This window comes from Alosa pseudoharengus, unplaced genomic scaffold (assembly GCF_046254945.1).
Source record: "Alosa pseudoharengus isolate Yale_2024_CS ecotype anadromous, Long Island Sound unplaced genomic scaffold, YU_APseudo_1.1 YU_APseudo_1.1_scf_15, whole genome shotgun sequence".
NCBI classification, from domain to species: Eukaryota; Metazoa; Chordata; class Actinopteri; order Clupeiformes; family Clupeidae; genus Alosa; species Alosa pseudoharengus.
Genome location: NW_027468620.1, coordinates 14,912,286 through 14,984,374, shown reverse-complemented (window position 1 = coordinate 14,984,374; position 72,089 = coordinate 14,912,286). Strand labels below are relative to the sequence as shown.

Sequence of the window (72,089 nt, the reverse complement as noted above, 5' to 3'; positions counted from 1 at the left end):
CTCTGGAAGCATCATATTATCATAGAGAGATGATACTTCAGACTCAAGATGCTCAGGGAGCATGCATCCATGGCAACATGGTTTTATTGTTGTTGTTGTCGTTTTTTTTTTTTAATGACACATTGTCGTGTCATCTTTCATAATGATGTTGGAGAGTGTAGATTAAAAAGGTCATAGGTCAACCAGTAACCCCCACTCCCCCAACTCTTAGTCATGCCTCTTCTGTGGTTCTGGGAGTCTTCAAGCTCTTACAGATATAAACACACACACACACACACGCGCCTAGAACCAGCAACTGTCCGCATAACCATATAACTGTCCACATGGAAAAGCCGTAAAAATAATAAAACCACATTACAATGGTCCTTTCTTTAGAGTGTGACTCCATTGTGAACATTATTCATTTAAGATTCTGTCTGTGTACGAGTGAGACTTTCAGGCACTTTTATCTCTAAGCCCCCAACATCAACGGGGTAAAAAATAGGGGGAAAAAAATGAAGAGTGAGAAAGAGTTGCCTGTGCCCAGCTTCCCCTTTTGCCTGGCGCTGCTACTGATAGGGAGTGGCAGCGAATAGCTTGTGTGCCTGCCTGGAAGGGACTTGTACCCTATAACCATACGCTAATCGATCTGACATGTGCCATTAGATTAGATTACCGCGCAGAGCGGTCGCAGCCAAACGGATTCGCTCCTTTTCTCAGCAGCTGCAATGCTATTGGTTCATCTGGAACCAGAGACCCTCCTCACCCCCCAACCCATGCGCACACATATACACACAAAAATCAGGCTGGGTCTGTGTGGACTTGTTAGTTTATGAGGCAAACATGAGAAATGATGACTAATTTCACCTGCTTAAGGTTTTGTTTTTGTTCACATTAATTAATTAAGAACAGAAGGCTGGGTGTCCAGTGACGCACTCGGAACATTTCCCAGACAACATCCCTTGTGTCTGTGTGCCATATCCAACACGTGCTATATATTTGCTCTCAAACATGCTTTTGTCTGAAAGATGAGGGGCTGTGCGTCGGACGTCAACTTGTTTGTGAGTGGCGGCCGTCTCCCTGTGCGTCCACTTTTCCATGACGTCCCCCTCTTGCGGAGGATCAAAGACCAGACGCGGCCGCGGCGTGATTGTGCGCCGCTGTAAAGCTCGCGCCAGCGCAAGATGGCGCATCCCTTTTGATACTCGTAATTTTGTCACATTAACCTTTCATCGGGGGCCTCCGAAAGCAGTCAGGGATGAAAGAGAAGGGTTTTCAGAGAGCCAGGGAACAGGAAATTGGGCTGTTTACATCGATGGTGGTGTGTGTGTGTGGTGTGTTTTGTGTGTGTGTAGGGGTGATGAGCACGTAGGTTGACACACACACACACACACATACACATATCTTGTTTGTTTTCTCCCCTCACCGAGACAAGGCAGCAAAAGCAGTCTGGCCTCTCAGTCAATGTTAACGAGGTTACACAGTCGCTCTGGTTCAGCCTAAGATAAAGATGGCACATAAGGAAACAAAACGGCTTTAGAGGTGTGGTGACGACAAAGAGGAGGAAAGAGGAAGGCAAGTCCAAAGTCTTCATGGAGATTTGATGTAAACCATGATCTTGGCTCCTGGGTCATTTTTGTTCCGATCCCGATTTACAGGATTCCAATCTTCAATTCTTCGAACTGGTATTACATAAGCATCCGAGAGAGAAAGAGAAAGAGAGAGAGAGAGAGAGAGAGGAAAAGGAAGAGAGAGAGAGTTTGATTGTCCACAACTTGAGCTAAAGCAGTTACCAGTGGACCAAATCACATTGGAGGGCCTGTTGACCATGTTGAATTGAGTAAGCTGGAACACACTGTCTCATCCCCTCGTTCTCTCATCCTTAGTTATTGTACATGATGTTCCTAGAAATGTCCAGGGTAGTCCAGTTGCAGTTTTTGTCAGCTCTAAATAGAGACTGTTAAGGTGGATTCTAGGGTTTCTTGACATAATGTGTAAATCAAACTGTGGTTACTGAGTAGTTAGAACCACAGACCTTGGCTCATGTAGCCTACCACTGTGTTTAGAACATTTGTATGGCACTGACAAATGGACAGTGGAATAAAAACAAGTTAAGAGACTGTACGCAACTTGTGCTATAGTGTCATTATCAGATTATTTTTTAAATGGTGTGTATATAGTCATTTGAAGGAAGGATGAAAAGCCCTGTCATTCCAACATACTGCCAAGGCTATGCACTATATCGTGCTATGATCTGGGTTGGACAACCCGCAAAAATGTAAAGAAAAGCTTTCGTAGCACATCACCAACTATAGTATATCACCAAAAGAAACGAGTTAGCATGTGAGCCAGCAAACTGTGCAAGTTGAATCAGTTGAAACACTGTGATACCTTCCCTAGTTAATGTATCTGGCTAATTGGCTAATAAAAATAGCCCCAATATTTGATCTCTTTTGGGGCAATTCCACGCAAAACTGTCACATCCATAACGCCAACTAAATACCATGGCATTGTGGATGTGACAGTTTTGCGTGGAATTGCCCTTTGGCATTACTGTGACATTAAGCCCAGTGCCTATTCAGCAGGTTGCCATGGAACCAAATGATTAGTGAAGATACAGGTCCAAATCAGATGCAGGTTCTTAAATAAATTTACATTTGTGTGTGTATGGGCCTTTCCAAGCTTGCGCCCTATTGTGTCCAGTGTGTGTGTGTGTGTGTGTGTGTATGTGTGGGACAGTATTTGCACTTCTGAAAAGGGTTGGTGCTCATATGCTGATTTCCCAGAGGAAGCGTGGATGGGGATGATCAGAGAGGAACCAGGTGCGCACACACACACACACACACACACACACACACACACACACACACACACAATGGCCTCAATAAATGGTTTTCAGCACCTACTGGACAGCCACCCACACATACATACATTCTCCCCATGACTCCCTTTCTCCATACCCAGCCTTCAACACCCCCCCCCCCCCCCCGTGTGTCCCTGAAATAATATAATAATGAACTCCTTTGTCCCATAGCTCCTAGCATATGGACATAAACACTTCAAAGTGTACTAGTCATCATTGCACTGTACAAGCTTACACTTACTCAGCATGCCCACTCAACAATTATAATGTTCTACACACACACACACACACACAACATACAGATACAATATCACAGACCTTTGTTCCAGCATATTCTCATCACTCCAAGTCCCTCCATATGCAGTCATAACACACACACACACACACACACACACACACACACACACACACACAGACACACACAGACCCACACAGAAAGCCTCCAGAGTGAAGCAGCCATTCCACTTCAACCTTTGCGCTGTCACATTTGGCATGTTTGCCCTCTTTCTCTCCCTGTCTCTCTCTCTCTCTCTCTCTCCCTTTTTCTCCATCCCTGTCTCTCTCTCTCCCCCCCCCCTCCCTCCCTCCCTCCGCTGGCGTCTTTCGCACGACTCGTTTCTCTCCGAGCGAGCAGCGTCCTGTAAAGCCCGCCTGTCTCCTCGATCGGCTGCCTGGCATTGACGTGTGTGTGCGCATTAGCGTCAGGAGGCCACGTTAGTCAAGCCGAGCGCACACCCCTGCTCAGTAGGTGAAGAGTGGAATGGAGGAGAAGCACAAGCCTTAGCAAAGGAGAGAGATATCAATCTGCACCCATTCAACTCAATCTTGTCATCGTCGTCTTTGTGTATGTGGCTGTACAGGGATGGGCAGCAATTCTGATCTGTGTAATTGAAATTTGAATTTCAAATGCAAAATAGTATTTTGGAATTTGGATTTTATTGGGTTGAAGGAAATTGCTTTGTATTTTGTATCAAAATACTTTTTTGGTGTGTTTTTTTTTTGTATTTTGAAAAATACTTCAAGATAGATACTTTCTGTAAAACGTCAATGTGACTCATACATCCTCTCTGATTGGTGTTGATGTATGTCAGGTAGACTCTGCCATTTTGACCCAATTTTAGTGCAGCATCAGTCACATCCAACAAACTTTTGAATCTGCTCTGTCCGATTTGTGGTGTAGCTTGAGCAAGCTCATGAGTTGCAGGATTAGAAGACATAATAATCAACGTTCCAGCTCCAGTCCTATCTGATTTGTAATCTGGCATGTCAGAAATTTTTATTGACTGTCTTCCAGTGTGAGCACATCAATCGAGATCCGATTGAATTGAAATGCATAATGTGAGTTACCATCATATGCGACATGAAAAATGCAGTGCTTATGTGGGACATGATGTCTTTGGAACAGTATGCATGTTTGCAATACAAACATGTGTCATGTATGTTCAGCCAGACCTGTGCAACCCTGCAGGAAGTCAAATGCGCCACTGCAGTCCTTATTATAACCTCTTTGTACACTTTTAAAGTTTACAATATTCTCCACACTACCACCAAAGTGCAAGGCTATTTTGAGCCTTGCCAGTGGTTTGAAAATAGCAATTTATTTTGATGTGGCTCCATGCCCGGTGGTAAAAGCTATAAGACATCTCATTGTTATGCAAAAAACAATCTCAAAACTCCTCCGGTTAACGTAATTTTACTCCCAAGCGAAAATTTTAAGTCATTATCCTAGGTTGTTCTTCCTTTAACACAATCATCTCATTCTCTACTCCAAGAGAGCTTTTACTGTCCCTTACTGGATTTATCAACATGCTTCATCACCAGTGTCTCAGTGGCAGACTTTTCAAAAAGTTGCGTGTGCTCAGAGGCATTATCATGTGTGTGTCCTATGGCCTGCATTGTAGGGGTCTCGACACACACACACACACACACACACACACACACACACACACACACACACACACACACAGACACACACACACACTCTCAATCCTAGTTACTCGCTCAGCTACATTCTTGCACACCAAAGTTTGCCTGTTTTTGGTAAAAGAGAAGCTGATAGATGGTAGATTTGCAAAGTGATTTTATGCATTTTTCAAAATACAAAATAATACATAATTTATTTTGATACATGGTTTGGCTACTGTATTTTGTTGTTTATTTTGATATTTATTCATATTTAAAATGAGGGTATTTTATTTGGTATTTTATTTTAAAATCCATTTTTATGTATTCCGCCCATTCCTGTGTGTGTGTGTTTGATGCATTGATGCATTGTAATTATTATGGATGTGTGTGTGGGTGATGTCGCCATTACATGTCCAGGCTCCAGGCTCTGCACAGCAATCGGGTGTCATGGCAGGGGTGCAACTACCCATTTTTTGAAGGGTATGCAATAACAACATTGGATAATTAGATTTAATTTATCTAAATAAAAACTATAAATAAATTCTGCGTTGTTTGCGTTATTCTTCTAAGTGTGAGATGCTTGCCATTAGAGCTAGATAAACTTGAACATTAACATGAATATTTACGAAGTAAATCTATGCATGATTCCATGGTAAACCAGAGTCATTGCATTAGTTATATTCCAGATTCTTGTCATTTATTGTACATGCTACCTTATATTTTAGTTTTCAGCTCAGCAACCTCGGTTTTGCACATTCTAAGCTAGCCGTAAACCCCCATTTGGCTGCAACACTCCCTGTGTTAGCAAAGGCTAGCTAGTCTGTTAACATGAATATTTGCAAGCCTCCAAGCACAGACATCACACTTTAAATTTATCTGTTGCCTTTCACCATCCAATTATTTAACTGCTGTCACATCCCTTGACATGTCATCTCCTTTTCCCTCTTTCTTTTTCTATTTTTAGCCCCTGCCCCTGCTTTATCCATCTTTTTCCATAGATGAAAACTCACTACTCGTAGGCTACCTGTTCGCTCAGCGCTCACGGCGCCCCCGCTCCCTGTTCTATGTCAAAATTATATGATGGAATCTTATGATAGGGCACCTACTCTAGCCTGTTAGTCCTCTAAAATGTTATATAACATCGAGGAAATGCAGAAATGATTTAGAAATGCACAACAACAGCTACATATAGAAAATACCAAAACAATTATGTTTTTATTTATTTATTTATTTTTATTTTTTTACCATCGCTTTGGCGCCACCATGGTGCTGCGCCCCTATGGACCGCATATAGCACATACCCACTTTTTGCGCTACTGTGTCACGGTACTGAAAAATACCCATGTCTTCCAGCTTCACAGACAGTGTGATCAATACCTGAAATATTCCACTGGGAACTGTGTCTGTTTGTGTCACCTGTTCAAGAGCCTGGACAGATGAGCTGTATGTCTAAATTGATGTCTGAGTTTGTGTAGCACGTCCGGACTGAAGAGGTACCCCTACATCTGTTTACCTGTTGAAGTGCTGAAGACACACACACACACACACACACACACCTGTATTTGTGTGTATTTGTGTGTTTTTCTTTGTGTATTTGTGTGTGAATGTGTGTGGTTGTCTTAGTGTGTGTGTGTGTGTGTGTGTGTGTGTGTCTGTGTATGTGGTGTAATTGCCCTCTAGTTGCCATTTACTGCTGCAAATTGCCAGTAATTGTGGCTGAACGTTGCCGTCTTGTTGGTGTCAGGAAGACGGCTTTGGCATCACCTCTGAAAATGGCTGTTATGGACGTGGTTTCCTCCTCAGCCTTATCTGTTGCATTTAAACAAAATCACCTTTGTCTCCTGGGTCTCTCTTATCCCCCATCCCCCAGCATCCTGTCATATCATACTGCAGCTGTTGTCAGGCGTGCTCATGGCGTTAAAATAGCAAGCCATTTTGAACGTATTCAAAATGACCTTGCAAACAAACACATCCACACACAGACACACACACACACAAATACATAATACACAGACACACAGAAATACACACACACACAGAAATACACATACATGCAACACTTGCTCTTACTGTGACACACTTGCACAGACACACACATAAACATAAAAACACACACAGTGGCCTTCCCTAGTGCTCAGGAGCGCTGGTCCAGTTTCAGAGCACTTGTCAGAAGTGGACGCTGGGAGATGAAAGGTAAGCATAGATCATAGCATCCTTTCCCCCTCTTTTAACCAGGACAAAGAGACCTCTAGCCTCCCCATCACGCCTCCTCTTAGCCTCTCACAGCGGCTCTGACCACCTCATTCACTCTTATTTAGCTCCCATTTCTATTCGCTCGCACTCCCTACCTAGACATCTCTGAGAGCAAAACTGTGTTCATGTGTTCTTGGACCCAAACAGTATGATGTCTACCATTATTTGTCTTGACCACAATAATTGATCAAAACTGTGGGAAAGTTGCATTTTTTAAAGACGTATAAATATAATTAGTATGTGCTTCTTAGTAATAATGCCCATGACGACAGCATTGCCACTGTCTTGTTAGCAGAGCGTGGCTATCTGTAGAGACATCCATAGTTTCCTCTCCATAGGAAATGACAGAAGGATAGACCCTTGAGGCAGATGCTAGCAGATTGCTGATTGTCCCAATGAAAACATTATGGCAGCTAATTAATTGTCAAGTCCACTTCATGCTGGTTTAAGTGCTGTGGCGGACTTCATACAGTAGTGTATGTTCACTGCTTTGTATGCGATACTGTGCTTAATTAAGTTCATTACTCAACTAAATGACATTATATATATTTATCACCCGGAGAGAAGAAATACTCTTTTCTGATTGGCTGGCGGGTGGCCTTTAATTCTGAATAACAGGACACCGTTCCATATCAATGCTCATGAATGGTAACTATAACAACCATAGTAGGACGACGGTTGCAGCACTCTAGAATCTTTGGTTGCAGGCTTCCCAACAATGGAATCAACTGTAAACAAGCTAACTGTCCATGCTAAAGTTGTACAACAAGCTGAACTAGTGAGCTTCTTTTTAAACAGAACCGCGTGTTTCCAGTGTTTACAGTGGCAACCGGGTGATAAGCTGGATAACGGCCTTCGAGGTGTGTCCAGTTATACGGAATTAATGGACTCGGGCGGAGGCAACTCCCCTTTTTTGCCCCTCGCCCTCGTCCATTAATTCCGTATAACAGGACACCTCGGCGGCCGTTATCCCTTACATATATATATATATTATATACAGTAGACTGGAGTTTCTATGAAATCAGTGGTACTGTGAACAGTGGAACAGGGTCCCTTGTTTAGTCCTGGTACATCATACTGCATTCTCTTAAGTTAACCTCCCCAACTACAGTTTTTAAATGAGCACTTCCTTTAACTTGTTGTTTATTGTGCTTGAATCATCCCTTGGCCTATAAATGCCCTGAAACCGTCCAACCTTGTTTGCTCTCTCAGCTGTTGTCATTGGCAGTGTCTGCTTATTCTCTCTCCCCCTCTCTTTCCTTTCCCCTCTCTCTCTCTCTCTCTCTCTGTCCCCCTCTCTGTCCCCCTCTCTCCCTCCCTCTCTCCCTCATTCCCCCTCTCCTTCCTTCCCTCCTTCCCTCCTTTCCTCTAGAACTGAAAAGTTTATTTTAATCTTTTTTTTTTGCCAAGCTCTGGAAAAACGGCAGCAGATACACTCACACTCACACAGCCTGTATTCTCTGTTTGTAATCTTGCACACACACACACACACACACTCTCCCTGCCTCCTGTGCCTTTTTCCCTCTGTGGTTAACTTGATCAGGCCCCTCCTGAAGGATTATAACAAATGACATGCTGGGAAATTACGCTCATCCATCTCCTGCTGCACAGCTCTGGGTCCTGTCTGTCTCGGCAAGAGCCAAGACAACTCCCCACCACCAAACAATGTACAATGCGTACACACACACACACACACACACACACACACACACACACACACACACACACACACACACACACACACACACACACACACACACACTATGCCCATGCTTCCCTTCTTATCAATCTCACAACTTGACATGTTCAGCAGAGATGAAGGGAGGGAGAAAACTGCATACAAGGGGTTTCAGTACAGGAGCCATCTCCTGTGAAAACACCCCACACGCTGCTCCATACAGGCACGACTGGTGTGTGTGTGGGGGGGGGGGGGGTAGTCGAGGTGGAGGTGATGAAGGGGGTTGGGTGCAGGTGAGAGCGCCACATTCTCATTGCCTTTGTGGAGGCGGCATCCAGCTGTTCTTTCTCTTTCTCTCTCTCACTCCCTTTTGTGTTAGGAGGCACACCACACCACCAGCCCACTCACCCTACCACTCTTTCTTTTTCTTTCTTTCATTCTTTCATGGAGGTGTTTCCACCCCCCCACCCCCCCCCCCACCACCCTCATTGTGTTTTTATCTGATTTCACGGGGAAACCGAGCAGGTTAGCCAGCGGCTGGGCCAGGTGCGCAGTAGGAGACGTGTGTGTGTGTGTGCGTGTGTGTGCGTGCGTGTGTGTTTGGGGGGGAGGGGGTGGGGTTGCGCGTATGTATGGTGACAGAGATTGAGGCAGCTGCAGACTGCTCAGCAGCATAATTACAGGCCTGGTCTTCCCGCCTCTCTGTTGCATTTGTTCTGTGCCCTGAGTCAACAAGTGGACGTGACTGTGTCTTTCTGGAGAAGGAGACACTCTCCGAGGAAGGCGCGCTGTCACTGGCACACAATCAATGGTGCTGTTTTTTTATAGTGTCTTTATGTGAAGTGCCGCCCCCACACGTTCCTGATGTAGCAACTGAGCAGTGGATACATTGTTTGTCATCATTGGAACATTACACGAGGAGGGTGTAGTGGAAAAGAGCATTCAGAGCTGTGCACAGAGTCACCAGACCAGGCCTGTTCCCTTGAAGAGTGGGAATCCTCCAGTCTACTGGAATGTCTTGATGGCTGTTATATGTTAAATTCATTGTAGAATGTTGTGTTATGTCAAAAAGAGTGACTAAATAAAGTATGAAAAACATGAAAAAATTACTTTTACAACGGAGTTGCTTGTCCATCTGATGGTATGTTCCCAGGGTTTGGTCTCTGTTGTTGAGTGAAATTTTTATTTGAAATTTAATAATGTTTTAAACTCAATTCAGATTGAATAAAAATGTCTTCATCTGACTGAGCAACCCCTGTCTGTCTCTCCACTAGTTGGATGCATTCCAACTAATAGTAGGATAGTGGACCCCAGTGGACCAGTACACTGGGTATAAAGATCCAGTTTGTTCATTACTTCATCTGACTATGAGTGTGTATGTGTGTTACAGACCGAAGTGGTGAAAGGGCCATCGGGTAGCTGGGGCATGACATTCAGGCACGTGGCGGCCAGTGAAGGTGACGCTGTGCACGTGGGCATCGAGACGGTGATCCCCAACTCCCCTGCCGCCTTGGCTGACCTGCAGAAAGGAGACCGGCTCATCGCCATTGGAGGTCAGAACTTTTAGGAATATAGTCAGCTACCCAAAAAACAGTTCTTTTTTTTTTTTTGTGGTGATTTTGTTGATTTTGTCAGTGAATACATTATTATTCATGTTGCAGCTTTGAATTATATTAATAATAATTCAATAATTAATTGTTTGATTTAGATCATGGTACATATAATTTTGATTAGTATGAGTTGAAAGTGTACAATAATCTTGGGTCTATCTTGGTCATTCTAGGTGTAAAGGTCACGTCGTCTGTCCAAGTCCCTAAGCTCCTGAAGCAGTCAGGCGACCGGGTGATGGTCCTGTATGAGCGTCCGGTACGCCACCAGTCCCCCAGCGCAGGTGTCGCCACCCCCCAGGACCCGCTGACCTCGCTGGACGAGCCAGCTCTCCTGCCCCAGCCCACTGGCTATGAGGAGGATCCCGCAACCATCACCACCATGGACATCTCGGAGAGCAAGGACAACGACTCGGAGTTCGAGGAGCTCATCGTGGAGTCCAAACCGCCTGTGCCACCGCCCCCTGCGGTCAGCGCCTCGTCGAGTGTGAGCGCGGAGGCCAAGGAGGACTTTCTGCTGAGTGTAAACCAAAGCCCCAAGAGGACAGTGGCCACGCTGGCGTCCAAGCCGCTGGGCACCATCTCGCCCATCCTGAACCGCAAGCTCAACCTGGTGGGGCTCCAGTCCCCGCTCAAACCTCAGCCCAAAGAGTCGCCCAAGCCCTCGCCCTCGCACAAGATCACCCTGGACACGCCCGCTGCTGCTGGTGCCACCGCCACCGGAGGAGTAGGAGACGGCCCGCAGCGGCCCACCGTGCCCCCGCCACCTCCCCCGGCGCGCCCCCCCGTCCCTCCGCGGCCCCACATCAGGGTCACGTCGGTGCCGGAGACGCAGAGCCAGCCGGACGGTGCCGACGGAGCCCCCGCTGCCGAGAAGAGTCCTGAGAAAAGTCCGTCGGCTGCCGGCAGCGTCGGCGGAAACGGAGACAAGCCCGCCACTGCTGAGAAATCCCCCATCAAATCCCCCGAGATGAAGCCTTCGACGAAGCCTCCGGAGCCGGACACCATCTCCATCACGTCCACCGGCAGCAGGCCCGACTTGTCCAAAGACAAGACCTCCGAGCCGACCGGCAACTCTTCCAGCAACCGCGACAGCCTGGACGAGCAGGGCCTGTGGGAGTCCTCAGAGACCATGTACCGCAAGAGGACGGCACACTGGTCCAGGGCCTCGGTGGTCTTCGAGGTGGACAGCCAGCACCGCTTCCTCAACGTGGCATTCTGGTGCAAGGACCCCTTCAAGCTGGGCTGCTTGCTGTGCCTGGGCCATGCCAGCCTGCGTCTGGAGCACGTGGCCCTGGAGTGCCTGTCCACGGCGTCGGCCGAGTACCAGAGCACGTTCCGGCTGGGCCCGCCGGAGCCGCGGGCCAGCGTCAGCCGCACGGCGCTGCGCAGCCTGACCACACACAAGGGCTTCAACGAGAAGCTGTGCTACGGCGACGTCACGCTGAACTTCACCTACCTGGCCGAGGGCGAGCCGGAGCCGCCGCCGGCGGCGTGCGCCACCTGGGCGGCGGAGAGGGAGCGCGAGCGGTCGGGCAGCCTGCAGGAGGACGACTTCCCGGAGCGCGAGAGGGATCGGATGGAGTCGACGCAAGCGTTCATGCCGCGCGACGAGCTGAGCTACGCGTCCATGGGCATGGGCGAAATGCGCCACAACTTCCAGGACACACAGTTCCAGAACCCCACCTGGTGCGAGTACTGCAAGCGCAAGGTGTGGACCAAGGCGGCGTCGCAGTGCATGGTGTGCAGCTACGTGTGCCACAAGAAGTGCCAGGACAAGTGCCTCGCCGAGAACCCCTACTGCGTGGCGTCCGGCGACCGGCGCGGCGCCGACCCCGAGGCCAAGTCCACCATCAACCGGGCCACCACGGGGCTCACGCGGCACATCCTCAACACCAGCTCGCGCCTGCTCAGCCTGCGGCAGGTCCCCAAGGCCCGGCTGGCGGAGCAGGTGGCCGAGGCGGCGGTGACCGCTGGGGTGGCGGCGGGGGTTGGCGCCGGGGCAGCCAGCGCGGCCGAGCCCTCGCCCAAGCACACGCCCAACACGTCGGACAACGAGAGCAGCGACACGGAGACGTACGCCGGGGCCAGTCCGTCCAAGCACGCCGCCGCGGGCGGCGGCAAGCTGGCGCGCAAGGAAGGCGGCCTGGACGACAGCGTGTTCATCGCCGTCAAGGAGATCGGCCGCGACCTGTACCGCGGCCTGCCCACCGACGAGCGCTCGCAGAAGCTGGAGCTCATGCTGGACAAGCTGCAGCAGGAGATCGACCAGGAGCTGGAGCACAACAACGCCCTGCTGCAGGAGGAGCGCGAGGCCACCGCCGACGCCCGCCGGAAGGGCCTGCTGGCCGCTGCGCTGGCCAAGTCCGGCGAGCGCCTCCAGGCCCTCACGCTGCTCATGATCCACTACCGCGCCGGCATCGAAGACCTGGAGTCGGTGGAGAGCACGTCACCGTCCGAGCCGCACGGCTTCACCAAGGCCAAGGGCCTGGAGGGGGTACTGGAGGAGGACGACGACGCGCTCATTGGGGCCGAGGTTTACGACAGCGACATCTGCAGCCCCATAGATGCCATGGATGAAATCACAGATGAGCAGATCTGTGTGGAGGCACTACCTTAGAGAGGGAAGGGATATGTGCCCCCCCACCAGTGAGCCCCCCCTCCCCCTCACCCTCGGAGATGAGGCAGAGAAGGGGGCAGTGATGTAAGGTGGAGGTAGTTGTGTCATTGGCTGGGGGCTTGTAACTCACTGAAAGAGCTTGTTCAAATGTATGTGTAGGCTGTTGTTTAATGTGGTCTATGTCCTGTGGACCATGTCAGAAAACCAGGCCATCAAAAGATATCAATTATTTTTTTAGAACGGAAGAATAGAATCGCCACTGACTGTCCAAAGTAGTCCCTACAATCAATCAAGTCAGTGTCCCCTTCTCCCTGCTGTTGGGTGCCTTTGATCTGAGCGTTCAGGCAGTCTGGGGCTGATGTGACAATGACCAGATGTCCTGGTTTTCCTCTGCTGTGACATCACGGAAGATCCCACACCATCATATCACTCAATCAGGTGAACGTTGTGCTCGTTCTGCGCTCTAGCTGTGAAATCGGATGTTAGCAAGTGAGGACCTGGTGGCCATACTGTGTCGTCTGGTTCAGTGGTGAGTTACCTTTAGAGTCAGTCAAGTCCACTAATGTCAGAACCTCTCTTTGGCTTGAGTGAGTAACAAGCCCCCGTAAACCCAGACAGACACACACACACACACACTCACACTCATACACTCACTCACTTGCATAATTTACAGAATAAGACATAACATTAAACAAGAGGAAAGATTGAGAATGTTTACTTATAATTTACTAATATTTTTTTCATGTTCGGTATGTTTAAATGCATCATTGTCACTGTTTTTTTTTTTTAATCAAATTGTCAGAACTTTTAATTATAGTGTGTTGTAGGCAGTCTTTTAAAAAATCTTATTCTTTTTTGTTTGTTCTTGTTTTTAACTTTGTCTGCCTCTCTCTCCCTGTCTTTCTCTTTATCTGTCAATGAAGCTGCAAGGGAACCACGTTTATAATTATTGAAGGGGTTATAAGTACTTATTACACTTATTGTTTTTGGGGGACCATTGGTTCACTTATCTCTGATTTATTTATCATTAAGGCCAAAATGGATAGTATGTGATCATGAAGCCATTGTGATATTTATGTTTGTTAGGTTTTTTTTTGTCTGTTACATGTTTTGGATGTGTGTGTGTGTGTGTATGAAAACAACTGAAAATCACAAACCAATATTGATTATTTATTTACTTTATTAATAATAAATTCACTCTTTCTTTTTGCCACCCTTTTGTTGTTGTTAGTCTGATTCCTCCTAGTTGGAGTACTTTGTTATTTGGAATCCTTAAGCTTTTCCCCTGTGAGGAGAAAATGACTCATTCTCCATTTCCTCATTTTGAAAATGCAGTGACTTTACAGCTATTGTCCTCTGCATATGGATTTCCATTTCAAGCTAGATTTCCGGCATTGTGCTAATCTCTTATAAGAGTGTGCACGCATACACACACACAGTTGTAAAATGCCCGAATTAATGAAGGTTTTTGGATTTTGTGTTCACTAAAGGAGTGCAATTGTGCACAGAACACTTTTCTTGCGCCTTGGAAATGAATGAATGTACTTTCCTCAGTATGATACTGGCACAACAACCCACTCCAATACACACAATAAAACAAGCAAATAAATAAATATAAGTCTGCTGGACAGCAAGCTTCCCTGCTCTTATTAGTCCATACTGCGAGTCGCTAAAAGAGATACAGCTTTATGTAATAGCTTGATATTGAGCCAATTTGATTCTAAAGTCTACTCCGACTCCTCTATGGCTTGCCGACCACTAAAGTAACGGCAGGTCCTGACAGTCTGGCTTCTTAAGACGTAATCACTTCAGAACAAATTAAGTAATTACTTTCAGAACAAATGATCTTGCCAATAGAGACCCATAGAGCATCTGACCCTGGCCCAGGTCTGGCCCTGATGCGTCTAGACGTCTAGAGTCAGATTTTACCTGTCCATATGCAGTTTAGTCAGAAAGTGGTACGTCCAGAGCTGCCACACAATATCTTCTCCCATATGACTGTGCCATTGCAAAGGAGAGATAAAGGGCTGTGGTCCTTTGGCAGTAAAATGGTGGCGGTGGGAAGCAGAATACAAATACTCGGCTGCCTGGAAAAACTTCTTTCCCTTCTCCCTCAGTCCTCTCTTCTGCTGCACAAGTGTGTGTGTGTGTGTGCGTGTGACTTGAGTCAGGCCCTCTGAAGAGATGTCACTTTGTTGTTTAATGCATGACCAGGTGCTTTGGGGTTCGCTGGCTGTGGGGAGGCAAAGCGTTCCCAGCGCTTCCACTGACCACGTGGCGCTGACACGTCGCTTCGTAAGAGTGCTGTGCTCACGCAGCTGCTCCTAGTGCTGTGCCCTAGAAACTCCTTCTCTTTTCTCCCTCTCTCTCTTTTCTTTTGTTGGGGTTTTCATTTCTTGATCAGTTCTTGACTCTTTTGTGTGATTTATTTCACTGGTTGTCCACTGTTTTGTGTGGGACACCGGGTTTTTAAATGGTTCATTTTGTTTTAAGTTCCCTCATGGCGTGTTTCTTTGTCTCCTCCCCTCTCCGACTAAATCAACCAGTCAGAACATTCAAACCTCATCTGAAGTAATGACTGAATCTGTCTTCTGTTTATTCTTTGTTTGTTTGTTTGTTTGTTTGTTTGTTGCTTCTGCTGCTGCTCCTTGTCGCTCTGACTCTGTGTTCCTGGACAAAAAAAAAATCCAACAGTGCGTCTGTGTGCTCTCTGTCCCTCCCTCAGTCAAAGTTTCTGAAGTATACTAAATGGCGTGCGCCATCTTCAACCACACATGTGTCCAACAGTACAACATGAACAGGCTGTAAATGTAATGCTCTTGTACATAGCTTTGAGGAAAAACCGGCTCACCATTGCTCCTAACCCTCACTTTGAGCTTTCTTCAATTCCTGTGTATGGGTCAGTATGGTATTTTATTTTTTTCAGTCTCTTGGCTTATTGTACATACAGTCCATTTTTTTTTTTTAGCCCCCCCCCCCCCAGTACAGCTGCTGAAGAACTGTCCAGCTTCATAATGTGCTGCAAGTCCTTTTCGCACTAACATATCATATTTGCTTATGCACTTGAAATAAAGGTTATTATTTAAAAACGACCACAGGAACTGGTAATTTTTTATATGCAATAGATCAGTAAAAAAAAAATCTCATCAAGTTTTAAGGTGTCAATTGCAGATGGATCAAGTGTTTGACACATACATGAAGGATTGCTATATGAAGGGTATATGTACAGGTAATATAAACACTCTGGGGGAAAACAGGACAAAAACAGACGTGGATGTTCTGAAGAGGGACCGGACCACACATCACCAGTGTGTTGTTTGATACGTAGATTGGGAAGGTTCTCCCCTGTCCCAGCTGTCATTCATCTAGTATCTTCCTCCAATCAAATTATTTTACTTCCATACAATCTAGAAAGTCATGGACATGTTAAATAGAAATATTCACCAGTCAAAGCTTTGAATAGTATTGTGATTGAAAAGGCTTTCATGGGATTCTCTCGCTCTTGACATCTGTGTTGGCAATATGATGGTTACTGGAAATGAATTTATTTTCAAGGCTGCATCCATCCTTATGCAGACCTGCTTGTGACTGGCATATTGACTGTTTCTTTGTCCCTTTAAGATTAGGTTGTTTGCCAGCATTAACACCTGCGCGGTCATTTAGAGATCAATGCAACTAATCAATAAACCTGAATGACAATCTGCAAAACTGATCAATACGCTTGAACAGCATCCTGTCAGAGTGAACATTAACAGTGAGTGAATTATTTCAACACCAACTTAATATATCACCGGTCTTGAAAACATTGTTCCTTTTATAAATCTTACTTTCCTTAAAATGATTATAAAGATAAATGTGTGCCCGGTGTAACCCCTCTGTCGCACTTCACAAGACATATGGATACTTATACATGTGACATTGTGAGTCGTTTTTGACAATAGCATCTGCTAAGTAACACGTATAAACATAAAACACTATCCTACATAAAACAACAAAAGCCTATAAAATAATAAAAATCATAGAAATCAATTAAATCTGAAGTTGTGTGTAGGGATGTGGCACATACAGTATAGTCTACGGCATAAGACTATGAGATTCATTGGAGTTAAAAGAACATGGTGAAAGAAGACCCTTCAGACTAAAAAAAGGTAGAAGCTTAGTAGTAAAAAAACAGATTGACCTCCATTTGGGAACAACATTTATTTTAGTTTTTTTTCTTCAATCCTGTACTGACACTGAATTCACAGTTATCACACGCCTGAGGCTTTCCACAGACTGCCAAAGGCTCATCTGGAGGAAATATCCACATTTGTTTGTACCAGTTACAATAGTTTATATCTGATATAATTGACACACATAAACCGAAGACATACAAGGGTCTAAAGGCACACGCACCACCACCAGCAAACACACACGCATACACATTGTGCATGTCGCACACTTAGAATATACAAAACATATAACAAAAAATATATATGTATACCAATCTCCACAATATAATTTCATATCTGTTGACAGGATGTCAGGTTCAGTAAACTTCCTCTATATATACTCTGCAGTCATATTTCAGCTACACTTAAACTGAACTTTTCTGACACGCCATCATTGGTCAGACCCAATGGCTGTTGAAGGTGAGATGTGTGGTCCATACAGTTCACTTCAGAAAAGTGATGTCAGAGAATTATTCTTCCTTTAACAAAAATGTAGGATAAATAAATATTTTGATTTAGTTTGAACTAACGTAACAATAACTGACTGCCGTTTTAAAGAAACATTGTATGTGTGTTTCTGTTGAAGGGTAAGACCTCTTAAGACACACAAAGTACTTGGTATCTATACAGATCACAAGCATCTTAAAAATCAGAGTATCTTAAGGAGCAGTCAGAATTTGACTTACACTTATTGCCTTAAGTGTTATGATAGACTTTACTAAAACAGCATCAACTCATCAGTGAAGTGTATGAGCCTCGTGCAACACCAAGTTTTTCTGTGAGATTGTACATAAATACACAAGTTTCTTTTGCCACAGCTATGTGTTGTACTCTGATGTAGTCATAGATGTAGACAGATGAAGTCTGTAACAGATGCAATAACTTGTGCACAGGTCTAGTATATAATGGTAATGTATACTTTACACTTCTTAGAAAGCTACTGTCAAACACCAACTCTAGTGAGAGTAAAACGATGGTGTTTGAATAACATATTGGAACATTGGAACCTGGCAAATAGGTTGTTCTGAATGAAGACTGACTTTACATGACTTGAAACCTCAGACCTAAAGATCTGTTAAGTGGTTATTAAGTTTTCTATAAGGCACAGGTGGACCCTCACCATCTGGTCTGGTTTACTTACAAAGCCGTTTGAGTTTAGGTGAACACTGGAAATGCTCTGAACCTGTATCACACAATTACCATCTAGCAAATATGACCAAGATAACAAATCAATATTACAACCTGTCCACACATTCACGTGATGTGGAAATGTTTTTCATTTATCAATAGTCACAGAATAGTCTATCACTGGTACCTCCACCGATTTGAGAGAGGGCAAGAACATTTTCACAAAATGTTAAGGTAGTTTGGCACATCAGAAATATCTTGTTCAACCCCTATAGTCGATTCTGTAACGCCACCATAATGGCAGTTAATAATGAATATCCAGCACAACTGTGTTCTGTTCATAACAAAGGGAGTTGAATGTTGAAGATAACAGGACAAAATGAGCACAAAATCTTTACTGACACAAACTTCCCTTCTAAATACAGTAGGCTTATTGTGTTTCCTGTTTCATGTATTTAGAACTAACTGAATGCTGTATGCAGAGCCCTAGAGAGAGGCTCTATCAGGCTCTGGCTGTATCCAATACATGAAAATGGCTTCCTTCAACATCATTTCATCTAAGACATGTTTGGTCCCATCACTGGTAATGATAACATGACATATTGTATCACTACACACTGCTAATGGCTAATCATTTTTTACCACAACATGTTTATGATGTGATTTATGGTATGTCTTATGAAGGAAGGATCAAGTAAAGTTTGTGTCATTTTGTCACTAAATTTTAATCAATATTTAACATTATTAAATGTAATAACATTCCAATCATACAGGTGTATACTTCCTTAACTGTACGTAGCATGGTTGTTTATCTTATAGTATATATTGTGACTCGGACGGTGATCAACACAGCTACAAGACTGCAGACACAACAATTCGTTAAGACAGAAAGAAATGCCATGATTCTATGGAACCATGGCTTTAAACAGACTCATTTGTCCCTTCCCCTATACATGTACATGTAAAACAATTTACCAAAATATACCGTCTCTATATACAAGAAATTAAGTTTGAGTCTATGTGTAATGGTCAGAGATGTTCAACCACTTCATTTTATCAATGAAGGTCAGGATCTGAACTCATGTCATGGATTGGGATTGTGCTGTTTTCAAAATAATACACATAGGCTACTATGAAGGGTAACAGCTACTCTCTATGGCTTAATTCAGTAAGCAGCCCTTACTGCAACAAATAGTTTTATACTCAAGGCTGTTTCATAATCCCTCCAACACCTATGACTACATACCTCTTAAAATGTTTTCCATATATGAATTGGCTGATATACTGGTATTGAAAAGATGATTAATTTCATCTCCATTGTCCATCACGAACAGATAAAACATCTGCAAATGCCTAAATGTAAACATCTGGAATAGTCACCACAATCTCATCTTCAAAATTCCATGTGGATTATGTACCAAATCTTTGAGGAAGATCTATAAACACCTCTATTGTCTATTGTAAATGGGGAATAAAACATACAAAAAAGGTTTCGAAGATGGTCATTTAAAAAACAATTATGAACCAACACATCCAAATGCATGAATAGACAGCTTTCATAGATGACAAGAAGCGCATCAGCACAAGCTGCTTTAAAGTGCCTTGGCTTACAAATCAGACTCCGTAGCTGTCAATACTGTCACTGGAATGAGCCCATCATATTTTGACCTCTAATGACCTACAGTACACAGGGTCAATGATTGACTATTAACGTCCTATAAGGGAAACCCTGTTTTAACTCAGACCCTGTTTAATTTTATCCTCCATTCTGTTTGAGTAAGGCTTTGATTCCTGCAAAATGCTCTTTTGTAAGCTGGGGCAAGAACAAGAAAGCCTTTTGCTTGTTTCCCTTTTGTGGGACAGTGACAGTGACATTGACAGCCCAGAGGCATTCCCATTCCCGTAGATTTTTGATTTTGTGATTTTGTTTGGCTTCCTTGTTTTTTCTCAGTTTGTATACAACAAAATAGATACTCTTTAAGGTCATCATGTGCATGCTGGACAAAGACTGGCTACTCATCACTCTCAGTTTCGAAGTCATCACCCATCTGATAGCTTGTGCCCTGCATAGAATAGGAGCGTGTCTTCATCGAGCAGTTGGAGTCCATGAGAATGGCCTAGAAAACAAGTGGCTGATTTTAGTGGAGGGCAATTTATATATCCTAGCACTTGTCTTAGTCAGAGCCATTGACATAAAACATACATAGGCTAAATACATAAACAGATAAATATACACAGTATTCACTCAATCACTTGATTTGTTTCTGCCTATATGACAATATTTTTAAGACATCCCGTTAAGAATAATCATTTACATTTATTCATTGGGCAGATGCTTTTATCCAAGGCAACTTCCAGCAATACAGAATAACATTTAAGATACATAGCTACTGTACAACTACAGCAATAGAATAACATTCAAGCTACAGTTTCAGAGAAATCTGTCAATACTAGCACTAGAGGATAGGACTACCTACATTTTAAGTACTAGGAGGAGTAGTGGTAGAGGAGGTAGTGGTGGGAAGAGCATGGTAAGTGTGTATCAGGTGTGTGAGGTCAGAAGTGCTAGGAGAGGAGGTATTCTGGGAAGAGTAGTGTCTTCAAGAGTTTTTTGAAGACAGACAGGGATGCCCCTGCTCTGATGGGACTTGGCAGATCGTTCCACCATCGGGGGACCATAGATGAAAAAAGTCTGGATTGTTGTGGTTGTGGGGGCAGCAGTGCCAGACGACATTCCTTGGAAACTTTAAACTCAAGTTTCTTGCCACCTTGGTAGGTGCAAGAGAGAGGGTGTCAGTTTTGATGTTGATGTTGTGATGTATGGTTTGTCTGGCTGGGAAGACTAGTAGTTCAGTTTTAGAGAGGTTTAGATGGAGGTGACATTCTTTCATCCAAGCGTATATGTCAGAGAGATAGTCCCTACTGTAGATCCGCACCGATCATCAGACAGGAAGGATAGATATAGTTGTGTATCATCTGCGTAGCAGTGATATGATAGGTCATGTGAGTGGATAATTGGGCCCAATAAGGTAGTGTACACAGCAAAAAGAAGGGGTCCCAGCACTGAGCCTTGGGGCACCCCTGTGGCAAGGCACTGAAATGTGGACTTGTGTCCTAGCCATGAGACATTAAACATACGCCCAGTGAGGTAGGATTCAAACTAGGAGTGTGCTTTGCCCGTAATGCCCATGCTTGAGAGTATGGATAATAGGATACAGTGGTTGACTGTGTCAAAAGCAGCTGATAGGTCAAGCAAGATGAGAACTGAGTTGCTGCACTGACAGATTTTAAAGCTTCTGCCTGAGACAACAGAGCCGTTTCAGTGGAGTGGTCACTTTTGAACCCAGACTGGTTAGGATCAAGGAGGTCATTCCGTGATAGAAATTCTGTGAGAGAAATTCTGTGATTTGTTTGGAAGGTGCCCTGGAAGCTGAGAGGAAAGGTAGGAGTGAAACCGGGCAATAGTTCTCCACCTGGGTGGGAGCAAGAGAAGACTTTTTAAGCAGCAGAGTTACTTGGGCCAGCTTGAATGCAGTTGGAAATGTACCAGAAGCCAGTGAAGTGTTAATTACAGGTGTGATTCCTGATATGATGGTGGGAGATATGTCTTGGAGGAGGCTGGTAGGAATAGGGTTTAGTGGGCATGTAGTAGGGCAGCTACATGTACATGTTAGGAGTTTAGACACCTCACTCGTACACTAGCCTGAGGGTATGTAGTCGGACTGCTGCATGTAGGGTTCTTTGATGCAACCTTAGCCTGGGGATGTAGGTTGTGACCGTTTGGTTCAGAGAACTGACTACTGATGGCTGCTACCCTGTCAGTGAAGAATGAAGCAAAGATGTCAGCTGTCAGCTGCTACCCTGTCAGTGAAGAATGAAGCAACGATGTCAGCTGTGAGGTTGGTAGCTGGTGGAGGAGGTATTGAGTAGAGTTTTTTGAAGGTGGAAAAGAGTTCTAAGTGGCACTGTGGATTGCAAAAGCCGACTTTGCAGCAGTGGCACTGGATGAGAAGGAGGACAGTATTGACCACAGATTCTAGAGCGGAGCTCTGTTCTACAATCTTTGGTATTGACTGGTAACTTGGAAGATTGGTAGGTGTATTTGTTTTGTGCCATTTCCTCTCAGCAGCTCATAGGCCAGTAAGCAGAGTTCAGAGGGTATTGTTCAACCATGGGTGTGTGACTGGTTAGGTCCAGCAGGTCTGGTGGATAGAGGGCGCAGGCTCTCCAGACAGGAGCTTAGTGTAGAGCAGAGAGACTCTGTGGCATCATTAACCTCAAGAGAGGAGAATGTGCTAGAAGGTGGAAGAGCAGAGGCTACTAGAAAAGAGAAATGGACAAGAGAGGGGTTGCAGAGGTTGGATCGAAAGGGGATCATGGGTGGAGGAACAGAAGGCTGTTGAGAGTGAGAATGAAATCAAGCTCTCTGCCTGCTTGGTGAGTTGGAGAAGTGTGGACCCATTAGTTCAAAGGAATGTATGAAGGACAAGAAGTCCACAGAGTTTGGATTATCAAAGTGAATACTCCTGTCACTGAGGAGTCGAGGACAAGCATGGGACAGTCATTCTCAGGGATAGAGGAAAGCAGGGTGTCAAACTCATCAAGGAAAACGCCTAGTTGTCCCAGTGGATGATAAATGACAATCACATAGATTTTTACCGGAGCTGTTACAATGAATGATGGTATTCAAAAAAATCATATTTGTCCAGACTGAGGTATGGGAAAGTGTGTGTAGTTGATGGAAAGCGTAGGCGGGGTGGCATTGTTTTCCAGTTTGATCCAAGTCTCAGTGAAAGCCAAGAGGTCCAAAGATGATGGTTAGTATAGGCAGAAATGAAATCTGCCTTGTTTATTGCAGATTGGCAGTTCCACAACCCAAGAGAGAAGGATGTCTGAGAGGCTGAGACCAGCCCCAGAATGACCAAGAAAAGCAGGAGATGAGGGAAGTGAGTAAGATTCACACCAGACCCAGATAATCAGAAATAAATGGATTGACCACTTGGATTCAGATGCCATCAACACCAGAAGCAGCAGACAGTTTCACCAAGCAGATTGAATTTAGTAGTAAAACTTACTTTGCAGAGACTTTTCCAGCACTTTCAGTCACATCCTCAGTGTTTATTTAAGAGTATCTTAGCAGAAACTTATTTAAAGGATAAATCCAGCTGATTTCCTTAAGGAAGTCCTTACGTGATAAAAAGATGTATTTTCTAATCATTAGCTGTGAAGAAACCATTTGAAATTTAAAGTTTGTACTGTCACATAACTCAGTTTGCATTGTATTGTACAGTAGCTCAATTGGAGTACTGGCCATTAGCTGCAGCTACTCCAGTTCAGTAGCACCAATTTTGGTTGTTATTTTTTGAATCGACAGTACTCGGCAACATCTAGCGATCAAGATCCATGTAAAAATCGGCTGGATTTCTCCTTTAAGGCTCCTTTGAGAAGCTTCTCAGTGTTTTCAAGTACTACAGTTCAGTTCTAAACTAAAGCTTTTAGTGTAGTTCCGCCCCCAGAATGATCAAGAAAGGAATTGCCAGGAGATATGGGAAGTGAGTGAGATTCCCACTGTCACCCCAGACAATCAGGAATCAATGGATTGACCACTTTGTTGGATGCCAACGAGCAGCACCAGAAGACAGAGTTCCACCAAGCAGATTGAATTTAGCAGTAAAACTTTTCCAGCACTTTCAGTCACAATCCTGACTTTAAGATCTTTAAGAGTATCAATAATCAATAATCAATAAATTAGAGACTCAGAATCATATCAATCACCAATGTGTGACTTTATAAGGTTATGTTCATTGTTGTTTGTTCATTGTTGTCATGATGACATATCAGTTTGCTCAGTTTAATGTGATCTCACTGATGGCAGACACTAAAGTATGTTTCTGTGTGTTTGACCAATACTCATTGTGAGTTTTATGGCGATGGGAAATTTTAATAGGCTCCATATCAAACTCCATAAACAGCTATTTCATTAGCAGCACTGGGAGTTTCCCTTGGACCATGCTCTGCTGTCCTACTGTTGTCTGTACTGTCCTACAGTTGACAAAAATTCACAAATGATCTTTGGGAGGAACATCCTCTGCCTGAGTAGTTAGATTATCTACTTTAGCATGACCTCCATCGTCAGCAAAAATAAATCAACTGGAATTAACTGGATTGAGGAACAACTGAATGATACAGATGCAGCTTTAACACGTGGACCATAAATAAACTACAAGCCCTAAACCTTTCAAGCAGCAAATGCCTGCGATCAGTGTTTTTCATCAATTGGTAATCCATACCACTTTAACCTGTGTAATCCCTCATAGGGCCATGGTCCTACACAAGCTGCATATTGTGATTCTACTTGTGATTCTGTTATTCTGGTCACATCTCACAAACTCAAAGAGGTTGGCGAGGGTCTAGTCAATACCATGCAAAAAAGGTGAGGAGGCCATGGCATATATGATAATACATACCAAAGATTCTAAAGCGGAGCTCTGTTCTAGAATCTTTGATACATAGTGTATGTGGACATTCAATGTTTGCCATCTAATGCTGAAACGGAGATAATTCTATGTTATGATGCCATGTTAGTTGCTATTAGCTTGTTTGATGAACCTTTAATGCTGTAATATGTCAAATATTTCCTAGTTTATATTGCCTAATAATACACAGCTAATTCTCTTACTAATGTGGAACATAATTTAACAGCTATCTGTATGTTATGAGGAGTGTACATTCTATTTCTGTCGCCAATTATATTGTGTCTGTTTTTCAGTTTTACAAAGTTTAGAGAATTTAAACAAACTTGAAGAAAACTGTGTCAGTTGATCATCGAAGTGGAATTTGAATTTGAACACATTCTGTGCTGTTGACTGTCTTTCTAACTGGATAGCAGTTCAACACTTTGTGGTGAGAACAAACAATGGCAGTCAAGTCACACTGCATACACATGATAGCTTAGCCATTACCCAGGGCCCAAACCCATTTGATTTTTATTGCACCAATGTTTCCCATGTTGACTAATCTATGGCAGGCCGCCACAAAATCAATACTGGCCGCGCCACACAATAATATTTTATGTTGTGCTATTTAAATTAGATAAAATCTTTTCATTGAGCTGCACTTTTTACGCACGCAGCCTTTCCTTGCCCCGCCTTGCTCTCTCTTGTAACGGACCAGCCGCACATCATCTGCATACATTTAACAAAACATTAACAATTGTTGAAGGATTGTTGTTGGTAGTGCATAGAAGATGACAGGCTAAATTGCTAAATCACTGCATTCAAGTTAACTTTGCTAAGGACTTATCACAACATAGTAAATTGGGGAGACTAAACTAAGTTAAGTTATGCAACCAAGCAGTATCTCTAAGCTAATGTTAGAATACTGTTTGGATGTCGAGCTTAGCATGCTTAGTTACAGCTGCTTGTCAATTTTGAGCAGGACTCATTTTATTGGCTCTGACACTGAATGTTTGCAAAATCCCGATGTAAATGGAAAAGCATTTTCCATGACTCAAAAGTGCTTGTCCCAAGGAGAATAAGTACGAACCTTTATTTTACCTAACTACTGTACATAGAAAACATTATGAATTGCATCCACACATATCAGTAGCCTTTTAACTGTTAAAACTCCCTCACGAATGTCCCTCCTTCACAAACGTCTTAAAGTGAGAGGCACTCAAGTAAACCACACTATCATGACGATCTTAAAATGACAGTAACTCAACCTACAATGTATAACCACTCCCCACCCCTACAATGTATAACCCCCCAGCTACTGTACCACAACAAATTGAATCCAATTCTGTGGGAAATGCTGTGAACTTTACCATTTTCTCCTCTCTGGCAGGGGGATCTCTGAGAAAGAAACAGAGCGGGGCGAAAAGGATGTCGATGATCCCAATTATGGTCATGAGAGCAGGGAAACCGATGCTCCGAGCGATGGCCCCACCAGCCGAGGGGCCTGTGGAGGGGTAGATGCAGACACACACACACACACACACACACACACACACACACACACACACACACACATACACACACACACATACCCACACAAACACGGACACGGATACGGACACGGACACACATACACACAGAGAGAGAGAGAGAGAGAGGTTCAAAGAGTCCTCCTTACTAGAATGGTTCAATAAAGGAAGTTCAAACTACTGGAAGAAGATGCTGTAAACACAACATACCTAATGCAAATCCCATGCAGAAAGCCACATCAGCGATGGCATACACACTCCCATAGACAGAGACATGTCGCAGGTCTACCAGGTACCCCATGATAGGCATCATGGAGGAGTCCACCATCCCTAAAAGAAAGCACATGGAAAATGGAACCACAATGAATGGACTGGAGACCAGAGAACTGTACGTTGCATATAGAGTCTATTCTGTATATGTACAATATATGGTAGTGGATACATAGTAGTGAATGCCAAACTATGTTCTTTAATGTTATATTTTGACATAATACGATATATGTTTGCAATATTTTTACATAATAATACCAGTTGCAATTACAAAAAAACACACTAACCGATAGCAAACCCCACTCCGAAGTTTGGAAGAATTAGTCCATAGATGTCTTTGGCTAAAGGCACCTATCAGAAGTAATGTGAAAATGGGGTTTAAATGTTCACTTCATTATTTTGTCATTATTAAACTGTAATAGAAGTCATTAGCAGCATAGTTATTGGGCACAGATTACTACAGATCCATAATAGCAGGTCAGGACCAGAGTCTATTCAGACAGACCACATAGTTCCTGTCTCATGAGAACCATTTCACCAGATAACCCATCAGGATGCCTGATTTAGAGGCCTAATAGCAAGCCATGCGTGGCTTGGTAGCTGGCCGTGGTCCTGAGATGCCTGAAGCACAGATCGTGTGAGTGATGTATGCTGACAGCCTCAATGGATAAGAGCTAATGTGAACTTGGGAGAGCTAGTGAAACGGAGGAGAAAGGGAAGGAGGTGGAACGGTTACAGTTAGGAACAAAATTATTCATACCTCTAGGGTATTAATTTAATTTAATTTAATTGACCAATGTTTGTTCTGACTAATCGGCATATTGGTAAAGAGAAGTCAACATTAAATCAATATTTGTCAGGGGTATGAATCATTTTGTTTCTAACTGTACAGTAGCTATATTACACTGAACTAGTCACAAGGGGAGAGGTCTCAGTCTCCGTCTCTTTCTGAACGGCAAGATGTGGGCCAGATCAGGGCCGAAGTCAGCCACTGCCTGGGTTCCATCTAGACTTGGAGTGCCACACTAATCTGACGAGGCATTGTGCTGTGAGACCACAGACTTCCTGCTAAACCAGCTGAGGCCCTGTGTCGGGTGTGCCCTGTGTTCTCACAGACTGGTTTCTGTCTGACTCAGAAGCACACTTAGACTCTCTCTCTCTCTCTCTCTCGCTCTCTCACTACATCCCCCCTTTGTTGTAGTAAAACCAATTAGCCCCACTCCCATCGTAACAACACTATCTATGCAAGAGCATCTCTATTGAGTCCATCTTCTACAAGGGCTTCACATGATCGATATATTGTATATCATGCAAGAGATAGATAGATACTTTTAGATAGATAGATAGATAGATACTTTTATTCATCCTCACAGGGGAAATTCAGATGTCCAGCAGCCGTGTGTTGTCTACCAACAAGCATTCACACTGCAATACACTCATAAAAACCCTGATGACAACAGTTAATAAAATAAAAATAAAAAGAGTCCCAAAACAAGCTACTATCATTAGTAGTAAATAATTAATGCACTTCAAACAGGTCCGTTATGTAGTCTTATGTCGGCCGGAACAAATGACCTCCTGAACCTCTCAGTCCTGCAGCTCATGGAGAGGAGTCGGTCTCTGCGGCTGCTTTGCTGGGCAACCACAGTGTCATGCAGCGGGTGGCTCCTGTTACTGGGGATGGATTTCATCATGCTCCTCATTCTTTCATCCACCAAATCTCCTACAGAGTCCACTCTCCTCCCCAACACTGACACACACTTCCTGACCAGTTTGTCAAGTCGATTTGTCAACTGCTCTCAATAGTTGCAAAGTAAATTTGGCAGGCATATAAAAACTGTATTTAGAGACAGACAACGTGTATAAATGTGATCAAACAATTTTGAAGTACTTACGCAAAGAATACTGAGGCCAACTAGAAGCATTCCAATAAGAGAGCAGAGCCATCTACAGCGGGAGAGGAGAGAAAACACACCGGACAACAGCAATTAGAACAAGATACACACCGTCAGTCTCTAGTTCAACTCAGACCCCCAGAGACAACCAATCACCTCACAGAAAATGCTAAACCAAAGTCTCTAATTAGTGATAATTAATGTTTTGGAAAGGGTAGACAATATGATAATGTTGTATTTATATCTGAAATGTGCCTTAGTAACTATTTCGGTTTTAGGTTTTAGGCTTTCCATTGGTTAGCATGACAAGGTGTGGTGAATGAATTTCATAGTGTAAAGTGAGATCCTCAAAGCAACGTAGCCTCATAGCTTCATAAATTCAAACCTGCACAAACATCATCCACAGCATTTAATAAAAAAAAAAAATACCAATAACAATGCTCAAACGAGTTTCATTTTGAGGTGGTGAATGACAGCGGAAACAGATAGCAGAGGAGACAGATAAGAGTAACAAAGAGAAAAAGCGCACACACAGTCATTTCCCTCCATACCTGCCCATTTTGTGTGCCATAACACCAAAGATGTGCGTGCCTATGAGGTATGAGATACTGGCAGGGATGAACGCAACACCTGAGGAACAGAAGAAGGGAAGAAAAAAAGAACAGGAAGGGAGAGAAATGTAAATGGTAGAAAGAGGGGGTAGGTAAAAGGGAGGAAACAGGGATGAGAGAGAGGGATGGAAAGACAGACAGAGAGAGAGAGAGAGCATTCAGATAACAGTGAGTATTATCAGTCTCTATCTGTGCGCTGCTGGTCCCCTTTCCAGACGTACTAATGAAGCCTGGGCACTCCTCTCGTCTCCGAATGACACCCTAATATCCTGTCATCCTCTCATCTCTCCGCTCCATCTCCCCGTCTTCCATCTCTCCAACTCCTGCCCCTCTCTCTCTCTCTGTCTTTCTCTCTCTCTATCTCTATCTTTCTCTCTCTCTCTCTCTATCTTTTGCTTCCTTAGCAAAACAGAAGGTGGACGATGCAGTACACATACGTTAGGGGGGCACATACAAAGTGGTTCATCTTATTCCCTATTCTCTATAATTCACTACACACACACTAGCGTTATATATACACAGCATATAATATAGAGAGAGACTACATGCTATATGCCAGCACTACAAATCAAATGTGAGGAAAGCAGAAAACCTCTAAAGACGCTTATTCATACTCTACCGAGTTGCCATTTCCTTGGGCACATGGTCTCCATCATCCAAATAGGCAGGGCTGGCTCCAACATGGCAATGGCCATATTAGCAAAACAAATGGAACCTGGAGGGCAATGGGCAGACAGAGAGAAGGAGTGATTATTTTGTGCATAAGTGGAGGTGTGGGTCTATCTATTCTCTATCTATCTCTGTGAACAATTCACACATTTTTGTCTCTTTTTTTCTCTTTCATTTCTTTTTGTTCAACCATTTCTCTCTCTCTCTCTCACACACACACACACACACACACACACATGCACACTCACACCACTGCATAATACCCTATATTAGCCAGGCATTTGGTTGACAGATGGGTAATTGGAGTGGTCGGCTGCCTCAGTGACACAAAGATGCTTTTCCTTAGCTCTTCAACCACTCTTCAGCTACTCTTTGCTTGAGATGACACCCCCCTTACACACACACACACACACACACACACACACACACACACACACACACACACACACAGAGCTTTCTGAGAGAGACAGAGAGAGAGAGAGAGAGAGAGAGAGAGAGAGAGAGAGAGATGTGCACATCTCCCTGCTATCATTTTGAATTACTGTATGTCACCTAAAGTTAGTGAGCTGTATATATCACTCTTTAATTATATATGCCCAGGTCTGAGTCCTTGTAAAACACTCGTAACATAAAACAGGATATTCAGATCAGTTCTTCTTGCAGCCCATTGAGCCTCCCTCTCAGGCATGCATAATGCCCCTTTGATCCCCTCTTCTTTTGAGGAGAATTTTCAAAAGGGCAAAATGGCCACCGTACTAAATAGAATGCAGCGATTTACAAACGGCCAGTTTCCTTACCTGCAGCGATCAGAATGTAGGGGTCCTTCATAAGTGTGAGGATTGGAGTGCCTTGCTGACTCTGTAAAGGTTGGAGAAGAGCACCAATGTGAGACGTAAGTTATCAGAAGATATCTGTAAGTTATCACCAGAAGATATCTGTTTCTATCTTTTTCTTTTTATCTATCTCCTCACATCGTCATGGCATTCATGAAGTTGTAAAAAGCACACAAGCCTTTCTATATACAGACATATAACAATGAGAAACACCCAAAGACTGCATTAGTCAACACAGACATCCCACAGCTTGCATCACAGAAGGTGTTACATGGGCCTTATTTAGTACCCTTCAAAAACAAAGTGCTCAAAAGGCCCTTTAAACCAGTGTTTCCCAAACTTTTTTTCTGGGGACCCACTTTTTAAAATTGACAGACCATCGCGACCCATTCACTTCAGAGCAAACAATCATCCACCAATATTGTTTTACTGTTTTAGGCCACAGGTTCTCAAACTTTTCTATAAGTTTCCCACAATTCTGCAATCTCAATTACACATGAAACAATGTTAAATACTTTCAAAGCTGTAAAAAGTTTTGTACAAACACACAACCTCAGCCTTTTCTCATCCTGCTTTGAGCACAGTTGTGTTGCATTTTAAGCATCATTAGCGTGGAAAGTTGGAAATGACTACCGAAAAGATACGCCTGTCACGGTATGTTGTGACAGGCTATGTTGTAAGAATGGAACAAGAGGCTTTTGCGCAATAGCCAAAAGATAATGTGCCTTTATTGTAGGCTAGCCTAGTAGAGTTCACAAGGTGGAAAACGAGAGGAAATAATAGCGTTTAAAATGTCCATTTAAATTGTAGCCTAATATAATGTGCTGCAGTGTGTTTTAAATCCGAAATATTAAGGAATGTGAGGAGGTTGCTATATTAACTTTAAAGCAATCTCAATTACACATGAAACAATGTTAAATACTTTCAAAGCTGTAAAAAGTTTTGTACAAACACACAACCTCAGCCTTTTCTTATCCTGCTTTGAGCACAGTTGTGTTGCATTTTAAGCATCATTAGCGTGGAAAGTTGGAAATGACTACCGAAAAGATACGCCTGTCACGGTATGTTGTGACAGGCTATGTTGTAAGAATGGAACAAGAGGCTTTTGCGCAATAGCCAAAAGATAATGTGCCTTTATTGTAGGCTAGCCTAGTAGAGTTCACAAGGTGGAAAACGAGAGGAAATAATAGCGTTTAAAATGTCCATTTAAATTGTAGCCTAATATAATGTGCTGCAGTGTGTTTTAAATCCGAAATATTAAGGAATGTGAGGAGGTTGCTATTAACTTTAAAGCAATCTCAATTACACATGAAACAATGTTAAATACTTTCAAAGCTGTAAAAAGTTTTGTACAAACACACAACCTCAGCCTTTTCTTATCCTGCTTTGAGCACAGTTGTGTTGCATTTTAAGCATCATTAGCGTGGAAAGTTGGAAATGACTACCGAAAAGATACGCCTGTCACGGTATGTTGTGACAGGCTATGTTGTAAGAATGGAACAAGAGGCTTTTGCGCAATAGCCAAAAGATAATGTGCCTTTATTGTAGGCTAGCCTAGTAGAGTTCACAAGGTGGAAAACGAGAGGAAATAATAGCGTTTAAAATGTCCATTTAAATTGTAGCCTAATATAATGTGCTGCAGTGTGTTTTAAATCCGAAATATTAAGGAATGTGAGGAGGTTGCTATTAACTTTAAAGCAATCTCAATTACACATGAAACAATGTTAAATACTTTCAAAGCTGTAAAAAGTTTTGTACAAACACACAACCTCAGCCTTTTCTTATCCTGCTTTGAGCACAGTTGTGTTGCATTTTAAGCATCATTAGCGTGGAAAGTTGGAAATGACTACCGAAAAGATACGCCTGTCACGGTATGTTGTGACAGGCTATGTTGTAAGAATGGAACAAGAGGCTTTTGCGCAATAGCCAAAAGATAATGTGCCTTTATTGTAGGCTAGCCTAGTAGAGTTCACAAGGTGGAAAACGAGAGGAAATAATAGCGTTTAAAATGTCCATTTAAATTGTAGCCTAATATAATGTGCTGCAGTGTGTTTTAAATCCGAAATATTAAGGAATGTGAGGAGGTTGCTATTAACTTTAAAGAGTGCATCTACAATTGAAAATATCTACCTATGAATAGCCATGTCTGGTATACGGATGTCTGCTTTAGTTGACTAGATTTTAATCGGTCAAGCTGAAGAGATGGTGTCCGTTAATGTTTGTGCAAAAAGGCTGATTCATGTCCCTTGCATTTTGCAACTGCGAGGTCCATGGCAGGCGCCCCACAGAAATGTTTCATTTTGTGAGTCCACGCTGTCCCCTCAGTTTCAAAGCTATTCTAAATGCAAAATTGCACATATGGCCGTGACTGTAGTTAACAAACTAGATCCTAATAGAAAACTTTTAGCTTTCCTGGCTAAATGGTATAAGTTAGGCCTATTACACAACATAAATTGTGCTGGCGACCCAAATAAAATCTCCTGCGACCCACCCGTGGGTCGCGACCCAGTCTTTGGGAACCAATGCTTTAAACAACACACACACACACACACGCGCGCGCACACACACACACAAACACACACACGCACATACACACACAAACACACGCACATACACACACACACACACACGCACGCACACACACACACACACACACACACACACACACACACACAAACACGCACACACACACACCCACACATACTCAGCCATTGAGACAGATCCACACGAGGCCATCAGGCATCCTCATGCAGAGACAGCTCATAATTACCCTCACAGGCTACATTCGCAATCCTTCTCCCCCACCCTGCACTCCAGCTTCCTCATTGAAGGAAGTGTCACGCTAAAAGAAAGCCTCGCTGCGTTTTTCGTCACTATCTTCCATCCTTTTGTGGACGCCTGAATCTAATTACAGTAAAAGCGGGGGACGCCTCCACTAATGAACACCGTGTCAACCATAATCCAACTCCATTTGTTTTGATCAGTGACCACCACCTTCTCGTGTGCAACCCTCTATTTCTGGTCTACCTCAACTGCACACACTCCCTCTGTGTGTGTTTGATGGTTTAAGGATCTAGTGTGTTGTCTTGAGCGTCTTCGTAAATATCGCCGCCTTAGCTTGTCAGATGTGGATTTTACTCCAGCGAGCGGCAGGCTTGCCCTTAACTCCTCGCCCCTGAGGAGTGTCTCCAGTGTTCGACCCGCGCTCTCCAGCTCCGATGACCACAAGCTCAGGCTGAGACATTGGAGAGTGGTGGGTGGAGGCACTTAAGGAGGTTGCAAAATTAACGAGAAAGTGATGGCCAAAGAAACCGGGGGCAGCTTTGAGTCTGTGCACAGGATGTGCACACACACACACACACACACACACACACACACACACACACACACACACAAACAATTCCATGTGTTTTTCTCATTGCCACTGTCATATCCAGAGAGACTGATAGACATCATCCCTCATAGATCAAAGTCATGGGGCCTCTGATAGAGATCTCCATCCCACAGCTGCACTTCCTCTGAGTCATCTTAAAGCACCATCACAAAGGACCGCTCCTCTGACACGGTTTTCCTGTTGTATCCACAGAGTCTCCTGACACACTCTGACAGACACGTTTACTGTGTATATCACACAGGAGCTAGAGCTTTCTGCGTTTGCCCTTTTATTTCTCAGACGTCTCAGAAGTATACTACTAAGATTAATACGCATGATTCGTCTTTGAAGTAGTTGGTTTTCTTTTTCATTTTCATACGTACAAACCGGATGAAATTTTTGAATCACGAATGAATACCGTGTATTCATTTTCAAGTGGGCTAATTAAACTGACTGTGTTAGACACACCTTCTGCCATGAGAGAGAGAATGGTTCTGTCCCTCTGACTGATCTCTGGGGGGACACTGTCTACTATGGTCAGGGAATAGGAGAGCTCTGTCCACTCTGTCCACTGAGTTTTTTTTATTACGTTTTTCCAAAGGTGTTATACAAATATTAACAAGACCCCACAAACCTTACAAAACCCAACTAAGTGTAACAGACCTGAAACATATAGTATACAAAGACTATTTGAGATTATTGAAATTATAGACAAAGCATGTGCACGAGCAACACAAACAACATGAAACAAATAAAGACAGTATTTGACAAGACAATACACTACAGGGGTCAGATTGCAATGGGGGTGGAGGAGGAGCGTGAGTGTGTGTGTGTGTGTGTGTGTGTGTGTGTGTGTGTGTGTGTGTGCATGAATACTGTCCACTGAGTTTGAACTAAAGAGACTATCAGCACTCACCTCTGGCTCCACCTTTGAGGGCTGCAGGACAAACAGCTGTAACGCTGTTCAGAGAGGAGAAACATAACACTCAAGATTGGTTTGTTCACACAGTATAAATACAAAATATTGTAACAGAAGAAGAAACTGAATTGATTTGGCTTTATATATGAATATGTCCACACACAAGCATCAAAGCCTTCACTTTAGCCTGTTTTATCTTTTCTGCAACACACACACACACACACACACACACAAGCATGGTGTCAAACACACCTCCATCCAGCACGGCTAGCACAGCCAGGATGAGGAAAGGAGCGGTCTTCCCGACAAACTCGTACATGACACTCCCAAACGGAGGGCCCACTGGTGGAAAAACAAACACATTAGTCAGGCGCCGGGGCTTTGGACTGCTACACAATGCCAGCCATGCTTCATGCTGTCCCATAGTACAGGCCCAAAACAGCAGCTTTAATGAGGCTCCTTCACGGTAATGATCCTAATACAATCACCAAAATAATTTGGGCCAATGCAGATGACTGAATGAGGCTAGTAGGAAAACCAAAGGGTTTTTTTTACTGGAAAAAAACCTTTCTTGAGGATCATGATGTGTTTTGAGATTTACAACATGTTTACTTAGATGTCTTTACTTAGATGTGAGACATCAAGTTAAGTTATTGTTTTTAAATTAGTTTTCAGAGTTAGTATAAAAAGACAACCAAAACACTCACCCAGTACCCCCATGGCCAATCCTCCAAGAGCTACACCTATGGCATTGCCCCTCTCCTCGTCATCAGTATATACACTCGCCAGCATTCCCATTCCTGTAAAACATTTCACACACACACACACACACACACACACACACACACACAGACACACACACAACACACACACACACGCACACACACACACACTTAAGTGACCTCGACATCTAGCATGAACTATGAGTAATACAGTATCAGTGAAGCCTTGTATGTTCAATACAAATGGCAGCTAAGCTCACCAGCCACTGAGGAGCATGAGGAACCAACCCCCTGCATGGATCTGGCCAGAAACAGCAGAGTGTAGCTCTTTGAGAATGCAAACACTTACACAATAAGACATTAAGAGAAAGAGACAGAAACACATACAGTATTATGAAATAACCACAGTCCAGCAATCTATTAGGAGCAAACATGTATTCATTACAACTAGGGATGTAACGGTATGAAAATTTAACCTCACGGTTATAGTGACCAAAATTATCACGGTTTTCGGTATTATCATGGTATTTCTAAAAGTGTGTTCAATATGTTCAGAAAGCACTGATAGGCCTACACAAGCTGAAATAGTTTCAAAAAGTGTCCTGTTCACTTTTTTCTTCATGTTTAATTGACTATGTGCTTATAGCTTAACTTACCCTACCATAACTTGGAGTTTGCTATTTCTGTTATTTGGATGCAATGAGTGAGACCGAAGTAAGCGTTCAAAATAAAACTTTAGGCTACTGTATTCTCCTGATAACGTGAGTGGAATGGATTTAATGTGGACACGAACATAAAAAGACGCAGATTGGCTACATGATACAGTGCAGTGATACCGCCTTTTAAAATCAGGTGTAGCCTAATCCGAATCGTAGTTAAAACCATCAATTAGACAACAGAATCAGTAGGGTACCAGTTTTGTTTCATTGTACCAGGCCTACTGTATGTCAAAAGCAGGCTCGGATGAAGCTGGGAAGGATTAAACACACGGTTTCCACACCGCGGTAATCAATCGTGATAATCATGATATTTGAAATGAAAACGGTAATTATTATCGTCAACATTTTTATCGCGGTTTACCATTATACCGGTTATCGTTACATCCCTAATTACAACGGAACAAGAGACTCCTGACAACTCCTGAATGACAGGTTAACCAGTTTTAAAAATAGAAATTAAAATGTATTTGTATGAGATGTTAAAATATGACCAAGTACAGTATGTATATCACAAGACAGATGATCATGTTTGCTCATGTCCATGTATGGTGCAGGCCAGGGCCTACAGTATCATTCCTCCAGTGTTCAACAATGCATTCTATTTACACAAAACAGGCCTAGTGGCTTCAGTGGGATGGCATGGCATATTTGTTTTATAATAGGGGGGTGGGGTCGCAATGTAAAGAACTACTGACACTTGAAACAGCAATATACATGCCCTCTCTCTCTCTCTCTCTTCCTCTCTCTCTGCATAATCGGCCACTAAATGCAGCTCTTATAATACTAAATAGGCTCTTAATTCACTAAAGCAATCAGGACAAAAATATCAACACGTGCAGACATTATTTTCTTCATTGCACATTACAGGGTCAGTGTGCAGTCAGATTTAATTTCAAGTTGCTGTTGAAATGCTAAGGAGGAAGTGGTTAGGACCTACTAAAAACTCCACCTTCCATAACTACACTGCTAAACGTGAGTTCTACACAACGTGGACCCTGATAACAAGCCCTGGTTTAACTGGTGTGGGACTGGGAAGCCAAAGCCCTTCGTACAGGGCTGGTTAAGCACAGTTTGACTATAGCCTGATTGGTTGATCATTTGTTGCTTAGTGATAGGGCTGGTGTGTTTCACCATATATATGGTGGAGAGAACAGCGCAGCACAGAATGGACAGAACTGTTAAACAATTAAACGAAACGTCTTAATTAAAAAGACAGCTATTGGCAGACAAAACAGGCCTCCTTGGCCACCGGGAGAAAATGCCAAATAACTGAAATTATTCTTCTGCCTTGTAACAGACAATACATGTGGTACACCAAAGGCAACTATTGAAATAATCATAATATAGAGAGAGTTTAATCTTCATTACAATTCAGATATGTTCAGCTTTAAAGACTTCAAATTCAACTTCTCTGTTCATGCATGCCTCAAACTGAAACGACACCAACAACCAGCCCGGAGAAGGTTAGAGCAGGGGTGTCACTAGACTGAAAACTCTACTGGGGCACAGTCCAATCTAATGATAATAATAATAAGCTGCTGCCAAAGAGGCAACAGGAGCTAGATAAAAACCTTAACTTATTTACTGGGGTACAGCATGCGCCCCATTAAAAGAGGTCTAGTGATGCCCATGGGTTAGACTTTCACTTACTGATGGTGGAGAGAAACATGATGCAGAAGCCAGCGAACATGGGGATTTGGTAACCTATTCTGAAATGACACAGAACAAAATGTCAGATAGTGGACATACTATCCAAATGTATGAGCAATACTACTTAAAAGTCATAACAAGACAATACTGGACCTCCAGTGGATAAAACTAATTCCTTTTCCATTTATTTCCAATCCATTTTCTTTATCTCCCATTCAAATTGAAGTTCTGAATCTGCCTTAGACACACAGGAAAATGAAAGCTTGTTTGATATGGCGAGGGTCTTGAAAACTCCTAGAAAAGTTGTGCTAGCTAGAGGCGTGCACAATCTCTAACTCAGGTGTCCTTCCACTACATCTATTCAGGAGTAACAGATGAATGAACGATTATAATGGCAGTGGGAGAAATTTAGAGAAAGAATTACTGATGGCTTGGGGGGCGCTGTGGCGCAGCAGGCTACAGCGCCTGTACCATGTACAGGTCCGAGTGCCGACCTGCGGTCAATTCCCGATTCCCACCCCATCTCTCTCTCCCACTTACTTCCTGTCACTCTTCACTGTCCTGTCCAAATAAAGGCAAAAAAGCCCAAAAAATATACTTTAGAAAAAAAAGAATTACTGATGGCTCTTCTTGAAGCAATACAACAGTACTGTGGTGAGACAAATCTTAAACGGGATCCCGCAAGACTCCCTTCACTTCATTTTAATTAAGTAAGCATAGGTGTTTTAAACATGCTCATCCTTAAACACAAATATGATGAATACAAACAATATGAACAGGAAACCTGCCATTAAGCAAATTGAGCGACTTCATATGACAGTGTTTACATTTGTAAAGCAAACAAAAAAATATTTTTAGCAGACCCAAATGATCAACACACCCTATTGAACAACAAGATGGATAGTCATATCACTTCTGAATGGATTGGTCACAGTTTTCATTTCAACTTCTAATAAACAGCTTCAAAAACATCATCTTATCAATATCATATCAGCGTAGCCCATGTGAACAACAAAAAGATACCATGTATCCAGCAGTTGTCAAACTGGTGTTTCTACGGTCTGCCAAACATATGCAATAACACAGGAAAAATGTTTTTTTTTTTTGGTTGACTAGCTTTATGTCATCTTCTCATGGGGAGCCGTAGCCTAGTTTAAATTGCAGGGCAGTTTTGGGCTCAGCTCAGGCAGAAACAGAACATAGTGTTTGTCTCCTTTCTGCAGCATTCTCCAGAGCCAAATCTCTTCAACATTCCTTCAGAATCCACACGTGACCAACAGAATACTATATTCACACTACATGGAGATGGAATTAGCAGATAAAAAACCTAATAACATTGCAACAACAAAATCAATCCCTTTACAATGAAGAAAGCTATGGATTAATATAAAGATTATTTACAACCCCAAATCAGAAAAAGTTGGGACATTGTGTAAAATCCAAATTAAAACAGATTGTGATAAAATGCAAGTCTCGTAAACCCATATTTAGCAGCAAAAAGGACATAGACAACATATCAAATGAAAATGGAACTTTGGACTATTTCATGGAAAATATCTGTTCATTTTAAATTTGATGCCAGCAACATGTTTCAAAAAAAGTTGGGACAGGGAATGCTTACCACTGTGCTGCCTCTTCATTTAACAACATTCTGTAAATGATTAGCAACTGAAGAGACCAGTTGCCAGAGTTTTGAGAATGAAATAGTGTCCCATTCCTGCCCGATATAGGATTGCAGTTGCTCAACAGTATGGGGTATTCTTAATCATGTTTTTCATTTCATGATGCACCTAATTTGGCAGGTCTGGACTGCAGACAGGCCATTTTAGCACCTGGACTCTTCCTCTATGGAGAAATACTGTTTAAATATGTGTAGAATTCATTTTGGCATTGTTCTCCTGAAATATTCAAGGTTTTCCCCCAAAGACATTGCCTAAAAGGCGGTATATGTTGCTCAAAACCTGTATTCAGAATTGATTGTGCCTTAATGTGCAAGATGCCCATGCTGTAGGTACTAATGCACCTTCACACCGTTATAGATGTTGGGATTTAAAATGAGCACTAAAATAAGTTGGATGGGTTGGTTAAGAAGCATTAAAATGACATTGTTTCATAATTTGTGCACACAGGTTTGATGTGATGAATACCCCTATATCTTTACTTCTAAGAGACCCTGCCTCTCTGGAATGCTCTTTTTCATACCCAATCGTGTTGCTAGTTCCCCTAATTAGTTGTGAAACATTACTCCTTTTATTTTCTTTATCATTACACAACTTTTCCTGCATTTTGTTATCCCCGTCCCGACTTTGATATGTTGTCTGTGTCCTTTTTGCAACTAAATATGAGATAGTTGCAGATTATTACATTCTGCTTTAATTCGCATTTTACACGTCCCTTTTTCTGATTTGGGGTTGTATATATAATATATAACACATTGTGAATTACCACATTACAACAGGCAGTACCGAGGGAGAGGAGAGGGGAGTGGAAAAGGAGTGTAACCCAGGAGATGACCTTTGCCCTGCATGACATTTAACTGTGTCATCAGCATGTACAAGTAAGACCCTCAGGAAACGCTTGTTTTTTTCATCTATCCATTTGGGTTGAACTCAGATGTTTTTCTCAAAATCTCTGAAAGTGGCTACTGCATGGCCATATTTTACTGCTGAAAAAATGGGCTTCCTTCGTTTTGGCCGCTCAGCATAGCACACTGTACTGAAATCAAGATGTTCATTCAGGCATTCCATCACTTGTGCCGCAGGCTGACACACCCACCTGTTTGTGAGGGGCCCGATGAAAGGGTTGGTGAGGAGCTGCACAGTGGCTTTGGAGGCGAAAAGAAGTCCAACCTTCACATTTTCATCGAGGAGCTGTTTGTCTCCTTTGGGGCAGTCTGTTCCGGTGGCGTTAGTGGTGGCCGGGGCGATGGATGTGGACGGTGCCAACGGTTGTAGAGTGGAGTGCAGGCTGACCCCACTGATCTCATATGTAGAGTTGTCATACAGTGACACAATGGTCTGGAACGTGCTAGAGGAGGGAAAGGGCATGGCGGTAGGGGTACTCCTGTCCTCCACAGCTGCCTCATCGTCCAGTGTGTAAAGGTAGCTGGGGATAATTGGCACTACACGTGACAAAAAGCAGAAAGATGTAAGACTCCCCCAACACACACACACACAATTATATAGAACACACACACGCACACACAAACACATCAGCGTATTTTGAACAATTACTGACAATAGACTTCTACCAAATCTCACACACTGGTACTAAAGCAGCAATTTCTACAAGCTTGTTTTATGACATGCTCCTTTGAAGGAGATTATCTCTCTCCTCCAGGCGCATCTTGCTCCAGTACCGGTTTAACGCTGCATCTGTGTCACTTAGAATCATACAAAGCAAGGTGATGTTGTCGAGATTGTATGATGTTTGACGTGAAAACACTACAGACGTTTAGGCTGTTTTATCAAATTCCTAATTTTCCTTTAGAATATTTCCGAAAATAATCTTAGCATTTAAATTGCTAAATAAAAGATTTTCTACAGTTTCCAAATCAACACGGACCTCGATGTGAATTCTGTCATTTCAGTTATGTTTTTGTCCAGTTATTGAACACCATTTTTAAACATTATACTTCCCATCAAAGGTAATTTAATTGAGGGATATCGTAACCACAAAAATCGATTGTAACCTACTCTGTTATGAATGAAAACGGTATATTGACAGAATGTGTGCCTAAATTTAGCCTCCCCACTATGGTTTTAAGTTTGGCATCCTTCTAAAATGACGAAAGTGGAACGACCAGCTGACTCCTGTAATTTGATTTTGTTATTTCATTACCTCAATATATGTGATAAGCTGACTGATTTACTTATCCTTGTCTATCCTTATTAAATTAAGATGGCCCAGTGAACGTAAACCTTCGGTCCCCTCAATAAATTACCACTACTGGATTTAGATTGAATTTCGCACTTACCAGAAATCAATAGCCTAACCAAAGAGTTCTTATCAACAATGTAGGCTATTCACAAATGACTGCTTAACATCGAAGACGTTGAAAGTTTATCTAGCCGACTATCTCATAGTCATCGGTGGACAACAATTAGATTATGTTGAAACCTATGAATTTACACTTAAATGTAAAATGTGAAAACTTTTTTTAGTAACACTAAAAAATTGCTATGGCTACTTAACGGAACTGCAGGAATAACTATTTTATAACGCCGGTGTAAATTGTAACAGCGCCATGAGTAAAGCATGCGTAACAGGTGAATGGAGAAAACTTCAGCTTTCGTACTTACCGACCACCGTCAATAGCATATTATCCAACAAAAGAGCGATGAATACGATCAGCAATATCAATCTTCTGGACTGTCTTCTTTCTCTCATCCATGTCAGCAAACTGAATTCTTTCAGAGAATCTAATGCTCCCATTTTTACAGAATCCGAATGGGAGAGAGGGATTGAGCCCTGCAACAGGAGAAAGGGATATTGAACATCGCAAGCATCATGATGCATCAGCATATTTATTTCATAGATTTTGGTCTGAAGAGGTCAAATATCAAACTAATTTAAGTTAGCCTACACTTCGAAAGGAAAGTGTGCCAAAAAATGTATGCTACTTCAGCAAATTACAGTAAAAATAGTTATGAAGCGCAGGTCGAGTCAAATAAAACAGTTTGCTGTGCCTATTTGAATCTTACCTTAAGCGCTCATTTACAAGTGGGCTTGCTGTCACAGCCGTGAAGTAAGGCGCCAAAGATGCGGGCGTTTTACTTACTTACCGCTTCCTGACGTCAGTGGTCCTCAAGGGCGTCCTAGTGGGGGGACAAGTGGGAATAAATTACCCGGGCCCCAAGTGGGGGGAGGGCCCCTAAGGAGTTGAATTTTATTTTCCTTAATAATAAATAATTTCCTTAATTTAAAGAACTTAATAAATGTTATTAACTAATATAGATGCAAATATTTCAGGTAAATGCATCAGTTGATTGATGTATTAAATTGTGTCCAAGCCAACATTGTTTGAGGGCAGGCACCCTCTCCCTTGCACGAAATGGTTCAGTCCGCCTTCCCCTGCTAGGCGCATTTTTGAAGTAACGTTCATTCTGCCGAAGCAGCAATGCAGACGGTCACGGTGTGAAGATGTTTAAGTCTAAGAAAGCTAAATCCGGTTCCCAGAAAAGAAAAGAGAGGCAAGAAAGGGAGAAAAAAAGAAATGAGGGAAAACAAGTGTTACAAGTGTTCTTTCCCAAGAAAGGTGAGCCCAATGTGAAAGCAATAGCCCAGATAGCAAACATACACTGGGACAGAACTGGGCCACACCTACCACAACGTCCGGCACGGATCTGCATAATGGACCTGATCCGGCGTCCAAACGCACATCGGTCCAAAACTGGTCTGGATCCGTTTGACGGATCTGGTTCCAATAAGGGCTAATACTGGCCCAGTTCCGTATGATAGTCTGTGTTACTGACGTGTTCCAGATCTGCTTATCATATGCAATACGGGTCCGCTTATTGTGTGTGGTACGGACCCGTTTATCAGATATCAGCTGGCTTTATTTGAAATGTGATTGGTAATTAATTATCCTGAAAAATCTGTTTGCTACACATTTGCTAACAGGTTCATTATAGGTTCACCCAGGCTAAAGTTCGTAACTTTTTCCAAACAGCTCAACTAATAAACATAAGCTAGGCTACAAACACAACTTTACACATAAGTGTCTTATTAATTTTTTTATTCAACAACCTGGCTGTAGAAGTGCAATCCCAGACAAAGTTTAAGTCGTGTTAATTCCACTGTTCCCATCGATATTCAGGCTGTCTTCCTCAGTCATCTCCATGGTCAATCTGAAACAACACAAAATAAACATTAACAGTTAGCCATTATTGTGATGGCTGTTTTGCTCAAGCTAAGCTAGTAGCCTATATTGCTGGAAAATAATAGTATAAACTTACAGTAAAGTTATCAATCGCTCGGCTGCTTGTTGTTGTCTCTGAATAAACCAACAGAGATAAAAAGCAGATAGCCTACCTTGAAAAGTTGAGCTGTGTCCTAGTCCAACCCCGGCAAATCATGTCAAAAGATGTGAGCAAACCAAAGATCCTTGATTAACGTTACTGCTTGGACTTCTTAATGCGTGGCAAGATGGGTTGTCTCATAGCACTGTTTGATCTGACAAAAAACAACAATTGACTAATTTTACCACTGCTAGGTAATAATAAAAACAATGAAACGAGCATATGATCAATATGAGCCAACTATATCTTCTTTTCCAGCCTTACTGTAGAAATGAAGTGGCCATGGGAACATAGTGCACCACCATGGTTTCTAAATTTGTACCATTCCAAAATACCTTTTTTTTTCTTTAGCAGCCAGTTGACAATGAAGTAGGGAAAGGACAGTCAATTTAGCAGAATCAGCACCTTAATTAATATCATTACCACCTGGGTCTGCTGTGAAAAAATGGTCCTTCGGCTCATATCCGTATCACAGGTTTGGGCCAAATCAGTGTTTTGTATTTTAAACGCATCTCCTGACTTCCAGTTGAGTTGCGGAAATCGGACCTGGGACAAATCTGTAAACCGGTGATAAAACAGCATTGCTAGCAGAGCTGAAACCTGTATCAGGAGTAGACCTGGCCCACAGCCAGATACCGTATGTCCGCTACAGGCGGATCTAAAGGCTTTTATGCGGATCCGGCCCAAAGGAAATTGCTATCTGGGAGTCTACAAATGAAATGAACTCCTGAAGGTTACAAAACACTTCAATACCACCGCGAATCCGCGATTATCAGTGCTAAAACAGCATTAACACAAAATTAGAAATAACATGATGCCTGATTTATAGCCTACCACAACATTTCAATAGCCTACTAATTCGAAAATTATTATGAGCTAATAGCTTAACTTAGTAGGCTCAATGTTATATAGCAGGGGTATTCAATTAATCTTCAGCGAGGTCCAGTTATGGAAAATTTCCTCAAGCAAAGGTCCGGAGCATCATAATGTTTAGGCTATGTATATGTATGTATGTATAATATATATACAGGGGCGGAGCCAGAGGGGTGGCTCCGTGTGGCACAGGCAACCCTTGAGATTCGATTGGCCACCCCAGGTGCCACCCCAAATCCTAGTCTACGATTGGCCATTAACATGGTGTAAGGCGGGACCTTTCTTGATGCACTTGCAGCAGTGTGAAGTAGGCCTATCAGACGTCAGAAATGTAAGTGGCAAACACGCTTGCCTTTATTGGCCTGCGGCACAATTGAACTGCGGAATGAAAGGTTTCCCCGATCAGGAAATACTCCTTAATACGCAACTTTGTGTAGGCTTAACAGAGGTAGCCTAAATATCGTGCCTATGACGATGACAGCTTTAAAAAAAAATAAAAATAATATTTTACTTGTCTTGCTGGATTGAAGGCAGAATGTGGGCTGTTGCGCAAATAGATGAATGAGGGTTGGGAGATTCCGTTAACAAAAACCTAAAGTTTTGCTAACATTTTCTCCATTATTATCGTAAAATATGTCTCCATGCAGGGCAGGGCTGGTTCTAACCTAGGCTAGGCTACTATATTTGGGTGGGCTGGTAGAAATTTTGGGTGGGCAACATAGCAAAGCTGTCAAATTGGATCAAAGCTAACATAAACACAAAACAAACACAAAACAATCAGTCCTACCTAGCTTGAGTTGCTGCAGCCAACAGCCAGGGATAGGCAGTACGTCTGATACATGTATGTAAAATACAAAATAGTATGTTGTCATTTTTATTTTATTTAGTTGGAAAAAAATGGCATCATATTTTGTATCAAAATATTTTATAGGTTTATAGTTTAAAAATAGTGCCAAACGGTAGTAACTGCATCGAATAACAACGTGGATTTCGGTGCCTCATTTTGGTGCTTAAATAGCGTTTTTTTTAATTTTTTTTATACGAGGCATCACTGCATGTCATGTGCCATCTCTAACGTCTTGCCCTGATAGCAACACATCCAGATACAGTTAGCTAACATATGATAAACATTGGATGTATAAACCAGAGGGGTAGGCGAGTGGACAGTGTTTGACAGCTTGCGTGAGCCCAAGTAGCTTACTTTAAAGCGACATGCGAGCTCCATGCGAGCTCCTCAAAATCCAGCAGTGGGCCTAACTACACACAAGCAAAAGGCTATGAAACAACATCAACAGTAGGCTAGCCTATACACTACACAATATCCTTGCTAAAGCGCTAACTGACATTTATTTGAAATGTTATCAGCTTGTTGTAAGGTGAAAACTTTATTTCATGGTGTGTTAAACAACATAATGGCATGATATTAATCTTTCATGTGCATGAGGCCCATAGCATCACAATGAATATGAAGATCATGTTAAAAGTTAGCTGGCAAAAACATAGGTTACATACCTGATGTCACTGAGCTGTCAAAGAGGCTACGAAACCATCTCCGTACGTTATCGCTAATTAAACTCAGCTGACTGGTGTTACCGAATAGCCATAGTTGCTGTTAAAATACTAGGCTAGCGCTGGGAATCTAAACACTTCAACACCGACATGTAGCCTAACATGTTCAAAACTACTGCGTGTTATGGGTTAAGACAAGACATTTCTTGAAGCATTTGGGAACACACTGAATTAAAGGAACACGCCACCCAAAATCAGTAGTAATATATGTTCTTACCTTAACTTTCACGAGTTGAGTCATACCTCTCCAGCATCGGTAGGTGCACTCAAACGCTCTGTCGCGCGGCGCGAATGTGTTAGCATGTTGCTATGCTAGCGGGCTCTGCCGTGGCCGTAGAGAGAGGAACATAGCAGTAACCAAACACCTCCACGTTTTCCCTACTTAAATACAGTTGCACGAGTAGTTGATAAAAATGTGTACGTCACACAACATGAAACGTGGCGATTTTCCAAGCGAATAAACAGGAGAACTACAATGTGTGGTAATATTATTAACACCTAATTGTAGATCCTATCCACCACAGAGTTTAGAATCCATGCTGGATCGACCCTCAGCCTCTCCCTCCCCTCTGAGCGAGAGAGAGGCACACACACTAGATATGCGCTGATGGGCTATTATTTCAACCATAACTGCATAGCAAAACTTATCATCTATCAGCCATCCATCAGCACCAAAGTTTGTTGACCAATTTTCAAAACCGCACCCGCCCACCATCCGTTGGTTGTTTTAATGTAGGCTAGGCCTATATGGGTGATGCAGCGCTGCTGACGTGAGGCTAGAAAGCCCTTGCCTGTTCTAGAAAGACTGATCTAATGCCGCAAATAGGCTATATTATAAGGCTAAAGTCGTACATTGGCTAGGCCTATCCCCAGAATATCAGCAGCAAACTCAGTCTCTGTCGCGCAAAACAGTCTCCAAATAAAACGCACATCGGCCTGTTGCCTATTCTGCCATGCAGCTTGTGACAATATATCGTCCAAAATGCTTGATTGCATTGCATTTTTAGCTAAATTTTCATGTACCACATCAGCATTTTTGTTCAGTGAATCTTTTGTAAATTGCTTTATAATTACCGTGCGGCCTAGGCCTATTGCCTGGCTTGCCTCAGCTTCGGTCACGTCCTTTTACAATTTTATCATTGTAATAAAAAACGCAATTTGCCACATAATTTCAGCATGCTCCTGGCCTACTAATTAATGCCTAATGCCTAATTGTCTATTATTTTTTGCAAAAAGAAAGAAATCCTTGATAAAATAACAAGTCATTCACATTATAGGCTACTTTACACACAGGTTGACTGACAAGACTGATCTGAAGACTCCCATTCATTTTGACTGCACGAGCGCGTCTTTTTCAGACAGACATCGCAATTCATTTTATAGCAGGCCATCGGACAAATATGACGCCTCGATATTAAAGAAACTCCGACTCCATTCATTCTGAAAGTCCACCGCACAACAGTGCAACGTGCATGTTCACATTTTTAGTAACAACCGCCAAACTGGCTCGCTTGCCTTACACATTAGAGTTTTCCGACTATTTTTCTTACCTTCTTTTTCCGCTGTGGATGTTATTGAGTTTGTAGAAGTTTTAGCTCTTACATTCTGAACATCTCGCACTGCCATCGCCCGATGTCATTTCTGAGTCATATCACTCTCTGTCTCTCTTTTAAATGCCTATTACCTGAATGGTAGGCTACAATTATGTGTTTTATATATAGGCTAATATCTAAACAAAATAACCCAGGCAGTCTCATCTAGGATAGTCATCTTGAAGTCAACGTCAAGTTGGTTCTATTTAGGGAGGTGAATGTGTGTAAACATCTGTAGATGACTCAGAAATGACATCGGAAGACAAGGATTGAAGAGTGGCAAGAGGCAAGCCGAAGTCTGCTGACAAGGGCCCGACGGTAATTGTAAAGCAATTTACAAACGATTCACTGAACAAAAATGCTGATGTGGTACATGAAAATTTAGCTAAAAATGTGGAGAATGCAATGCAATCAAGCATTTTGGACGATATATTGTCACAAGCTGGCAGAATAGGCAACAGGCCGATGTGCGTTTTATTTGGAGACTGTTTTGCGCGACAGAGACTGAGTTTGCTGCTGATATTCTGGGGATAGGCCTAGCCAATGTACGACTTTAGCCTTTTAATATATTTGCGGCATTAGATCAGTCTTTCTAGAACAGGCAAGGGCTTTCTAGCCTCACGTCAGCAGCGCTGCATCACCCATATAGCCTACATTAAAACAACCAACGGATGGTGGGCGGGTGCGGTTTTGAAAATTGGTCAACAAACTTTGGTGCTGATGGATGGCTGATGGATGATAAGTTTTGCTATGCAGTTATGGTTGAAATAATAGCCCATCAGCGCATATCTAGTGTGTGTGCCTCTCTCTCGCTCAGAGGGGAGGGAGAGGCTGAGGGTCGATCCAGCATGGATTCTAAACTCTGTGGTGGATAGGATCTACAATTAGGTGTTAATAATATTACCACGCTAGGTCGAAGTACTCCCAAGTGCTATTGCGCCACACATTGTAGTTCTCCTGTTTATTCGCTTGGAAAATCGCCACGTTTCATGTTGTGTGACGTACACATTTTTATCAACTACTCCTGCAACTGTATTTAAGTAGGGAAAACGTGGAGGTGTTTGGTTACTGCTATGTTCCTCTCTCTACGGCCACGGCAGAGCCCGCTAGCATAGCAACATGCTAACACATTCGCGCCGTGCGACAGAGCGTTTGAGTGCACCTACCGGCGCGGGAGAGGTATGACTCAACTCGTGAAAGTTAAGGTAAGAACATATATTACTACTGATTTTGGGTGGCGTGTTCCTTTAACTGGAAAATAGAGTCCCTGTTAGATTAGCTTGCTTGCAAATGCCATTGTCCATGACCTGGCAGTTTTATGGCAAGCGGTTTTAACATACATTATGGCAAACCGCCTACACTGGGTAAACTTGAAAGCAGAGCTCACCATTGTGTGTGCATGCATGGCAAGCTGTTTTAACATTTAAATGTATTATTCGTAGGAGCAATGAGATATTGATAGTAAATTGAATATAACAGTTCAATTTCATGTTCATGTTCAATTCATGCTTTAGACCATTTTAATTTAAAACATTTTAAAAACAAAGTACCGGTTCAGGCACCGTTTCGGCACCGGCACCGTTTTAAAAGTATTGATTTAGCACCGGTATCGGATAAAACCCAAACGATACCCAACCCTACCAATAGGGTTGCCAACCGTCCCGAATTGGGCGGGACATCCCGTATTTTGGGTGATTTTGATTTGTCCCGTCAGGGACAGTGCCACTCCCGATTTTCAATCACAGCTCATCGGCCCTAGCCTAGAAATCTAGACGCGCCCCTAATGTGGGTCTGGCTCGTCAGGCTACATCGGCCTTGTTAACTTGTCAATAGTAGGCTACTGTAAACGCACCTGGAACAAAGTGTCCAGTGCCGCCGCAACCATGCGCATCTCGCACTGTGCGCACGGCACCAAGGGACATAAGGGGCACCACAATTTAGCCAGAGAAGCTTTACTGCAAACTGCTTTTCACTCTTCTTAGAGAACGATTACAATGTCAAAATGCAGCAACAGCATCTTACATAAGGATGATACTTTTTGGGTCCTCTCGGTCTCTCTATTATGTAGCAGATCTAACTTGAACGTTATGCTACTCGTTTTAATTGGGAATGAGAGGGAGAGAGGGTGGAAGTTTCCAGCTGGCTTGTGATCATTGGTAATTGTTTTCACCTTTTTAATATAAGAAACTTTTAAAAGGAAATCATGAGAACAACAAAAACAACGCGAGGAGATTGCGGAATTATCCGGTTCACACTATGCTACTGACCATTTACAATGTGAGGGCACTTTGACATAGGCTGCACGCACTGTGATTTGGACTGATAGAATATGAAGAGTGGTCAATTGCCTTTGTGTAATGGAATTGGTGAGTCTTGAAGTCTTCAATAATCCGTTTCCTTTAAACTAAGCATTTACATGAAGCACATGATAACTATGCCAATTGAAACACTTTCCACTTAGATAGCTAGGTGGCTACCAGATTCATAATTCACATTTAATTGCGAACAGAAAATATCTAGCTAGCATCATTACATGCTTCTATTTCCACAGGAATGAAGGTTGTTTACACCAACTTAATATACTTATCATTGTGCTATAGGCCTAAATGTGGCACAAACAATGTTAGAGTTTGTGGAATGACCATAGGCTATATTTGAATGGAGCTGGCAAAATATTATGAATACTGTCTAGAGTAGACAATGCTCTGAAAGTGGCAGTACACCATTTGTAAATTTTTTGTAAATTGTTTTTTTTTTTGGGGGGGGCGGGTGTCCTGCATTTGAAGTGAAGTGTCCCTCATTTGGGGTTGAGGAAGTTGGCAACCCTACCTACCAATAACCTACTTTTGGTGATGTGATTATAAAACTTTAAAGTTCTCAAGAAACTGATGATTAATCATCTAATCGGAAGACATGGAACCGGTTATGGTTGCCCTGCAACAAGTTACCCCACGTGAAAATGTAATTAATAATTTGCCCAGACTTGTTGTGATCATATTGAGATTCAGGAAGATGAAATTGCTCACATACACAATACACTCCTTCATACCAACCTCAAGTTTCTTGAGAAAATAAACAAATAGACAAAAAAGCAGGTCAAATTATTGTAACACCTACAAAAATAGATGGCCATAGAGTGGGGGAAATGTCTTGGTGTACGTCCGTACGCACTGTGCGTACCATCAAGCTACTCAACAACAGAAAATTTCCCTTGTGTGTGTGTGTGTGTGTATTCCCACCAAATTGGCCTACCATACCTTCCCAACTATGCACAGTATCCGTTTAGCTGCATGCCATTAGGCTATTTACCATTTTCTATTACGTAAAGTTAGTGAACACGTTATCAAAATTAAGTTCACGCATTTTGTTTGAGCAGGAGAGAGAATACGCACGCAGACACGCAATAGGCTACTTGTTGTTTTCTTTTACTCGGCTATCTATATATGGTTATCAGCACACAATGTTGAGCTAATTCACTAACTCAATACTCATCATGGATATCACAAGTTTAAACAACGAAAACAGAAAGGATGGAGGCAGCAAAGCTAGGAGTTATTCCAGATGGGCAAGAACAAGGTAGGTGTGCTTGTCAGAACGTTAGACTGCACTAAAGCCAGACGTCACGTTACGCTAGAACAAAACTAAAGGTAACTTTAGCCTGTATAGGGCTATCAAGTTGTCCAAATGAATAGGTCATTGTAGACATTGTCGTTGTATTATTGCATGTGGATGTTGTTATGCTATGTAGGCTACTTTTTTGCTGACCAATGCACGGACCTAAAACGGACAAATATTGTTCACGAGTGAATTTTCTTATGGGGGGGGGGGGGGGGGGGTGATGGATGGGTGTGCGTACCATAGCATTAATTCCTGCAGGCGCCCCTGAGCGAAATGATGGTTCCTGAAGTAAATGCTGTTATCCTAAACAAAGAAACATTTAGCGCGGCTTTGAAATCTTACGTGAAAATCTAAATTAGGCTATTATGGTCTGGGTCCGGATAGGATCACGTCACGGTCCGGACTCGGACCGCGGTCCGCCATTTGGTGATCCCTGTTACATAGGTTCATGAGGAAAGGCTGTCAAATTAGTAGCAAAGCTAACTTGTGAAACGCATCACACTCAGTAAGCTATAGATAGCTGTTCTCAGCCAAAAGTGTTCAATTTGTATAGATAGCTGTTCTCTCAGCCAAAAGTGTTTTCATTCATTTCATGTTCTAGCTTTTAAACATTCTTCAAATAAAACAGAAATTCAGTGAAGTCTTGGGTAATAAGATTATTTTCTGTTATACAGTACATATAAGAGTTGTTAGATTAATTCAATAGAGTTCAGAGAGTAGTTAGTTGTGAACCTCATGCTTCATGCTTACAGCCGGTGGTTGGTTGGTTGGTTGGGGGGGGGGGGGGGCCTGGCCACCACTTGTGCATAGGGCGCATAATTTGGTGCTACGCCCCTGGTGGTCCTTATCAGTCGTGAGCATCACCAGAGGCAGCACTGCGTAACCTGCGCACCAGCAGCGCTTTTGGAGAGGTACCGTATCCTCAGGACTGACGTCTCGGAGGGATAAGTGCAACACTTGTGCCATGCGACTGACTCTCAATCAACCGTTAGCATAACATTTCAAAAGTGAACTAAATGTAGTTTCTGTTACAACAAAATTCAAGCAGATAGGGTGATTTACGCAGTCCCACGATAACTATATGGTTTGCGCTCAAAATATCTGCCATCACACGGTGCCATCATAAATGCTCTGTAGGCTATAGACAGAGAAAGTGAATGGGGTGTGAGTTACAGGGGGCTTCTTTACACCTAATGTAACAGGATCAGATCTATGTACTTATTTAGTCCCTGTTCCCAAACGCAATCTATGCGTTTCAACACGTTGACTAAAAATGCTCTGGCGCCATCTAGTGTTTACTACACCTTTTTCCTTTTGTATTTTTGCGGCCTCGCAGGAATAGTTGCAGTCTCCCGAAGGGGGCAGTGTTAACTTCCCCTACTTTACTGAGGCTATACTGTCACTCACTGAGAGACCATTCGAATATAACTACTGTACTACAGTACGGAATGATGCAGCTGTCTGTGATTCTATTTCTGAACAATAACATGTCATATGATTATATTACAGTGAAATTGTTTCCAGATTGGTCCCAGATTGCCATTCCATAAGAACGTTGGCTACATCCTAACTGAGTCATACAAGTACATCCCTGCTGAAAAAACAGCTGGAAACCAGCTTATGCTGGTAGCTGGTAGCGTTGGTCTTTGCTATATAGCTGGTAGCGTTGGTCTTTGCTATGTAGCTGGTTGGGCCACCAGTTGGACATGCTGGCGTGACCATCTGAGGAAGCTGTTCATGCTGGTGTGACCAGTCTGTCATGTGGGATACAGATGGTATAAGATGGTCATGCTGGTGACCAGCCTGCTAAGCTTGACATTGTTGGTGTAAGATGGTCATGGTTTTCTAAAATAACCAACATAAGCTGGCATGGCCAGTTAAACCAACAATGTAAGACTAGCAACACCAGCTACCAGCTTCAGGTGGTACGACAAGCAAAACAAGCTGAATTACCATTGTAAGCTGGTTAAACCAGCTGAATGTTTTCGCAAGAGTTTTGCTGGTCTAGCTTGTCAACCTAGGGTGGTCAAACAAGCTGGTTAACAAGCTGGTCAACCAGCAAACCACTACTGCCCCCTTTAAAGTGTCTTAGAAATTGTAATGCATTCTTGTTAAAATGCCAAAATACCATTCCACATCTTGAGTCACAAAAGCAGTGTCTCTGTTCATTATGTTTTGCATTTATTTTAATATTGGTGTTAGAGAACAAGCACCCAGGCACACAGACAGACCAAGAATTAGGCTGATCAAGTTGCCCTGATACTACACACACTGCAAAAGATCACCAAACATGTTACCATGTCTTTCTTAGTCATTTCTTGACGGCCTATCCACAAAATCTCTGTCCTCTAAACATAGTATTATATGATATTGCACTGATTTATATAAACTTTTGAAATAGAACATTTTGGTATAATCTACTGCCCCCTTTAAAGTGTCTTAGAAATTGTAATGCATTCTTGTTAAAATGCCAAAATACCATTCCACATCTTGAGTCACAAAAGCAGTGAGTCTGTTCATTATGTTTTGCATTTATTTTAATATTGGTGTTAGAGAACAAGCACCCAGGCACACAGACAGACCAAGATACATTATTCTATTGTAATGCTGAGATGAAAATGTTCTATTTTCTTTGGGATGCAATAATGCAAAGAGACTGGCGAGGTACATATGATGAAAAACAATTGACACACAAATCCTGGTCTTCAAATCCTTACCACTTACACAAATCCTGGTCTTCAAATCCATAGACATTAAGCAGTGCTTCTCTCTATGAAACATGATACATTATTGTTTATGTTGAGCTTCAGGAGATGCCATGACTTTTTTGGGGGGTTTCCGGTTCCGGCGCCGGCAAGAGTGGCAGCCTGCTTAGTAGCTCCGTGTCTTTGTGTTTGTTTCTACGTCTTTTCTTGAATTTCCCCTGGGGATCAATAACGTATCTATCTATCTATCTATCTATCTATCTATGACTTGGCATTCCATACCACAAAAACACTTGCAGTGGATGGGATCATGAAAGACTTTGAGGGACCATTAATGCGGCAAAGACATCTCTAACATAAACTATCGAACAGCTGAGTTATTAAACACTTAAGGTCACTTAAGGTCCATCTAAACACTCTTACTCTGGTTAATGAAATAGAGCAGTTTGTAGAAGATGTAAGCAAAAATCCATCCATTTCCATCCTGTTTAACGCATTGTACAGAGTATATCATTGGTAGCCATAAAACTCCAGGAAAGCACCAACAATGCAATTGCTATACAGTAGAACTCTTTATGCAAAATTCCAGTGGGCATTGAACATCCATATTATGATTGCCACACTGTACAAAATAAGCCTGGGACAGGCTAACATACATATTCATTGAGCTTCATGCTCATGTTAAATTATTCATGCTAACACTACCTAAGCCACAACATCCACTAAAGCCTTTCAGGAAGTCACACTTAGTCAAGGCTGTCCAATTCTGCTTAGAAACCTTTGGTCCTATGGCCTATTCCAAACCACTCTGAATCTCTGCTGGACAAACATGACAGACTGTTAGCTTCTGCTGTCTATCCTTCTCAATAAAGAAAAACAGACCCCTCCCAAACTAATTCCTGAATCCCACAATGTCAGTCTCCGCTCCTTCTGGCGACTAGGCAGCTGTCTCTCTCTGTCCCGTCATCTGTCAGTCATGCATAACCTCGTACTTGACCCGTCCGCGGCTGATGCAGCGCATGCAGCGCCGGTAGCAGCTGATGATGCTGGACTGGCCCAGCTTAAAGGCCATGGACATGATGGCCATGCCACTGATGATGAAGACGAACGTGAGCATGAAATACTTGGGGTGCGAGGGCACAATGTCGCCGAAGCCGATGGTGGTCAGCGTGATGAAGCAGAAGTAGAACGCGTCGAAGATCTTGAGCTCCGTCTCCCACAGGGGGAGCACCAGGCCGCCGAAGAGGATGTAGGCGAACACCACCAGCAGGATGAGGAGCATGGGCACGTTGAACTGGTCCATGTCGGTGCCGATGCCGTCCAGGTCCCAGAGGGCGTAGTTGGTTGTCGGCGCGCGGTTCAGCTCAGGGCAAGAGTGGCTGCGCAGCAGCGGGACGACATGGCCCAGCTTCTCACGCGCGATCAGCTGCTCGAAGATCTTCTGGTTGTTGAACAGCTGCACGGACTTGCGCTTGACCGAGGCCTGCGTGCGGAGCACCTGCCTGATGTCCAGCGGCTCGCGCACCACCACCGCGTGGCTGAAGGTGTACGTGCCGTCGGCCGGCGTCCCCTTGCGACTTGCCCACAGCCGCCGACGCAGGAGCCTCACCAGTTTGTGCAGGTGGTGGTAGCCCTGTGACAAGAGGCGTGCCAAGACGTCGCCCACGTCTGTGATGACCAGCAGCATGAGCGGGATGCCCACCATGGCGTAGAGGATACAGATCACCTTGCCGGGCAAAGTGACAGGATAGATCTCTCCATAGCCTGGGCAGTTCCAGCAGAGAAAAACACACAGGAGACAGAGTAATGAAATGGCATTGCAAAACCACTGCATATACTTTCTTACTCGTATTTGTTGCTAGCAACTTACACAGTAGTTTGAGCTAGTGAAATGATGGTGTGCTGTCTACAGGTGGGATTCATAGACTCTCTGTTCATACCCTTTCACATTTTTACATTAAATAAACACACATCAACATAGAAAAAAAAATGTGTAAATATCCTATTGCTAATGAGTCTTGCCAGGAGTGAACATTAATTGACCCCATGTGCTTGAGTAGAGCTGTGAGTAATTAGGGTCTGGTGCTCATAAAAGACATGCGAACATGCTGCAGACAGCATGTTCGCATGGCTTGAGGTAATATGTCCCCTAGGATTGAGGTAATATGTCCCCTAGGATGTCCTAGGCTGGGTGCCTGCCTGATCACAACCACTTTGGTTCTGGAGTCAGTTACTAGGTGGATTAGAACCACAGGTTTATGTAATCATGTCTGAATCCGAATACACACAAGAAGACAGTTATTGACATACAGAGAGCTTAAAGTGGTCACTGAAGGCCACCACCATGAACACATATTTCAGTCACACCTAAAGCAAAAAAACATTACTATTGATTGTGTGCCTCTCAACTACATAATCAATAATCTGCCTCTTTTATCAATATATGCCATCTCTTGTGAATAAATCCTTCGTTGTCGAATGACTACTGTATGTGCAAACACATGTTTGAAGACACTCAAACTGACAGCATTTTTCACAGAATTATTGTACCAATTTCCAACAGCCTAACGAACCCCCTCCCCCATGTTTTCAAATGGAATCCTTCCCTATGTACATGAGCTAAGGTAAAAAGTACTACAGCCATGGAGATTATTACTGTTTTAACAGCAAACACAATCTCCAAGGATACACCATCACTTGACTACCCTACCTGCTGCCAACTTTATATTTACAGAAGTATGACAATTAGAGTAATTGCTGTCCCTACCTACCATTTATAAGGAATGCTCATAAAAACATGAGTTAAAGCTTTCCCATTAATATAAAAGCATTCATATGGCAGTGTATTTATAATCAGTGGTTAAAGTGGGATTTGGCAGGTGGGGGAACCCTAAAATCCAGTGTCGGTGCAATGGCGAAAAATGACTCACTGTTGGACAACATATTGAGTATCGTGGTGTAGCAATACTTTTTGGACAAGAATTGCTAGCTTGAAAATTAACTCACCATTTATTTTTAACAATATGATCACGCTATGTCATTGGTATGAAAGAATATATTTATTATTAATTTATCTGAGGTGGCGGAACTCCGTTCTCCCCCCCCCCCCAACTTTAACCCCTGTTTATAATACATAATACTATGTTTTTCTCATGTAAATGCGTATTGCATGTAACTAGCTGAACACAAAAAAGTAAAGAGTCAAAACATAAATGGACTGCATTTATATAGAGCTATTCTACTACAGGCAAAGCGCTTAATTTAATGCCTCACATTTAAGCATTTATACACAAACTCATTTATACACTGATGGCAGAGGCTGCCACGCCAACATGCACATCGGGAGCAGTTTGCGGTTCAGAGTCTTGCTCAAGGACTCTTCAGGGGTTAGAAGGAGCCAGGCTTGAACCAGCAACCTTGCAGTTGGGTAGTAGCCTGGCCACGCCTACCTAAATCTCCTTTCAGGGAGATACTAGTCTGGAACACCGTAGTTTCCATCTGTTGGCAGATTATCTGCCCAATTAGTGACGAGAGGGGATGACGCTATTCACCTTATTCAGCCCCGCCCATTTTTTAAAATTCCACATTGTCTTTAAACTTCCGGTCAGCTAGCTACGTCTAGTTAGCTTCATTGGGATAACACGGCAGAAGAGGATAGAGAGGCTAACTTACAGAACAGCCGCTCCAAAGTCAGTTTTTTCCTAACTTCAGATAGGAAAGCTGTATAACAGAAATGTCTTAAGTCACCAAAATCCTAAATAAACGTTCCTAACTTTAGGATGACCCATAATATATGATGCCAGTCATCTCGATAGAGCTCTGCTATCTCAATGTATCGCAATGGATGTACTGCTCAATCGGAAGTTCGGAGACAATGTGGGCAAAGCTAGCGCCCCCATGTTTGCGCGCGGAATAAGGTGAATAGTTTCAAAATCAAAAATGACTTAGCAGCAACGCCTGCAAACATCAAATATTGCAGTCGGAAGAATGTGTACATTTATCTACAGAAAAGGAAGGCCCACATATATTGTTTCCTGACTGCCAATGCTGTTTAGTGTCAGTTTGTAAAGTTTAGACGAAGTAGGAAGTAACGTTATGAATCCCTGAATAATGTGATTGGTTAGGGTGGATCAATGATTTCAAAGTTAGCGCCTGTCGCGATGCAAGTGTTGGAAAGGAATCCCAATTGTGAGTGACCAGACTCTATTCACTTCGTGAATGAGTTTTGATTACCAGACTAACTGTGTAGAGCCTGACCTATTTGTCTCACGTTTATAACGGATGATAACTGTTTTAAAATTAAGAAAGGGAAAGCCATATGGGCAGTTCCAGCGTTATGGATGTGACAATGGACTCATATTGGTAAACAAAATGCCTTAGAGTGGGGGCAAAATTAGTATCAGTGAATTAATTTGCATAACTTTTAATGCAACCTCTGTCCTCTGAATACTGAGAAATCCTCAAATTTCATATAATCAATTGCATCCTAAGAATACAAGGCATTTTATCAGCGTTATGGATGTGACATGAAATGGACACACTTTTGTGAGAGATTACAGGTTTTCTACAAACTCTGTGAATTTTAAAGGAAACTGCCGAAACTATGATATATTTACCATGAAGGAGACTTGAATGAACACAAAAAGTGTGTTTTTGAAACTATGCGTCATTTTCGTAATGCATTATGTAGGAAAAACTGGCGTTATGGATGTGACGGTTTCACGTTATGGATGTGACGTGTCTGAACCAGTCCTCGACAAACTACATAAAACACATTATTAAGTAGTGAATTTTGATATGAAACAATTGAAATGGTAATCATGAAAAACTAGCGATAAAATTATTGCTTCCTCAGTGCCCACTAAGATCCACAGGAAGAATCAGGACAACAAGTAATTTAAAATATAAAAAAGAAATAATTTTTTTTCTTTTACCGTCATCAATTTTGGTCAGTGATTCCCGGGTTACTGAAACACCAGGGAACATGAAACTTGGTGGCCACTCCCCTAAATAACTAGCCCTACCTGAACCGTTGCACCCAAGATGACAAAATATTTATGGTATGTTAGTCTCAAGAGCCCGCATGAACCTAACCCATACCCACTTATTTGTGATTTGCACACATAAAGTACATGCACGCGCACATACGCACATGCACACACACGCACATACGCACACGCACAGTCGCACACATACAGACAGGCAACATGAATGCAGACACATAAACACACACACACAGGCACACATACGCATGTGGGCATGCAAACACATACGCACACACTCACACACACACACACATAAACACAGGCACGCATATGCACATGCACACACACAGACACACACACACAGACACACACACACACACACTCTTATAAACAAAAGCAAACTCAGATATGCACACACTCATTTACATGCACATGAGTTGCAGGAGTAGGAGAAGACAAATTGAGGAGTAGGAGAAGACAGCGTGATTTATTTTTGCGAAGAGAATATGCAGGACTGAGAGGCGGTCATATTTTGTACCGCTATGCGGTACATCTAGTTTATTGCTGCCCTTACTCATGTTACTCTGTGGGTATTAGCTACAGAGAACCTGACACTTCAAATGCTGTCATATCGCGTCACATTTAAAATTAAACTGTGTTAAGCAGACGTGAACGGCAGGCTGAACAGATCTGCAACAGAAGGAGGTTGCTATGTTAACTCCAGCTGCAAAGTCAGCCATCTTCACCAGCTAACACGATAATCCAGTTACTGTACAACATTAGTATGACAGTTACAGGAAGATAATCGCTCAGATTTTCGTTATTAGGCCACTTGAAAATAGGCTATGGCTAGGCTAATCACTGGAGGTATTTTAATATTATGTTTGTTTTGCTAATGGTTAGGCAAGGCCTCCCTGTGGTTTTGATCAACCTAATAATCTTTGAAATGTTTGAAATGTCAGTTGTAAACACTAAGTTGAAATGCGTTGAAACTGACATGCCACCAGAACAGACTTTTTATCGGCTTTTAGGTATAATAAAGTCCCCAGTCTTGTAAATTCACATTATGTAACATCCATAACGTCACATCCATAACGCACCATTAAAGGTTTTAAAAGTAAGAAAGGGGCACAATTTGGTCATCACACTTTACATTGATATAAATCAGCTTTGCACAGACACTATGGACATTGTCGCATCAACACTGTATGTGTAGCATAAACTTTTCCTATAAAACGTTATGGATGTGACATGGCCATGGAACTTGCTGACTTAAAAACAAAAGCCTTACAAATGTAAGGAGTTGTGCTCTTAAAGGCAAGCTGAGCATAGACATTGGTCTACCATTCCCTTGTCAATCTGGAATTTGTCAAATGACACAATTTGTTTGAACATTGGGTCCATTTATCCACTTTTGAAATATGTATAATATTACCATGTAAAAAGAGTTGTTTCTGTATGGTTGCACACCATATTTATGATGTAAAAAGAGTGTCATTCTTCATCAAATTCAATCAGATCAGTTACAAACAATAAAATATAGACCTAAATGAAGATTTTAACAACAGTTCTATTTGCGTATGCACAACTTTTTTTCCATGGTAAGGATGATCTTTGCATGGAATTGCCCATATACTGATCCTCATTTGGGCCAATTTGTCCTAGAGTCTGGTTGGTGGCCTATTTCTGCTACTTTATAGCACACATGTAGCTTCCACTTCCCCTTTTAAACACAAATTATGACTGCCAACTGGTCTTTTCAGTGTATTTCTGCACAGAACTGCTCGAAAAAAATAGGCGTCTTCTATTCTCTAGCTGGGTTGTGGTTGCAGCACGCTTTGGGACGTGTCTGGCACTGTGGCTGCTGTAACCTGTTAATATGGGTACCGGAATGAAAATGAACACGCAACGGGGCCGTTCTGCAGACGCAACGCAGGCAATGTTTACAAGCCTTAAGTCATATGAGAGTATGGTTGTTATCTTACATTATGGAATTTTCCTTTCCAAAAACACAAAGTATTGTAACTTGTTAATGTTGTTAATAGCGTGTAGTGGTTTTAGAAGAGATCCCGCACACTGTTAGCCTGACGAGCCAGACCCACATCAAGATGTAGGCCCTGGCAGCAAATGTAATTTGCTGCCGCTAGGGTGTGTCTAGATTTCTAGGCTAGCACACTGTCCATTCCACATGCAAACATTTATTTGTAAACATTTATAAACACAACGTTTCGGTCTCAGACCTTCATCGGGTAAATAGTGTGTAAAAAACACAAAAAAAGCAAATAAAAACACAAATGTATAAGAGCAGAATACCAGAATACCTGAATACCAGATAGAACTTTTCAATTCGGTAAATATCAGAGTACATTTTTACATTGTGCTTGTTAAAAATTAATATTGTCTGATTTATTGTTTATCGTTTTTTGAAACCGTCAAATATTTAAATCGTTATCGGCCTTAAAAATCCCATATTGGTCGGGCTCTATTACTGGGATAGTCCTCTACCTCCTGAGCCACCGAAAGAAAGGCCACAGCCTGAACTTGAGTGTTGTCCTGAATCAGTAAATTAATTTGAATTCAAGTAAAGAGAAGTTCTGGGATCCGTCAGTCTTAATCTAAAGATACATTTTGCACACCTGTGCTTCAGAGACAAACAACAATGGTTTCTGTGAATTGTGATATTCTACACCTTTCAGTTGTTTGTTAAAAGCCTTGGCACTATCCTTTACCGCATGGTGCCTTCCAATAAAGCCATAGCTATAAATCCTTAAGTCATATGAGAGTATGGTTATCTTACATTATGTAATTGTAAGGCTTGCAATAAAGCCATACTGTAGCTATAAATCTTTCTTCTTCAAAAAGGTGGATGACATGCTGATGCAGTTTTAGCCGTCACTTAATGCACTCAATGCAATGCCTACTGTATTGATCGGCGCAATTACATTCTTTTTGAGTCTAAACATCCTCTCCACGGTGGTCTGTTCACAGAAGTTAATGCACCGCATCTCCGCTTCGGGGCCGTTTTACAACCTCGACCGTGCATTAACTTCTGTGAACAGACCACCGTGTCGTCCATTATCCCTTACTTATATATCTTTAGAACCAGTTGGAATTTATATTCCAAGGAGGACTTTCATCCCATGATAAATGCAATTTACACTAGCATTGGTCTAGGTATATGTGTAAAAATCCGTGCAGCTCTTTGCTGTTCTTTGTCATCTATCATTGGTCCGGGATTGCTAGCTAAATTACCATCTCCGCAAAACCACTAACTGTGTGTGTGGGGAGGGGGATAATGGACAGATTGAAAGGAGGCTCCACTAAATCTTGCAGTTTCCTTGGAAGACTTTTAAAGAGATTTTTAGCTCCCACAACCGGAGGGAAATGTATCAAGATGGTTGGGAGGGATATTATGCCAGATACTCCACCTCTCATTACCAGCATGATGTTCATTCCACCCTTTCACTTCCTGGTCCTGTCCCCAACCTAGGCTGTTTTTTTACTGTCCGGGTGTACATAATGTCACAAGAGACTTTCCCAGACATTCAGACCAGAAATAATCTAGCTAGTAGTCTATTGTCTTGTCATGATCAAATAGAGACTTGACATTGAATAACAATATCATCCAGCAATTATTACATGCCTATATTTATAGTTTATGTGTAATAAACATATAATTCGGCAACTAATACTGACTATATTGACCATACCAGTTTTGAGACATCAATTATTTACATTTGAAATGTATTCTTTTAGCAACTGCTTTTATTCAAAGCAACGTACAACATTAGGAATAACAGTCAAGCTACAATGCAAAGGAGACCTAGGTAATTATAAATGCTACTTTAATAAATATTACTACCAAAGGGTGGGAGTACAGAAATCCATGTACTAGTCAAAGTATTTACTGTAAGTGTTAAGGAAATGCAGGTAGAAGGATGTAGAGAGGGAGGGAATAAGAGAAGTGCATGGTAAGGGCATGTTTGATGATTGACAGAGAGATTCTAAGGGTCATTAGGGGGAATTAGATGCTATTGTTTTTAGGTATGAGAGCTAAAGGAATTTGGATGTCATCACTAAAGAAATCTTTGAATAAGTACCTAACAATCCAACACATTTTTACCATCTGTGTAGTAATATATTATGATCAACAGTGAACAGTGTCAACGGATGCACCGAGGTTCAATAACACTAGGACTGATGTCTAGTTGGTTAGTTTTTGAGGTGTATGTAATTTAAAACCTTAATGAGAACTATTTGAGTGCTAGAAACCAGACTGAAAGTTGTCTGTAGCTGTTAGGCACGCTGTTTGACAAGTCTGTGAAACTTTTCAATATTACTTTTACTAGACTACATCATTCAAATGCAACTCTGCAACATCACCCTGTCTCTCTCTGTCATTAGAAACATTTGTCGATCGTCAACTAACAACAGTCAGTATCCATAATATGTATGATTCATCAATGACCTTTCCTCAACATTCCTCTCTCTTCAGTGACATACCCTCTCTGGGTTCTTTGGCTTACTTTAAAGTGAACCCACAAAGTAAACACACACACATCACCCATTAGCCTCACCACTGCCACCACCACCACTCTGCACCATTATACTCCAAGATTCTTATGAGATCATCAGCCGAGAGGAAATGGATCACTGGCACTGATCACATTAGAATTAGGAAGGTGCTGCGCTCCAGCTGAGAGTCTGCTTCCTGTGGGCTGGCACAGCAACGTTACACACACACACACACATGTACACGCACATGCGCGCACTCGCACACACACACACACACACACACACACACACACACACACAGTGAGTGCTCTCAGGCATGATGTCACACTTTTGATGTTTCACACAGTTCACACAGATGCCCTGTTAACAGGAAATATCTTACTGCTTAACTCGTGGCTGAATGTGTGCTGACACCCAGCCAATTCCTCGAGAAAAAGTGTTTAAAGATGCACAGGTCATCCCACACCTGAGTAATTGAGAACATACACAACTACTTCAATTAACCAATTACTTTGGTTAACCACTGCCATTCCTATGCTCAGGGCTGCGTGAACCTTGTGATACTTTCATTTCGGCGTTTTATGCACAGCTGAATTGGTACAGCTGTTGATAGCTGTGGTGCAGATTGGACATCCAACCACATAGAAGTTTTATAGCTTTGCCAAGCCCAACAATAATTTAGTCATTCACTCCAAGGATCAGATATTTTACCATCCTGCTTTCATTTGTAAAATAAAAGCAATTTTAGCAATTAACAGAATTAGCTCTGGGCAGTGACCATTAAAATACTGGCCTAGAGCCCTTTAAGAAACGTGTGCTTATTTGCATGATGCATTCTGAGTTATCAGAGGATGAGCGTAGTCATGGCAACTTTCTTCTGTTACAGAATCAACGATAACATGCAAAAGTTGAAAACTGAGGGCAGACTGGATGGGAGTCAACTGAAAAGATCATTCTCATATTATCACATGAAAATAAAAAATGATTACAACATGACATACTCCATGATGATGATGATGGCCTAGGGCCGAAACGTATGTTTGTTGAAGATAATGGTTGAATTAAGACTTATTAAGAGCTTTTTTTAAAGCAACACCAAAGAGTTTTTTGTACCTTAAAATAATGTTTCCAAAATCGTTTCAGTGGTTCATCAACTTGTAACAGAGTGAACGGCACTTCTGCATTCGCTTCGCAGCCCTCTATCGGCTATAACCGCACTATAAGTTTGCCAGATCGGGTAGCGGATCTGTAGTTCGATGGAATGAGACATAAGAAACTACAAATTTGACTTGCGTTTGATGTCGCAATACATTGTAGGCCTACTTTCATAAATCATGCAACATATTCTACTGTGGACATTGTTATTTGCAAAGCCGGTGCTGTATAAACAAATAGCGTGCGTGCAACAGAGGGAAAATTCTTTGGTGTTGCTTTAACTTGCACCCAAAGAGGACATGCATTTTTGTAGTTGAGCGCAACTGTTCCTGTGAATAAAATGACTTACCTCTCCTTTCGTTGTGTCAACATGAGCATTTAATGCTAGTGGTTTCACTTCATACAGGCTAAATGCACATAGACATCCTCTTAACATGCCTGGTTGCCATGAGTAACCTTGCGAGGAAAGCTCTCTGGCCAGTGACCAGTGCATAATGAACAAGCGCCCTACGCAAACACTATGCTGTTCTAGTCTGACCGATTTCCAGACAACACACACACACACACACACACACACACAGAAAGAGACAGACAACACACACACACACACACACACAAAAACACACACACAAACACACCATCTGCTATTAGGCTACTTCATTTGAGCTGAGCTTGTCACTGGTTAGGAAATGTCATTCATTTTTGAATAGATGATATTTACTTTCTGAGTAAACCAGAATGGGGGTTGTGCAAATGTGACACTTACCCACTGTTGTGAATACAGTGCAGCAGAAGAAAAGAGATCCATAAAACGACCAGTTGTCTGGATGCTGAAGCCAGATAGCTTTCAGCTCCTCCCTTAGCACCCTGTCAACGGCTTAAAACAATGTATCTGGTGTAATTAATTAATGTAATTAATTGAGATGGAACAAAAACTCACACTTACTGTAGGCAAACACAGCTCTGATGAAAATACCAAAGTAAGTGAACAAGACCTCTGAGGTCTGAGCAATAGCTAACTATAGAATAAAGTGTTAGCCTAGTTTAGTTTGATAAAGAGATGGGCCTAAATAGATGGCTAGATAACTAATCTGAGTTTAGAGTTAACAGACTTTATACACTACCTGATGCGTTTGTTTGAACCATTAATTTCAAGACGAATTCGTTGTATTCCTGTTGGTCAGTCAATTTTCTTCCTCCTTCAATTTTCCAAAACACCACAGCTCCCAACGCGGCATACGCGATGAGAGACAAAATCAAGAAAACGTGCGGGAAAAGTCTCCAGAAGATAGTGTAGCATCTTCGTCTTTCACGCGGATTTCCGTTTGTAGCCACGGACATGTTTATAGTACGAAGAGCAGAAAGGAAATACACTGCTCGTGGCACATGTGTTCCCGCATACCAGCAGCATCCACACGCGCACACCCAGTAGAGCGCGACAAGCGCGTTTCGCTGAATCTTCACCACCACTTGGGATCACTTCCTAGAGACCACTAGTGTTATGTGTTATTGACCCAACCTGTCATCATAATCATCCTCATCACTCCTCCCATTCGACAGTTGCTCCCGGTCAGGACACGGTCTATTACTGTAGGTGCATCGGTCTATTCGACGTTTGTTTTAATAGGCTAATCATAGGCTATTGTTAGACCTAGGCTATAGATGATGAATCTGTTTCCTGTGATTTGGTCCAAAAAACCTAAGAAGTTTGTATGCTTTTAGCATAATTTATTGTGTTTTTAAAGACGCGAAAGGCCTAGAGTAGACGACAGGTGTATCAGCGCAAACAGACTATAATTAGCATTAGTCCTCAACAACTGACTGGGGATGTCTGTTCCACGCTGGCTGATAGCCTACATTAACCCTAACTCTGTGGGTTACTGGAGCAGAAGTCCCTGTGTTGATGTTAGCAACAAAATAATCCATCCATGATCTCACACAACTCTGGCTTTTGTTCTCTGACACACACACACACACAGTTTGCCCCTTTGCTTCCCCGTTTCATTCATTCATTCTCTGGTAAGGCACAAATTAACAGTGTATTGGAGTTCGTTGCACATATTTGATCAAAACTCATTACTTCCCTTTTTTAACAGTTGAGAAGAGTTAACTTTTAGCTGGGAAATGGCTGCTCTAAGGTAAATAAAATCTGAACCTTGACAGCCCCATATAAGAAGATGTTGCAAGGCAAGTCACATGACTGCATTCTAACTAGAACAGAGAGGACCCCTTCTTCAAACGGGACTGTCCATGTGATGACAGCTGAAGTGCATGGCCAGTGTTACTAGAATAAATATTTATCGGTAATAACAGTTTGTATAAAAGGATGGTGTGTGGCCATGCCAAGACTTTACAGAGAATATCTTTTCCCCAAGGTATACATCAGCTCTCATAGCTTGCTTTAAAGATGTTATGCCCAACCAGAGGGCAGTCAAACATACCTCTTGGAACATATATTCAGATGGCATACCTTCTGGGGCACCATGGTCAGTGGCTGGCGTCTGTCATCTCCTTTACCATGTAAGGTCCGTCAGGTGGCCATGCATCGTACGTGTTTGCAAACATATAAAGTTGATGTCTGTCCATACTATTCTAAATAAATCATCCAGAGTATTAAGAATAAGATTATAAATCTTACAAAGTTACACTAAACTTCCTTTTTCATTCTGTTATGGATGACAAAAACACAGGCACGTGGATTGAAAATGGCCTCCACTGCAGGAATTTACATTTCATTATTGTCTTCTTAAGTTAATTTCAATTATGAATATAAGCTAATCATAATAATAATAATAATAATAATAATAATAATAATAATAGAATACTATAATAGCTATAGTGCCCCCCCACCCCCACCCCTTTCCCCATCAGTGTGGTGAATGTAACCTGTAACAGTAATTAAAAGAAAATGAAAAGAAAACGGGCCACACATCTCTGAGCTGTGTGCATGTGTATCGTAACGCCTCCAATTATCACCACTTTCGTTCAATACTTCAAAATAGCATTTGATAAATGAACCTTACATTTTTCAGTAGCCATAGGTGTGTAGATTTGAACAAGCATTGAGCATTTACTGCCTGAAATATCCGATTTTGTTTACCACGCTCTGAGGTTAGTGCTGGCCACGTGGGTCGCCTATTTACGCCGTTTCAACAGCACATGAACGGTTAGACCAGTGTTTTTCAACCACTGTGCCGGGGCACACTAGTGTGCCGTGAGAGATCAGGTGTGCCGCAGAAAATTACCCAAATGTCACTCACTGGTCCAGAAAAGCAACCGTTGCATCAAAGAATTTGCAGGCATTGTACAACGGGGGCCCCATATCCAGTATTCATAGAATCATTACATATCCAGTTCATAACAACAATTAAATTAGATATAGTCACCTAAATGAAACAGAGGGCGCTTGTTTTATTGAGCAGGTCTTGCATAGAAGCCATAATAAGGCCATATCTGTGTATTATTTGAAATTTTAGGCTATGGTAGGCCTATGTTTATTTTTTCTTCACACAGGATGTTAGTGTGCCGTCAGGGGCGGACCTGGACACTTTGAGGCCCGGCCCCTCCCAGCCCCCCCCCCCCCCCCACACACACACACACACACCACAACCCTAAAACTAAAACACACTTTTTTCTGTAATAATGGGACGCTGAGGCATACTCAAATACAACAAATATTTATTGCCATAGATGACAATCAAAAAACATTAGTAAAAACCTTTGAAAGTATTACAATTATGAATGGTCTGTGTGTGTGTGTGTGTGAGAGAGAGAGAGTAGGCTAGGGGTTTGGGGTCTCTGTGTGTGAATATACTCTTTGTAGCTATGTATGAGAGTCTGTCTGTGTAGGCTATGTGTAGAAGAGAGGGGGAGAGAGAGAGTGTGAGAGTGAGTGTTGTGCGTGCGAACTGAGGTGTTCGATCTTCCAAAACGCCGACATCCAAAACAATAAACAGCGTCTGCACTGACCGAATAAACTAGCCATTTTCTGTTTATTTTTTCTCCATTTTTCATGGTCATGAAATAATGTTTAACCGTGAATCTTCTGGGTGGTTTATCTGCATTTTTGGGGAATTCAAAGTTCTTAATTTGCACAGGGCCTTTTTTTTAACGATTTCAACTCGCTCTGCATCTCTTACGGTGTCTGGCCATAACGCAGGGTCGTCACTGATAACTGTAGCCTAGTGCTAGGTATTGTGTTAGGGCTACTCACGTACTGGTTTCGTTTGCACCCAAAGCTTCTGCTACTGAAATGGTGTCCGTAGCAGCACCAACAGCACCAGTGCGGACTTCGGCAGTGACAGTGATCCCTTACGACTGTTTCACTTAGATCAACATCATAATCATCATCATCATCAGTAGAAGAATATAGCTAGTACAAGAGCTATGCAAATTACTTTCTTCCGTGGAGGAATTCTTCGACTGGAAGAAGTTGGTTAATTTAGGCAATTCCTCCTCGCTTTTTCTTTTATCACTTCCTTCCACTCTGGAAACGTTTCATGGCTTCATTGTAGCAAAGCATGTTTATAATCCAACGCTATTGTGTGTTTTGTTCGTGGTTTTGAGATCCTAGCAAATTCCTGCATGGCATTCAATTCAAGGCTCACATTGCATCCCAATTTGTTCGACAAAGATCACCTTTTTTGCCTTTACTTTGTTCATGGCAATGCGGTAAAAAGTTGTAGAATCATGAGTGCTGACAGGCACACACAGACTTACACGTAAACTCGGGTCAAGTCAGGTCAGGGGGTCGTTTCTAGAAAAGTTAGCAACGTTGCTCAACCACCATGGTACGACGCAACTTGCGACCAAACAACGACATTGTTACATCTGTTTCCAGAAAGCATCGTACCTGTGTCGCAATTCGCTACCTCCGCCGTTTGAACACTGTAGTTCCAACAACGTTGTTGATGATGCAGCGATAGATATCATTGGTGGAAACAGTGGCAACGTGTAATACCCCACCCCCTAGAAATTCTCTGCCACAGCCTATGTTGACATTTTTCTCATTTAAACCGAGTGATTAATGCTGGCATTGTCATTATCATCTGCAAAAATCTAAACCTATTAATTGCAAGTATATAAAACATTTTACTGAAGCCGACCAATATGTGCCATTATTTGTGTTAAATATCTATGTTGGAAAAAATATATAGCCTGGACGAATATCTGGGTAGGCTATCCCTTAGGTTATCATCTGTCCCGTGGCTTAACGGCAGCGCGTCGGTGCACTGCGCGCTCGGCCGGAGTTCGCACCCTATCTCTTCTTTTCATCTCTGAGTAAGAGTAGGCCTACGAGACAATAGGTTTTGACCATACATATTTATGTATATAATTACTCTACATCGAGAGACCATAGGTACAATATATCAGTCAAAAACAATTGAATCTACGTGTCACACTAGTTCACCTGCAGGTAGCGAGAAGCAAGAGGAAAATCTCACATCAGAAAATCGAACCTACAACGTTGGGATAATACGTCATCTGCTTTAGCCACTACACCATTTGTCACTGCTGATGCAGGGTCTGTGAAGATTATAATAGGCTACTAAAAGCAAGGCAATACTTGAATTAACATAAATAGCAAGAATGAGCCAAGCAGGGGAGTCAGTGTCTTAATCAAAATTAAACTACAGGATAGATCAATCATTGAGTCACGAGATAAACCTCCACTTTGCAAATTTTGGTTAGGCGGTTGTGATTTTTGGTTAGGCGCTCCGGACACCAACAGGAACTACCAAGGAACGACACAAGTGCGACTGCCTAGGGGCAGTAGTTCAAACCATAGACATATGGTTCAAACGACCAAACTTTGCGTCCCTGGGGGTCGTTTCTAAAAAAGTTAGCAACGACGTTGCTCAACCACCATGGTACGACGCAACTTGCGACCAAACAACGACACTGTTACACCTGTTTCCAGAAAGCATCGTACCTGTGTCGCAATTACGCCTGTTTGAGTCGTGATTCACTCGGATCTTTCACCCGTATCTTTAAATTAACCCACGAGTCGCGAGTCTCTAGTAGGCCTATCATTAACTCGGATCAGTTGAGTCCTACTACAATTCAATCTAAAACGATAAACAGCGCCACACACAAACCTCTTGCAACATTAGCTAGCCTACTAGCCATCATATCTGCCAAAAATGTAACCATTTCGTAAGTAGGATAACCACAACTCCACAAATCAACTCAAGCGACTGAGTGAGCAAGCAGTCTGAGATAACTGGTTAACTTCCCGCAGAGCCGGGTTAGTCGGATCAGCCGGCCGGTTAGGCTACATGAGTACGAGTCGGCTACGGCTACGTTGTCATGAGTGGCTGTAGACGAGCGAGTAGCTCCTCCTCAAAGTGAAAATCAATTCCACAACAAAAGCCATTCTTCACCTCTTAAATAACATTCAATGTTCTGCATGTAGCCTAGGCATACTTTAGATTTGGTGTATAGATGTGTAGCATATTAAAATGCAACTAGAAAAGCATTTCCTGAAGGAAATACAGTGCATGAAAATGCAAAAAATATATACTATATAAACTATATTGGTTGCTAGGTAGATGAGGTTTAATATAGTTGGAATGACTGAACAGTTAAATAGGTGGATAGTTTATACAGTTAAATGATTTGCTTGGTAGATAAGGTTTAATATAGTTGGAATGATTGAACGGTTAAATAGGTGGATAATACTTAACTTAGTTAACTTAGCTAATGTTTTCATTTTTAGTAGTTATGCTAACTAGCATGTTAGCAATGTTAGCATGCTAACTATGCTAACCATGTGACTTAGCTAACTTAGCTAATCATTTTTAGCAGTTTTGTAAAAAATGCTAACTAGCATGCTAACATGCTAGCATGCTAACTATGCTAACCATGTGACTTAGCTAACTGAGCTAATCATTTTTAGCAGTTTTGTAAAAAATGCTAACTAGCATGCTAACATGCTAGCATGCTAACTATGCTAACCATGAGACTTAGCTAACTTAGCTAATCATTTTAGCAGTTTTGCTAAAAATGCTAACTAGCATGCTAACATGCTAGCATGCTAACTATGCTAACCAAGTTACTTAGCTAACTTAGCTAACTAGCTACAGTGGGTAGGAGTCATAGTTGATGACAAGTAACAGTTACAATGGCTGAACAGTTAAAAAGTTCAGTAGTTTAAAGGGTTAAATTG

The 72,089-nt window shown here is 42.3% G+C and overlaps 3 protein-coding genes and 1 long non-coding RNA gene across 5 annotated transcripts in view; 1 reads left to right on the top strand and 3 right to left on the bottom strand.

Moving 5' to 3' along the window:
- The window catches only part of pdzd8 (PDZ domain containing 8), a 41,564-nt gene extending 27,444 nt beyond the window's left edge, over nt 1-14,120 (top strand). Inside the window, exons 4-5 of the mRNA XM_076285690.1 lie at nt 10,069-10,231; nt 10,462-14,120. Coding sequence (XP_076141805.1) covers nt 10,069-10,231; nt 10,462-12,905 — 2,607 coding nt within the window. The 3' untranslated portion in view covers nt 12,906-14,120. The remainder of the gene's footprint in view (nt 1-10,068; nt 10,232-10,461) is intronic.
- A 2,997-nt stretch (nt 14,121-17,117) lies between these two features.
- slc18a2 (solute carrier family 18 member 2) lies at nt 17,118-42,698 on the bottom strand. Of its 2 annotated transcripts, none has more exons than XM_076285689.1 (16): nt 42,674-42,698; nt 42,191-42,359; nt 40,665-41,010; nt 37,890-37,948; nt 35,781-35,864; nt 35,506-35,598; nt 35,051-35,140; nt 34,796-34,839; nt 30,471-30,531; nt 29,624-29,719; nt 28,945-29,023; nt 28,394-28,445; nt 26,786-26,849; nt 26,439-26,558; nt 26,070-26,203; nt 17,118-20,361 (listed from the first exon to the last, which is right to left on the bottom strand). In XM_076285689.1, exons 2-16 carry the CDS (start codon nt 42,321-42,323, stop codon nt 20,257-20,259), a joined length of 1,560 nt encoding a protein of 519 aa, XP_076141804.1. In that variant the 5' UTR covers nt 42,324-42,359; nt 42,674-42,698; the 3' UTR covers nt 17,118-20,256. The 2 variants fall into 2 exon arrangements, with proteins under 2 accessions (XP_076141804.1, XP_076141803.1); XM_076285688.1 differs by having other exon boundaries at nt 42,593-42,691.
- A 952-nt stretch (nt 42,699-43,650) lies between these two features.
- Nucleotides 43,651-44,005, bottom strand: LOC143123762 (uncharacterized). Its single transcript, XR_012986891.1, has 2 exons — nt 43,923-44,005; nt 43,651-43,738 (listed from the first exon to the last, which is right to left on the bottom strand). It is a non-coding gene; the product is annotated as an uncharacterized LOC143123762 (long non-coding RNA).
- A 10,114-nt stretch (nt 44,006-54,119) lies between these two features.
- Nucleotides 54,120-66,288, bottom strand: kcnk18 (potassium channel, subfamily K, member 18). The gene is given in 3 exon segments (XM_076285050.1): nt 54,120-56,030; nt 65,688-65,788; nt 65,988-66,288. Coding segments are annotated over 3 exon segments (1,170 nt in total). The 5' UTR covers nt 66,263-66,288; the 3' UTR covers nt 54,120-55,236.
- Between the last annotated feature and the right edge of the window lie 5,801 nt (nt 66,289-72,089).

Excerpts from the sequence above, each read along its gene's own strand:
- slc18a2 (XM_076285689.1), bottom strand. The coding sequence starts at position 42,323 with ATGGGAGCATTAGATTCTCTGAAAGAATTCAGTTTGCTGACATGGATG. Across the intron at positions 30,532-34,795 it reads CCTCAAAGGTGGAGCCAGAG|AGTCAGCAAGGCACTCCAAT; the intron begins GTGAGTGCTGAT and ends CAACCTTTACAG. Across the intron at positions 26,559-26,785 it reads CGGAGTGGGGTTTGCTATCG|GGATGGTGGACTCCTCCATG; the intron begins GTTAGTGTGTTT and ends GCTTTCTTTTAG.